The following is a 69142-nucleotide window of genomic DNA, read 5'->3' as shown; positions in this document are numbered from 1 at the left end:
CATCTTTCCACAGTCGATGGATAGCTGATCAATGTAAGCACATGCTGGGAATGGCTTAGAATGAAGTATTTTCTTTTATTTATTTTATTTTTTGAAGTCTACTTATTTATTTTTGAGAAGGAGGGAGCGAGTGAGCAGGGAGGGGCAGAGAGAGGGGGAGAGAGAGAGAATCCCAATCAGGGTCCGCGCTGTCAGCACAGAGCCCACTTGGGGCTCGATCCCACAAGCTGTGGGGTCATGGCCTGAGTCGAAACCAAGAGTCAGAAGCTCAACTGTCTGAGCCGCGCAGGCACCCTAGAATTAAGTGTTTTAAAATAATCATATAAAAAAGCAGCCTCGGGCTACCCGTATTGGCTGCTGTATCAAACTGCCTAAAACCGCGGACATTTATTCTGTGCTGGTTTGGGGTGGGAGGGGGGGAGTCCGAAACCAGGCCGTCAGCAGCGCTGTGCCTCCCTGATGGCTCTGCGGGACGGTCCTTCCTGGTCTCCTCCAGCTCCGGGGGCAGCCGGTGTCCCTGGGCTTGTGGCCGCAACAGCCCCATCCCTTCCCAGGTCCACATGTGGCCTCTTCCTGTGTCTCTGTGTGTCCCCTCCTCTTCCTGCAAGGACACCAGCCACTGGTTAGAGTCTGCCCAGATCCAGCACAATCCCATCTTAACAGACGACATGTGCAAAGACCGTGTTCTCCAATAAGGTCTCGATCCGAGGTTCCAGGGAGACGCGGGTTCCGGGAGGCACCGTTCCGCCCGGTACAGCTCCACGACGTGCCAGGTTGGAACGCGCTGCTTTCCTCATTAGCCTAAAAGGGACTAGCAGCGGCCGTGGGTAGCAAAGCTTCCCGTCGAGGCTGGTGCGGCCTTCACACTAACGCGTCAGCGGAGGCCCTTGTTCTGAGGCCGACCCGAGAGCGTCCACACTGAGCCCCAGCTGAATAGCTGTTTCGGGATTTGCTGATCCCAGAACGAACCTCTAGACTCGCGTTCTCTGAGCAGGAACACTGAGCAGTGCTGGGCACACGCAGATAGGCCTCTGGTGTCAAGACAAGCTCTCGGCTGCTGAGGCACAGCAGTCGCGCTCCCCAGATCCCTGGTTGGCCCCATCTGGGTCAGCTTTAGGTTCTTCCGCGGCCAGCCTGGAAGGGAGGGCGGCTGGCAGGTGGGCCCTCCCGGGGGGTCTGTTAAAGGGATCGTGACACAGTCGCTTTGCACCCGGAACAGCTGGCGTCGACTTGGGGCCAAGTCAGGGGTGTGGAGCTGTAGCTCGAGGAGGGAGACCTCAGGAACCCCCCGCAGGCCAGCAAGCCCCTGGGCCGGGCAGACCCTGAGGGCGCTATGCATCCACAGGCACCAGCGTCCCCAGGTGGCAAGGACACTCTCCAGCCAGACCACCCGCAGGACGCAGGCTCCTCCTTCTCTTCATGCCAGCGAGCAGGCCCTGTCCCCCCGCCTGTCCCATCTTCACCCCGTTCCTCGGGAAACCCGTCAACTCAGGCTCTTGATGTTGAGGGTTAGAATCAGCCATTTCTCCCTGCCTCTGCTGTGACCTGCTCCCCACGCCCCGCTGCCCACACACATCTGTGACCTGCCCTCCACCTCGGAGCTGAAGGGGCTTTGGGGACACAGGGCTGATGCCAGCACCTCCTCAGGGAGGAAGATCTGAGAGGCTGACACCCCTCCCTGTGTCTCACCTCTGACCTTGCTCAGGGGCACCCACTCTGCCCCTGCCTCCTCCCTGGTCCTGCCCTAGGGCCTTTGCACGTGCTGCCCTCTGCCTGGAAGCCCATCCCCACAGCTCGGCTCACCACCTCCCCGCCTTCAGGTGTCTACTCACACGTCAGCTTTTGGGAGGCCTTTTAAGACTCCTGCCTGGAACCTTCAGGCCCTCCCAGGGGCTGAGCTGGTGCTCCCCAGGGACACCATGGGCCTTCACGGGCTCAGTGCCGCCTCATTTGTACAACTTGACCCCAGGTGCATGTACCCGGAGCGTGGGGTCACCTGCCTTCAACGGGAGAGCCGCACCGTCCAATTTCCATGTGAGGCCAGAGCCATCGTTCTGGACGCTCCACCATGTGTGACAGTGACCTGTCGGAACGGAGAGCTGGCTTGTGTCAGGACCCTCGCGGGGGCTGCCCCTCTGCTGAGAAGCCCGGCTGAGACCGGACGCAGGTCCTCACAGGGACCCCACCTGTGTCCTGTGCCACCCCTGCAGCCTCGGGGGCCCCGCCGGCAACCTTTGTCTCCGCTCCAGTCACACTGGGTCCCTTCTGTCCCGCCTGCTGTGCTAGCTGGAGTTTGCCCGCGGCGCTGGGCAGCCCATACCAGCCGGAACTGGAAGGATCTGTTTTCCTTTCATTCTGCGATGTCCTCCGAGGAGAGTATAACTCGGTCTGAATCAGAGAAGGGAAGCCACATACCAGTTTTAACACCAAAACTGACCCTGGACATTATGTTAGCGCGGCTGCTAAAGCTTCTCGGAGGACTCGGATTCTGAGCACGGCCAGGACTCAGTAGCCTTCCCTGCCGTCGGGAAGGTGAGGCCACCGGACTTCGTCCCCGAGCCCCCGCCCTCCCCAGACGTGGGCCCGCCCGTAACCGTGGGTCTCGGGTCCCAAGCCTGTGTCCTTCTGGGACTTGGCCTCTTGCAGGAGCTCAGGGGCAGGGGAGGCCCAGGGTGGCTCTCCTTACCTTCTCTCTGCCTCAGCCTGACCCTCCAGAGGGACCCCTGCAAGCAGCCCCTCAGTCCTTCCTTCTCTGTCATCTGGGGCCTGGACAGCCAGCCCTCCTTCCAGCACCTTCCACTGGGCTCCCCAAAGCTCACCCTCCTCTCCACACACTCTGGCCTGCAGCCCTCAGCCCCCAGCCCGCAGTCCCCAGCCCCCAGCCCCCAACCCTCAGCCCCCAGCCCCCAGCCCTCAGCCCCCAGCCCCCAGCCCCCAGCCCCCAGCCCCCAGCCCCCCAGCCCCAGCCTGCAGTCCCCAACCTGCAGCCCCCAGCCCGCAGCCCCAGCCTGAAGCCTCCTTCTGAAGACAGTCCCACCTGCGCCAGCTCCCTGCTCACTGTGTGGACAGCCCAGGCTGTCGTGGGAAGGTTTCAGGCAGCGCTGATCTCCCCAGACCCGATGGTTCGCTGCCCATTGGCTGTGGGACTCTGGCACATTCTTCGCCTCCTGCTGGTGAGGTCAGGGTTTCACGCTCAGTGTCGGGAGCAGGACGGTGCCCACAGCCCCATCCTCTGGGCTCCTGGCCTGGGTGACCAGCACCCCGTCCCGGGGCCCGTCCACTCTTGCTCCTCGGGGTCTCTTCCTGCCCCCTGGTAGCTACATGTCAGGAGTGTCCATCAACCTTGCCCGGCCCAGGAGCACCTGTCCAGCTGCCTGCCGGCCTTGTCCCCCAGGGCTGTGCTGGGCCTAAACTCCTGAGGTGTCTCCCTAGCCCCGTGCCCACGGCCTCATCTACGCAGGACGACTGGCTGGCCACCCTGGGCCCTTGTTGTCTCCCTGTCACTCAGCAGTTCCACCAGCCTTGGTCTCCACCAGGCTGAGACCCTTGTGTCCTCGCCACGCACACCCCTGCAGGCCCCGGCTTCCCACTCAGCCTCTGCCCCTTTGCTGCCCGCTCAGCCAGGTGCCCGCACCCCTGCACAGGAGCCTCCCCACGCCCCCAGGAGTCCGAGTGTAGCCAGGTCTTTCGTGGTCGTGGACTCCCCTGCCTGACCTCCCACCGCCCCAGTGTGGCTTCTGGCTCAGCCCTGCCCGCGGACATCTGAGTGCCCCTCGGCCCAGCTGGATTTCTGAGGTTCTGTGGGCCCTGTGTCCCTGTGTCCCCCCAGGTGCCCTCTGCACTCCGGCCTGCCCTGCGCTCACCAGGCCCTGGGGCCCCTCCTGGGAGGACGGGCACCTGCTGTCTCATCCTGGGCCTCTGCAGACCTGCTCCTTCTCTGCGCTTGGCCACAGGCCCCTCTGGGCAGGCTGAACCACGGAAGCTTCCGGGCCCCTCCCGGTCTGCAGACCTCACCCAGTGGAAGCACACAGGCATAGAGTGATCTGTGTGCTCTGGGGTGGGGGGGGGGGGGGTGGGCTTCAGGACTGGCCTTCACTTGCCCAGGTCCTGGAGTTGTTTTCTGGGCATGGAACAGGGTTTCCAGAAAGATCTCAATGCAGCGATCGTTGCTTGGAGGGATTCCCAGGAAATGGGGAAGAGCGCTGGAAGCCAGCCCCACGAGAGGCCCAGACAAAAGCCGCTCTGCAGGGGGACACGAGCCAGCGGTCCGTCTGTCCATATGTCTGTCCAGGGCTCTTGGTGGCTAACTGCCCCCTTCTTGCTCCTTGTAAGGAGACAGCCACCAGGCAGGGCCTGGACCGGCCCAAGTCACGCCCCAGGTCACGCCCCAGGTCACTCCTGAGCGTGTCCGTCTTCCACACGAGCGTCGACACGTCCTTCCCGTGGAACCCCACGAGGACCTGTTGTGGCAGCGTGAGATGGCCACCAAGATGAGTGACAGGTCTGTCGTGTCACGGGGCCGGGGGGGCGGTCGGAGAGCTGGTCACGCCGCGGGGGGGGCAGAGAACTGGGAGCATAGTTTGGCTTGCCGTCACGTGGGGACCTCGGCAGTGACGAGGCGCACAGGTCGGCTGTTTGCTGTGCCCCCAGAGGAGACACGCGTGTCACCTGTCAGGCTTCGAAACACCTCGGTAGCCGTGCGTCGGTGTTATTGGCTCTTTGGCAAACCTGTTTGCTTATCTGCACCCGGGAGCCTCTTCCCTTGGCGGGGGACGGCCAGGACCCTCTGCTGCGGGCTCTCTCACGCTCCGCTGGCACGCAGGCTCTGCCGCCTCCTGCGTGTGCGCCGTGCAGCGGGGGCTGGGGTGTGGGTGAAGCCCGGACCGCGTGGTCCCGTGGACGTGGGGTGGGAGGGGTAGACGTGGCTCGGTGCGTGCTACCAGAGACATGCGCGTTCTCTCCAGGCACCTTCGCAGGCCGGCTTTTCTCTGACCGAGTGCCCGAGTGGAGGCCCAGACACGGTCCCCTGAGGGGCTGTCCCAAGATGTCCTGCCGGGCAGGGGCCACCCGGCACACACCCTTTCTGCCCTCTGCTGCCCGCGCAGCGGCCTTCCTCACGGGTCCTGGGACCCCTCTCTGGCTGGCACCTGCTGGCACCTGCCTTCTCATTCTGCAGAGCGCCCTCCACAGTGTGACCCAACACATCCAGACACCGGGTTCAGACCCGGGACGTGAACCACAGCACGGGAGGAGCGGGGCTGGGCACCGGCTGTCCTCCCTCTGCCTGCCTCCGGGGCATCCAGCGTGGGGGCACAGTGCCCTTGACAGCCCTTGCCTGGAGGCTGAATTTGGGAGCAGGGTGGGGCCCGGGCCTAGACAGCCGCTCTGCCGAGGGCGCCAAGGTCGGGGTCACTGCCGACAGCGGTCGACTCCTAGCCACGATGCGGCAGGTCAGACGTCAGGGCCTCCGGATGTGCAAAGTGGGCCCCACTTTCGGTCCTGGCCTGAAGCCGCGCTCACCGAGGCCTTGGCAAGGCAGGATGGCCGGGCGGGCCAGGGTCCAGCTGGCTCTCCCTGTGGCCTGGGGAGCCTGCACACGTCTCCAGGCCTCAGTTTCTCCATCTGTAGGTGGGGGCATGGGACTAGGCGCCGTCCAGTAGAACTGGACTGGATGTACCCACACTGCCCACAGGGGTCACCCTCATGCTTGAAATGTGGCGGTGCAACAGAGAGATGGATTTCTAACGCGGTTCCGTTTGAATACGTTGAAATTTAAATGGCCACGTGGCCGTGGCTGTGGCTGCCACGTGGACAGTACAGCCCCGGGAGGCTGCATTTGGGGTGTAGCCAACTCCGTGTCCCCTCCCTCCGCGGCTGGGGTTGGTCACGGCGGTTTTCGTGTGTTTCAAGAGTCGTCAGCCAGGTCAGTGTGAGAGTGCGATGTGGGTGTATACGCCCTACTCACGTGTGTGTGTCGGGGGCTTGGCTTTTAAAATTGTCAAGAATCCTTTTAGACGAAAGAAGGCCAATCAGACCATTAGCACTAGCGTCTCTATGGTTTACCTTGTGCGGTGTGCAACACGTTCTCGACACATAAATGCGGAAACGGGGGAGTGCACCATGGGAGTGATACGCGCCGTGCCTCACGGGATGAGGGAGAGCCTCCTAAAACGAGGGCAAATTGAAGTTGGGAACGGGCTGCCCTCTCTCCCTAGAGACGAGGAGTGAAGACGGTGAGTGGCTGGGCTGAGGGGAGACACCGGGGCGAGATTCCACGGGCGTCACGCTGAGGGCCGTGCAGGCCCGGGGACTGGGCTGGCCGGAGGCGCTGACCCAGCTGCCCGGAAACCGATGTCACAATGGAGGGACCGCGTTTGCCGTCCTGCCTCACACAGCAGGGAGACTGCATGGGGCACGGAACACAGCGACCGTCAGACGACGCAGTGTGGGGCGGTGACCCCTGGGAGGCACGGGGAGCAGGCGCTGGTTTCCGGGTCACAGCGTAGAAAGAGGGAGCGGGGACACCGGCAGAGGAGGGGCTGCCTGGAGAGCAGGGGCAGGGGGTCCCCGCGGGTCCAGGTGGGGGCCGACCTGCACAGGTGAGAAGCTGGGAAGGAGCCGCCAGGAGCGTGTAGGCAGCTTGTGGGGTCCAGACAGGTGTGGGAAGTCAGGTCCCCTCGGGAGTGCATCCAGGCTGGGCCGTCGGGGGACGGCACGGCGTGACAAAACAGCGCTGTGCCCCCACAGGATCCAGCCCGACCTGCAGCGTGCGATCGAAATTGCTCGGTCTTGTGAATGATTGAGACCTCATGACCATGACCTGAAGAAAATCCATCGGCGCAGACTGAACCATAACAGGGCTGAGAAACAGCCCGGAAGACACGAAAACGGTAATACGTCTCACGTGTTCACGAAGGTAGAGGAAACGTCACCGGAGGTGGGAAGTGCGGACGCACGTTCTAGACGGGAGGACACGCGCCCCAGTGAGCAGCGCGCAGTGGCGGGCAACGTCGGTGACCTCTCCCTACGGGAGGCTAGCGCCTGGCCAGCGGCACCGTAGACGTGGGCCGGGACGGAGCACAGAGAGGGGCCTGCACGGCCGTGTGCGCAGAGCGCCGGGGGCTGCGGGACCCCGTCCTGGTCCGACGCGCCTAGAGAGCGTGGAAGGGGGAGACCAGCAAGGGTTTCAGGAAATACGGCCCCAGGTTTTCCAACGTAATAAAACTCTAAACCACAGGCCGAAGGTGCTCCGTGCCTTCAGGCAAACGAAGAAAACTGTGCCAGGATGTCTGACAATCCAGTTGCTGAAAACCAACAACAAGGAGAGAAATTCTAAGGCAGGCAGAGCAACCACATCTTCCAGTCTCGCGGCGGGAGGGCGGGGGGGGGGGGGGGGGGCGGGCCTTGCAGCCCCTGCCGACCCCTGCAGGCCTCGCCTACGAACTCTGGCCGCGACCCGCTCGCTGCAGCGGCAGGGTCGGGACCGCCCGTCACAACAGCCATTCCCCCCTTCCACAGAGGGGAAACCAAGGCACGGTAGGGTTAGGGGATCGCCCGGGGTCGCGCCGCGTAGAGCCGTGCAGCCGGGACCCAACCCAGGCGGGCCCCGCGCTGCTCACGGGCTGCGGGAGTCAGACAGCGGGGCACGGGGGGGACACCGGGTGGGGCGAGTCCCGGGCCAGAGGGCAGTGTGACCAGGCGACTGTGCGGATCCCGTCGCCATCCCGGGAACCACTGCGCTGTGTCACCTGACCAGCGGCCCGGCAAGCATGTGTCCTGCACTCGGGGCTCGTCCTTCACACTTGCAGTTCCCGGTTCTGAGTCCGGATCATCACTTAACTAAGACGTGTGCAGGCCTCCTTGAAGGTGGGAGGGGTGCGGGCACAGGAGGGGCATGGCCGGCACGAGCTGCTCCCTCTGAGCTCAGGGGTCTCCCCAGAGGCTGGGGGGGCCGTCCGTCCCTGCCGTTCGAGGGCTGTGTTTGCACGTGACGCGAGCGAGAAGGTTCCAGAGGAAGAAACAGTGCGTATCACCTTCCCCAGAGTAGCCCAGTCCTCAGGGTCGTGTGCCGGAACCAGATAGGAGCCGTTCAACACTCCCAGCCCGTTCTTCTCTGCTCAGCACACGGACTTCACAGAGCAGACGGCGCCTTCTAAAGTAAAAAACAAACAAACAAAAGAGACCTAAAATCCACGGGTTCTTTTCCAGCTTTGGGATTAGTCTTCCGCTGAAGTGGAAACATAAGGCTTTAATACAAATGAAAGAACGGGAGAAGTCAGGGTTCCCGGGGTAGATTCAGACAGAGGGGAGCCGGCTTCTGGGTCTGCACTTTAAACCTGGCGCGTTCAACCTTGTCTACACAGGACTGGCCCGGGGTGCAGCCGCTTCCCAAGGGGATGGGGGGCTCTGTGTTGTGTTTTGTGGCCTCTGGCCAGTAAGCTCAGAGGACAGCAGCAGGATACGGAAGGTCAGTCACCCTTGATTTTCTTTTTTCTGGGAAATTATAAATCGTTAACTCTGAAGACAGAGACAGGAGCAGGCGTGTTTGGGAGCAGACAATCGAGTCTGCAGGTCAGCTGAGAAAAGTGTTCTCTAACATTTAGTGTTAGACTGAAAACAGTTCCCGGATGCTAACGTCCCTGGGGATGATTTTAGCATATTTATGGCCCCTTCTCAATTATCTGGGGTAGAAGTGTGTGTGTGCAAGTGTGTGCATGTGCATACCCATGTGCGCACGTGTGTGTGTGCACACGAGATACCATCCCACACGTGTATATTCACACGTATGTGTCCTCTCCCCCCGACATCCCCATGCACTGGGGCCGGCCGCTGGGCTGCTTCTTCCGCGGCGTGTCCTGGGTTGACGCTCCTGTCCCCCGTGCTGTGGTTTCTCAGCCATTCCCGCCACACGCTTGGCAACCATTCTCCAGCAAGGTCCAAGCGAGGGGTCCTCGGGGACAGTCTCAGGGTGTTTTCTGGGGGGAGTGGGTGCTATTAACCTCTAGAGACCAGGGGAAGCGGGGCATGTAATGCATTCTGTGTCTTTCTTAATAAAACAAGCAATTTTATGGCAAACCGTGTTGGGGATGAGACAGAGAGGAACCATTTTTGTTGTCCGACCTCATCTGGGGAGTAAGTTCCAGCAGAGAGCTGGCGTGTGAAGAGACAGACACATTTATTTCGGGTAATTTGGTCCCCAAATTACCGGGTTTCTAGACATAAATTCCAGATTGGCGATTACAAAGTCTGACGAGACAGCCCTAACCTAGAAGCACCGATGGACAAAATCTGGAAAGGCCGCTCTCAGATCTGGAAGCGTTGTCATCGTGAAAGAAAGAACCAGAAGCTGAAGCCCGCCCGCCTCCCCGGGAGCCTTGGTCTCAGGGTCCGGAGTCCTGAGCGGGGCCCCTGGGCCTCAGCACGCGTGTCGGAATCATCAAGCCCGTGAAGCCGCCGTGTCACATCTGAAACTGTTTAGCTGCGGAAACCGAGAGGCGCACTTCAAAGCCGCCCGAGGCGATCCAGACAGACTCGCTGGCGGGTCGCCGCGAGGTCACACTCCACCCGATGGCGGGTCTCCGCCTTCCTGCCTTCCTCTCGTCAAAACAGTATGGGGGCAACGCTACCCCGGGTCCCGAGACGCGTGTGGGCGGACGCGCCCCCAGACCCCCAACCGCCTCGGATTCCTGGCAGGCAGGCGTGGGGGTTCTTCTCATCCAAAGAGCTTTGGAGGCAGGGGCCCTCATGGGACCGCGGGCTGGGGCTCCTGTCCCCCACCACCCCTGCAGCCTCCCGCCCTGGCCCTCGTCCTCCCCAGGGCTCTGCACTCTTGACCCTTGACTTGGCCTCGCTCTCTGCCTTTCCCCACAAGGCCCGGGTCTGCGTGCTGAGCCCAGACTCCCCACCTCTTACCCCATGTCAATCCCGCCCCGTGTCCTGAACCCCGAGAACCCGAGTGTGAGGCCCCCACCACCCGCAGCGCTCGCCGGGCCTGTGCCCTGCACCCCTCGGCCTCCCCTCCTGGGCCCGCAAACCCCCATCTGCCCTGTCACTCCACCGTCTTCCGCCACACGGTAGGCAGCTCCTTGCCTGGCCTCCCACCCGGCCACCCAGCACCCAGGGCGGCCCCCGTCGGCGGGATTAACCCGGGGGAGGTGGTCCTGGGGGCTCCTGACGCTGCAGCCCTTGGTCTCTGGGAGTCCCGCGGCCGGTCAGCGGTGCCGACGGCAGGAGCCGCGCGCTGGAGGCTGAGAGGGCTCCTTCCCGTCCAGCCACCTGAAGACCCTCCCTGCTCTGCTGTAGAGCCACCTGCTTCTCCTGTCATCACGTCCCCGACGGTCAGAAACCCTGCTGGCTGGTCGGCAGCCCCCAGCGCGGGGTGGAGCTGGTATGAGCCGGGCCACGGTGGCGGGGGGCAGGTGGTGTGGCCGTGGAGGGGCCGGGAGCCCCGGACGTGCCGGTGGGGCCTGCGAGGAGGGACCCCCCTTGTTTCCGACTTCATGGGGATGCTTGAACAGCACCTTCTAGATGGTCGTGAGGGGCCACCCGGCATTTCAGGCCACCCTCCCCTGAGGGTCTGGGGAGCCCCAGTGGCTGTTATGCCAAGAGCATCTGGTTCTGGAAAATGCCAGCAACACACCTGCCCGGGGCCCCTCCCTCCCCTCCCTCCCCTCCCCTGCTTCCCCCATCTCTGTCTTCCTCTCCCTCCCTACCCCCACCCCATCTGTCACCCTTGCCCCACCTCTCACCCCTGCCTGGACTCCCCATCCCACCTCCCTCCCACCTCTCTCCCAGTCCTGCCCCTCAGAAGTGGAAGCAGCCTTGACCTTACATTTGAGGAACAGGCCAACGTTTCCAGGACCCTAGAGGCTCCAGGGCTCCAGGTCGGGAGTCACAAGGTAGCTGTGAGGTGCACTGAGTGGACCATTCTGCCTTTTAAAAGTTTTTTAATGTTTATTTATTTTTGAGAAACAGAGAGAGACAGAACGTGAGCAGGGGAGGGGCAGAGAGAGAGAGGGAGACACAGAATCGGAAGCAGGCTCCAGGCTCTGAGCCATCAGCACAGAGTCCGATGTGGGGCTCAAAGTCACAAGCTGTGAGATCATGACCTGAGCTGAAGTCGGATGCCCAACCGACTGAGCCACCCGGCTGCCCCTAGTTCTGCATTTTTTTAACACAGAAGAAGGGGCAGTTCACAGGGCAGCAGCTGGCAGGGGCGAGGTGGAGGGAGGCACGCGCCCACCGCTCACCGTGGGTCCCAGCAGCCCAGCCCTCCGTGGAGATGCTGGATTCTTGTCACAACAGAACGTGCTCAGGTCCTTGCTGTCACTCCTCTGGACTCAACACACAGCGAGCATCCGGGGGAGAACCCATCTCTCAGGCAGGCCGAGTGTTGTCTTGGGGAGCAAACACACAGCTGTCCCTTCCAGCCGACCTGCCCCCCGTTTCCGGTCGCAGCCTGGCTTTGAGGCGGAAGCTGAGCCTCCCCTTTGTGCTCAGGATGTTCTCACCGTGGCCTTGTGTTTACAGCAGACCCATGAGATCCTTCCAGAATGCTCAGCATTATTCCACAGAGAGCAGTTTTTGAGCCCACGCTTTAGCGGGTTGAGAAGGAAGAGGTCTTAGAAAAGCGGTTTTCCTCAGGGTATTTCCAAGGGTGAGAGAAATGGGTTTCCAAGAAAGACAGACGCTGAAATCTGAAAAGTAGACTCCTCCTGGGGGGATTGTTTGCATAACCCCAAACCCCCACACCCACATGGCCTTGACAGGAGCTGGTCCCGGCCAGGACGTGCACGTGACCTCTCAGACCTAACACCACGGGGTGGCTGGCCCGGCGTGGCCACAGTTCTGGTGGCGTGGGGGTCCCCCACAGGAGAAGGATGCCTGAGAGAGGTCCCCCCAGGGGCGGGGGATGGCATGGGGGTTCCCCAGAGGTGGGGGGTGGTGTGGGGGTATCCCCAGGGGCAGAGGGTCCTGGGGATCCTTGGGAACACGTGGCTGGACCTTCTGGCTTTTCAGGGGAGGCCGGAAGCTTACTTTTTTCGTCTGAGCTCCCAGTGTCTCTGCACCCATGGGCAGCGGTGGGGGCATCTGGCAGGCCTCCCCTGGGGAGCTGGGTTCTCCTGGCCTCCTCCAGGGCCTGTCCGGTGAGGGGCCACTTGCTAGGGAGGACGAGGAGCTTGGGAGTCTGAGCTGGGGGCGGTCTCAGCAAGAGACGTGGCCTCTGGCGGGGAACGAAGGGTGTGGGCAGGCTGTCGCTGCTCTGGCAGGGGTGGGGGCACCCTGGCGGGCTGGGGAGGGCGCTGCTGTGGGAGGTGGGCCCTTGCTGGGACTCCCAGAGGGGCAGATGGTTACGCCCTCTTCTTGATGGGACCCTGCCATCTGAGATTCGGCCCCTTGGGGCCCCCTGGGCAGGGCCCGCAGCACATCTGGCCAGGGGCTGCGGTGGGTTTGATGTGTCCCAATCCAAGCTCTCTGCCCCCCTCTTCAGCCAAAGCAGCACAGATTTAAGGCTGTCTGTGTAATGGGGACGAATCTGTCTGAAATCACCAGTCTCAGGGACAAGAATCGTCACTTCCCCACAAAGGCCCCTGGGAGGTTCGCTGGTTCCTGGGGTGGCCGGTTTCCACACCATCTTGGGGCCCTTTCGATTCAAGGAGGCTTCCCCGGTCACGTCTGGTGTTTCTTTCTCCACGTTGTTTGCTTCTGTGAATTATTTATGCAACTCCCCGAACTTCCATTCAGTAGTTTTCCTGCCGAAGCCGCTCAGATGTGCTGAGGCTCTTTCCCCATTTTTCCGTAACTGGCCTTGAGATGGGCTACGGGGTCCTCTCACGCCGTCCGGCTGCCCCGAACGCCCTCCCCGCCGCCTCCGCCCTGGGCTCTGGCAGCCGAGGGGGAGGGCAGCCCGGCACCTGTGCCAGGCTGTCCTCTAACAGCAAAGGCTATGCTGCGGGCTCAGGCAAAGGCCATGCCACTCGACCCAGGCACGCGGGGTGCATTCTACGGAGGCCGCTGTGCGCACAGGCAGCCACATCTTCCGGACACGGTACAGTCGCATCCGGAAGACCCTGGGGGGTGGGGGTTGCTTTCTAAAATCTGAGGCTCAGTGAGGTGTGGAGAGGTCATATCTCTCAGCCGAGAGCATATGACAGCCCGGGAGGCTGGCGTCCGGTTCGGGTGCCCAGGGCTCGTGCCTGGGTCTCTGCTGCTGAGCTGTGTCATCTGGCTGTCCTGTTGCTGTTGCAGGAGCTGCTCAGCGGGGACCTGCAGGAGGGACCTTTCCGGGAGGACCAGTGTCCCCTAGAGGGTAAGTCTCCTTCCCCGAACCTCATCGATAAGCCTGACCCAGGGCACGAGCAGGAACTGCGCTCAGAATGAGCTGAGCCCCTGGTGACGGGACAGCCTGCCTTGGCATGTCCCTGAAACCCGGGCCAACCCAGGGGGCTGTCGCAGGTGCCACTGTCCCCGGTCTGAAAGGCAGTTTGGCCTTAAAATATACTTCGAAATAACACTTCTCTCAGGGCTCCTTGCGTGGCTTAGGGGTCTTGGGTTTTGGATCTAGGGATGTGAGCAAAAGCTGGAGTCACAAGGGCCTCTGACCTTTTATGTGTCTGGATCCCCATGAGCCGGCGTGCAGGTGGGATGGCCAGGCTTTGTATAAAAGCCATTTGGCAAATCCAGGGTCGGGTCTGGGTCTGACATCCTGTGTCAGCAGAAGGCTGCCGGGAACGGTCAGCTGGGAAATGTTGACTGGCCAGAGTCCCGGCCACACGTCTGCATCCTCAGTGGGGTAGTCCGCCCGTGGAGCGTGACAGGTTGTCATCAGATGTGCATCGTGTGGGGTTATAAGGAGGCTCACCAGCAAGGCTGCCTTCAGAGGGGCTCCGAGACCCTCCTAGCTGGGGGCTCAGGCCCTGAGCACGTCCCCCACTGCCACCAGCATGGACACCTGCCAGCAGGTGCTAAGCCAGGACAGGCCTGAGCTCCTCTCCCAGAGAATAAATGAGCCCGGAGACGAGCACTTGACTCGTTTGGCGACTGGGTGCTTCCCACTGACGCTCAGCACACAGGCATCCCTTGGGTCCTGGAGTCCAGGGGAAACTGGACCCAGTAGATGGGGAGAGGGGGCATCCTGGGCCGGGCCCGGATGGTGCTCCTGCCCCCCTCGGGCAGGGACTTCCCTGTCCTGGCCTGCAGGGGGCCTCCTCCCCTGGGCTCCAAAGTCACTGCTGCCAGGGGTGCGGGGGGCAGAGGCAGGACGGTGCACCTGGTTAACCCTGGTGAGGGCCGCCCCGCCCTCCTCACAGGTCCCTGGTGCCTCCTTGGGGGGTGGGCTCTCAGCTCGGACCCTGATGGAGGGGACCAGAGGCTGGCAAGGACTCCAGGGCTCCCCGGCCACACCTGCCGTATCCCTCTGCCCCACCCGGAAAGGACCCTTCCCAGCCTTCTCCTCCCTCCAGTGGCAGTCACCCCTGAGAAAGCCGAGGGCCGAGGCAGCACAGGACAGCTCTTTGGCGTGCTTGATGGAGAGAAAGCAGCAAGCCGCGAGGGCCCATGAGGGCTGGGCAAGAGGCACCTGAACATCGATGTAGGTCTTTGCTCCTCCCTGCCTGCCAGGAGGTCCTGGGCCGGGATGGTGCTCCTCCCTCAGGAGGTCCTGGGCCCAGATAGTGCTTCCCCCTCAGGAGGTCCTGGGCCAGGAGGTCCTGGGCCAGGATGGTGCTCCCCCCTCGGGAGGTCCTGGGCCAAGATGCTGCTCCCCCCTCAGGAGATCCTGGGCTGGGATGGTGCTCCCCACTCAGGAGGTCCTGGGCCAAGATGCTGCTCCCCCCATCAGGAGGTCCTGGGCCCAGATAGTGCTTCCCCCCGTCAGGAGGTCCTGGGCCAGGATGGTGCTCCCCCCCCTTTAGGTGCCCCCCCCATCCCAGGAGGTCCCGACTTATGGTTTGTGCCTGCCCGCCTGGAGTGGGGGAGGGGCTGGTGTTGGAGGGCAGGCAGGGCCCAGGGCCCAGGCCCCCCTGTGTGGGGTGAGGACGACCCTGCCTGCCTCCTTCTGTCCCGTGTGCCCTGCAGGCGCTCCAGTGCGACGTCTCGGTGAAGGAGGACAACCATCAGGAGTGGACGTTCACATTCTATGGTTTCGACAACAATGGCATAGCCACCAGGGAGGTGAGGTGCCAGGCGGCCCCCGGGGAAGGCTGGGACAGCAGACACACAGAGGTTGCCCCCTCCCCGCCTGCCCTCTCAGAGCCCTGCCCTGCAGGGAGGGAGGGGGGTGGCCCGGACCTTTCCCGGGCAGCCGGTGAGGAGGGTCGGGGCTGGGGGGCAGCCGAGAGTCCCAGGGGCTCCCCTCTGCCGGCCTGTGCGTGCAGGACGTGTTTGGCTTAACGAGCAAAATTTTGACAGTTTATCTGATTCCTAAGTCTTTTGAACATAGAGTCAGTTTCAGATGGCAAGGGTCCCAGAGATGTGATCCCAATAACAGCAGGGCTGTCCCAGGCTGCCCGGTGCACGGGCTGGGCTAAATTCGGGGGCACAAAAAGGCCACTGAGACAAGCTCTGTGGGTGTCCCTGGGTCTGTGTGGGAGGCCGTGTGAATCAGGCAGACGGCCCGGAGGCAGCAGAGGGCCGCCCGCCCATCTGCCTGTGCCGGTGACTTGATGGCGTCCTCAGGACGTGTCCAGCCTGATGCACACCATCTGTGAGGCCGTCGACGCCTCCGTCAGCCACTCCTCTGGCAGCAGCAGGACCCTCCGTGTGAAACTGACCGTCAGCCCCGAGTCCTCCAGCAAGAGAAAGGAGAGTCCTCCCCCAGGCCAAGGTGAGGGGCTCCCCTGCTCAGACACCCCGGAGACCCTGCTTTAGGTGGCAGCCACCTCCTCCCTCTAGCAGCCTGTCCTGCACACCCTGTCCCCACGGCGCAGACCGCTCACTTCCTGAGCCTCTGGTTCCCCGTCACCTCTGTGTACCATCAGTGCCCCATCCCCACCAAAGGCAAGCTGTCTGTTCAGTAAACGAGTGAGTGGGTGACTGAGCGAGTCAACGACTAAGCGAGTGAAGGGTTGCCCCCCCCCCCCCCCCCCCGCAGACCGGGAGCCCACTCACTGCAGGACGGAGGGCGAGCTCAGCGAGGACCCCCGGGGGGCCGACAAGAGGCTGTCGGCACATGTCAGGTGAGTGGGGGGCTCTGCCTCGGGGGTGTCCTCAGTGGGAACAGCTTACTCACCCCTGCCGCCTGCAGGCCTCAAGGCTGTCCCCTCCGGACAGAGCCACCGAGTCAGGCATCTGGGTGCAGAGGGTGGGATGCCGGCCGAGGAGCCCGGGCACTGCCCGCCATCAGGGTGAGGGCACCGTCTGGGGGCCCCTCTGGCGGCTGGCGCTCTGCTGGAGCTGAGTGCACTCGGCGTCTGAGTGCTGGGTGAGGTTTGAAGGGCAGTGGTGGGTTGGCCTCGGACCCTGCGTCTGACCTGCTCTGGCGCCCGGCGGTCCCACGTGGTGTCTTGGTGGCCGGGCTGTGCGGAGGTCCCACGGCGGTGGCCCGATCCCGGCTGCAGGCTCTAGCCGGGAGGACACTGGAGCCCCCGTAAGTTCCGAATGGGGTTCCCAGTGGTGCTGCTGGGGTCTTGTTGGGGTCCCCGGGGCTGGCTGGGGACCTGGCCGTCCTCGAGGGCCTTTCTCCCATTCCCCTCTGGGGCAGTGGATGCCGGACAGAGGCTCCCTGCCCGGGATCCGGAGACCACCTGGCCCAGGCGTCCCCCAGTCCCCCCAGGGCCTGCTGTGGCCCGTGAGGCAGCGAGCACTCAGGCCCTCATCACCACGGTGCACGCAGGAGGCCGGGCGCTGACCCCCACCCCTGCTGTGCATGGGGCCCGTGCCGCGTGGACGAGAACACAGAGTGGAGGAACCACTACCTGGACCTGGCCGGAATCGAGAACTACACGTCTAAGTTCGGACCTGGTAGGTACCGGAGACCAGCACTCGGGGTCTGAAGTCCCGTGTGTGGACGCCCCGGGAACAGGAGCCCCCTCCCCACAAGGGTCCCCGGGTCCCTGCGACAAAGCTCACGACAGTCCCGCATCCAAACGTGGGCGTCCCAGTCGGGTGTGCGGGGTATGCTGCTCCGGCGTGAAATGTCCCGGGCCCCGCAGAGGTATCGCAGGGTGTCCCGCGTCCCAGGCCTGCGCAGGGTGTCAGGGGTGGGTCTCAGGGGTGCCCCGTGTCTGCAGGATCCCCGCCGGCACCAGCCAAGCAGGAGCATCAGGGCAAGGCCGTGCACCCCCAGAGCAGGTCCCACTCGCAGGAGGCGGACGCACACGATGCACACCACCGCAGGTCTCAGCCGCTGGCCGACCACCCCCTGCTGGCTGCAGACCCCGCCAGGGCCCTGGACGCGCAGCCCCGCCTGAAGGGGCAGGACAAGCAGCCTCTGAGGTCCCCCAAGGGCTCAGGGAGGCCACCTGGGGCGCCCGGCGGAGGCAAGCCCGGGAGAGCCTTCGGCTCCCACCTGCCGGCGGCCCCGGCCCCCGCCCCCCAGGACGGCCAGCCCTCCCCCCCCCCAGCCCCCGCCGCAGCCCTACGGCCACAAGCGCTACCGGCAGAGGGGCAGGGAAGGGGCAGGGAGGGCCACTCGCCCCCCAAGGCGGTGCCGGAGCAGGAGGCGGTGCGGGGCCCGCCGCCCCCGCTGGTGGGGGAGGGCTGTGCGGTGCCCGCGGTCCAGCACGACCACCACCACCCTTCCGAGTGCCAACTGTGCGCACCGGCCCCGGCATGGGCTCCGCGGAGGTGGCGCCGATGGACCTGGTGGGGAGGGCCTCCTTGGCCCCCGCCTCCCCGCGCCGTGCTGCCCACAGAGGCCGTGTCCGCACGGACACGTGGGACGCCACTGGCGTCTCAGCTTTGAAGCTACTCCGCGTGCCCCGTAGACACCCTCCGCGGGTGGACAAACCCAGCCGGTATCTGCTCTTGTTTGTGATTCCAGACGAGGCCCCTGTGGTGCTGGAGGGGCTCCGCTCGGACGCCACACGTCCGGTGTGGGCTCCCTGTTACGTGGCCCTTCCTGTAATCCGTTCACGAGGAAGTCCAAAGGGGGCAGCGGCAGGGGGGTGGCCGCGCAGGACGGGGCGTCGTCAGGAAACGCGGCGGCGGGGCGGGGGGCGGGGCGGGGAGGCCAGGCAGGGCCGAGGGGCTGCAGGAGGGGCCTCCGGCGTCTCCACGGACACAGACGTGGACGGCAGGCCGGCCCCTCGTGCTTGGTGGACGCAGACCCGAAGCGGCGTGGCGGCAGGCCCGGCCTCCGCCAGGTCCCCCTCTGGGAAGGCATGATCCCCATTCCCTCTGGGCGTCAGGACAAGGGCTGTGGGCCAGCAGGAAGTCTCACCCCGCCCCAGCGCTCCCAACGAGGCAGGAAGTTACTGCTCCTTTGTTCTGGAGAGGCGCGCCGACTCCGTCTCCCCGGCAGCTTGCGTGTCTGTGTCGGTGGCTTTCACTGGCCTTCGTGGCACCGCTGTTGAGGATGAAGCGTCAGTGGTCGTCGCGTGAGGTCCCCCCTCAGGCACAATGAACGCGTGTGCATTTGCAACGCGTCGGGCCCTGTTTGCAATCGAGATCTTCCGGTAGATACGGGCAGACCGCCGCCCCAGGCGGTGCGAGGCTACAGGGGTGCGGAGCCTGCGGGCCCAGGGCGCGTCCGACGCGAGCACAGGTAGAGGGAAGACTGACGCACGTGCAGGCACACGCGACTCTGTCTTTGCGGGGTTTCCTCCCCGTGTTTCTGCTCTAAAGTTCAAACGCGTAAGCAACCCGAAAACCTACGTCCCCAGCTTGGCTCGTGATAACGGGACTTGGTACCACGTCTGGGCTGTGAGGACCAGGGTTCAAGTGGAGACGGTGGCTCTCTGTACACAGGGATCTGTTTGGAGGGGTCGGGGTAACATCTGCCCCTGCCTGCTCTTCAGGACGTCCTCCTGGGTCGTGGCTGTTGTAAAGTCTGCGGGGATCTCGGAGGATCTGGCGTCTTCCCTGGGGCCCACGTCCCACCCCCAGCCCCCGGGAGACCCCCAAGCCACCCCTGCCCCTGGGGGAGCCCCCACCCCACCCCACCCCACCCCACCAGAGGACCATTTCCCTGCTTTGTTTCCTCTTTTCTGCCTAAAACTTACACATTTGTCTCTACTCGGGGAGACCTGTGTGTCTGTGCCAGCCTGCTCGCCTCACCCACACCCGCTGCCCGGGACCTCATAACGCTTCTGCTCCACGGGCTCTCGGAGGGCCCACGCCTCATCCTCGGTGCCGGGCACGTCACCAACACACCAGAGAAGCCCAGTGAACACTGGAGGGCAGCCCACAAGCCCCCTGTGGCGTGGGCGTGACCTGCCATGGGAAGTGTCAGGAGGAGGCCAGTGGGACGGTGGGCCCAGAGGTCCAGCGAAAGCGGAAAGTCCGGGCACTTTCTGATGGTCCGGAACGCAAGTGGGCACTGGGGGCCTCACCCACCCTTCCCCACCAAGCACCCTGCCGCGTGCGTCCGGGAGGGGTCTGAACCCAGCGGACCGGACAGCCCCCAGAACGGGGGACAGGGGGTCCAGGCAGGGAGGCCTCTTGAGGCGATGTCCCCGCACAATGCAGAGCCGATGGCCAGCAAGCCAGGAACTGGAGGGTCCCCTGATCTAGTTAGAGTATCTGCAAACGAACAGGAAAACAGCCCAGCCCACATCCGAGACAGGGAATGTGTGTGACCAGTGCCTCGGAGCAGCAGGGCAAAGAACAGAAGCAAAGGTACTGTCCGAACAGCACACCCGCTAGGATTCCCCACAGGTGGCATCGAGTAAATCCAGAAGCGTCTTCAGATGCCTGAGAGTAAGATTAGCAAAGCCTCTAGATACAAGTCGATGTCAAAAAGCAATTTTATTTCCACAGCACAGCCACTGGTTAGAAATTGATTTTTTCCAGATGGTATGATGGTTAACTTTGTGCCACTTGATGGGGCTGAGGGCGCGAGGGAGCTGGCGAAGCATTACTTCCAGGTGGGTCCATGCGGGCGTCTCTGGAGGTGCTGGCGTCTGACTCAGCACCTCCCAGTGTGTGCGGCGACCAGCGGACCCGTCAGGCCGGGGTGGAAGTTGTCTCTGCCGAGACCAATTCTGTCTCTCTCCTTGGGTGGGGACATCCGTCTTCTCTGACGTCAGAGCTCCGGGCTCAGGATTCAGGCCTCGGCCAGGTTTGCCCCCACGGACCTCCCTGGGGCCTCCCAGCCTCGGTATAGGATCTCAACACAGAAACTATGAACTTTATCGGAAGTCGCCCAGAAAGATCCAAACGGAGGGGTGTGGCGCGTGCCCGGGTTTGCCAGCTCGGAGCAGTGGTTTGGTCCCAGGTGAAATCTCAGCCGGCTCTCTGCGGGGGTTCGACACCGGATGCTGTAGTGTGTGGAGAAGCAAAGGGCCGAGAACGTGAAAAGCCAGGTGACCTGCTTGACCGTCAGGACACAGAGTGGCCGAGGTGATTAGCTCGGTGAGCCAGGCCAGCCAAAGCGAGCGGCGGACCCGGGCAGGAGGCCCAGACACGGCCCCTGCAAAGACAGCCACTAGACTTGTGATGACGGTGGCCCCACGAGCGTGGGCCACGTCTTTCCCCAAATGGTGACGGGTCGGTGGGTCCCGCCTCCATCCTTGGGTGCCGCGGGTACGCACTGGCCCTGTGGCAGAGCAGCCCCCTCCTGGGATGCACCCAGGGTGCACGTGCCCATGGGACAGACATCCTCAAGCGGACAACACAGCGGGCGGGCACAGCGGGGGACTCCCACAGTGGGGCGCCTCCCGGCATGGAGACCCACGCGGCGCCCCTGGGCAGACAGATGACCTCTGGCAGGCAGGGGCGGGGGCACAGGCCACTAGAGCCACAGCCACCTTCCGGCCTTTGAGCTGGTGGTGAGTGTGCTTCCTGCCACCCACGAGGAGCAGAGAAAAGCAGAAGGTTCAGCGAGATGCCTCCACAGATGCTGTGAGCTGGGGGCCGTGCTCCGTGGGATGTCTCACTGGAGAACCCTGGGGACAGGCCGCTCGGATGCAGACCAGTCCCACTGCCAAGTTGCAGCCCCTCCCCCAGCGGTCAGCGATGATGCACCCAGCTGCCCCCGGAGAGGCACCAGCGGGGGCTGGACCCCCGGGCCTGGCAGCCGGAGCCAAGGGGTGGGTGGCCAGCGAGGACCACAACCGGAAAAGGGGCCCCAGCAGCACCAGACGTGGGTGACAGCCCCTGGTGGGAGCGGAGGGGACAGTGCAGCCCAGCCCAGTCCAGCCCTGCAGGGAGGGGGCGCCTGCCCACCTGGGGACACGGGGCAAGGGAGTCCTGGAGGGGTCTGCCCCCCCCCCGGGGAAGGAGAGACCCCCCCCGTATCAACAGAGCATGAATCCCGAGTCCCGAGTGACCGTGGGAGCGGTGACCTCGTGGTCTCCACCAATGAAAACTTCAGTTACGGACGGGGTTTCAGGCCCTGGTCTCCACCCCTGCCTTACCTCCCACCCACCCCCGTGGGGCCCCTGCCTTAGGCAAGTGACCACAGCGACCTTTCCGACCCTTGACCTGGGCTGCCGGTCCAGACGAGGCCTCGTCAACTTCCTCACCTTCGAACGGCCACGGCGCTTCGTTTCCGTGTCTCTTTTGGGTGAAGTCAGTTCCTCCCCCCTCCCCCTCCCCTGGGGGTTATTTTGAGTGTGACACGGCTTTCTTTACTTCTTTCTCCTGCTGTGGTCACGTATTTTTCCTTTGATGGAGACACTGCAGACAAGGCTGTGCAGATGGTCCCTCCTGCCCTCTGAGTCCCGCGGGGGGGCCCGGGGTCACCTGCAGAGCCCAGGTGTGTGTGGGGGGGTCTGAGGAGGGGTCCGGGGTCGTCTGCACCTGCAGAGGGGGCCGTGTGCTGGCAGTGCTGTCGTCAAACACCAGCTGTTCTGGGCAATCTCTGGTCTTATTTACCCGAATTCACCTTTCACACCCCGCTGGGTGCCCTGTTGTCTTGCCTTTCCACGGCCGTGTCCCCCAACCCGCCCATCCTCACGTCCTTGCCCTCCCGCCAGCTTGGAAACACAGGTGGAAGGCGGGGTGGGAGCTTGGAGGGCAGCCCAGAGCATTTGGTCACACGCCCTGGAGCCCAGACCACCCGGAGCTCCAAGATCTCCCGGGCCTTCCTCCCGATGCCCAGAGGCCCCGTCACCCTGAGGCCTGAGTCTAGGCTTCCCTGGCCACAGGCAGCCCTCTAGCCCCCTTCCCGGCCTCCCCTCTATTTCCAGTGGGGGCCCCCACTTCCTGCCCTTGGCACACCAGCGCCCCGCCCCCCCCCCCCCCCATCCACACCAGAGGTACAGCCTCCCCCACACCCCTGCCGGGCCCCGGCTGTCGCTGCCTCTGAGGCACGGACGGAAGGCTGATGCTCACGGCTGTGCAGAAGTCCCCGCGTCGACGTCAGGACACAATTGCCCCTCGGACCCGGGGCGGCGGGGGGGGGGGGGGGGGGTGTCTGGGATCCCTCTTGGCAGAGACAGGACTCACTAAATGTCTCTGATAAGGTGTGACACAGGCTTCTCAGCTACATAACCTGACCCACGAGTGCCTGCAGGCCCGTGGCTGAATCAGGACCCCTGGGCTCTGCTAAGCCTTCCCCCCACGTCTCTGCCTGCCCCTCACCCGGCCACCTCCGTGCCTGTGGCATCTCAGTCCCCTGCCCCAAAGGCCAGGCCTCTGCTCCCCAGCAGTGCTGTGTGTCCACCACGTGTCAGGCCCACGGGAGACACCGGGAACCGACAGCTCACACGGCACAGCCTCGTTTTAGTCGTCCAGATTGTGCAAACTTCACAACCCCCTTTAGAACACTTTTATCACCCCCCCCCCCCCCACCCCCGAGAAGCCCTGTGCCCTGGTCGGTCACCGGTTCTCACTGCCCGCCTGCCCCGGGAACTGTCACCACCCCGCACTTCCGGTCTCTGGCTTGGCCCATCCCGGCCTGTTCGCATTAAATGTTACCAAACGACACTTGACCTCTGACTGGCTTCTCTGTGCTTCCAAAGCTCATCCATGCCGTGCCCGCTGGAGTTTCACTCCCTTGAGGGGCGCCTGGGTGGCTCGGTCCGTCGGGGGTCCGACTGTAGGCCTTTGGAACACGGTGTTCCGTCTAATTACGGGTTTTCTCTGCTGACCCCACCCTTCTGAGAATTACAATTTCAGCAAACAGCAATACGACGTTATGACGCAGCATGACTAAAGACGGGGGTCAGACACCTCCCTGCGGATTCGTGGCTTTGTTTACTTCTCGTGCCCAATTCCAGTGACAGCTCCTGAGCCACCGGCGTCTGCCCTGGCCGATCAGACCACAAACGTCCACGGACAGAGGGTCCGGACACCCCTCCAACTGTCAAGTCTTCTTGCCGAATGAGGCACAGGACTCTTCAACATGCTCGGGTTTATACAATTTATTCTTCTACCAACAAAATCATACAAAGGAAGCTATAAAAGAGACACGGAACCAACTTAGAGTGGCTGCAGTTAGGGTTCCACGAAGTTCAGTGCAGAAAAGGGTGTGTGGGCGCAGTTGAACCCTCACCCGCAGTGTGCCGCGAACATCACCGCCGTGTGAACGAGGGTTAAGGGTCACAGGGGCGGTCCTGCTACGCGGTGGCTCTTCCTCAGCCAGTGTGAGCACCGCTGTGGCTTCACAGGTGCCCTCTGGGCAAAGGGGCCCTGGGCACGCCCCCCACCCGACACCTGACTCGGTGCAGACCCACAGCGGGCAAGAGTGTGGACGCCCCGAGCCCGGCTGCCGTGGTTTGGCACACGCTCTGGCCAGCGGTCACTCTGATGTGATGCGGACCCTCTGTGCCGCCCAGCTGCGCCTCGGAGACGTCTGGACGCACACACTCAGCCTGTGCCAGACTTCAGATCCGTGGACTTGGCTGACCTCCCAGGATGTCCAAGGAAGCCAGAGAAAGCCAGGGACCCGGCCCTTTGGGGCTGTTCGCAGAAACAATCTCTTCACGGGCACCTTAATTATCACTGAAACTCCCCAGGGGCTTAAATAAGCCGTACAGACAGCAGGCCCGGGTCAGGGCAACAGCCCACGGTGGCACATTCGGGACCTAGAGCACAGATACCAGGGTGAAGTGCAAAGTCTACAGACCATCGGAAGGCAGCCCACGGAGCCCCCACGCACCGCCGCCACTGTCCCCTCCATGCCGGTGGGAGGGGACACGCGGCCCAGTGCCACCGCCGCCCCAGGACCTCGCCCAGCTGCAGGCCAGCCCCTTCCTGGGAGCCTGGCGAGACCCGGGTCCATGGGCGGGCACGTATAGGTGGGTAACCACGTGGTGAATCCTCAGCAGTTAGTTACCACTCCCGCGCCCTGTGCCCACACGGGACCCCGCTGCCATCCTGGCCACAAAGCCAGCCTGGAGCCCACCGGAATGCCCACAGAGACGACCACCCCACGCCCCCCGGGGTTCCCTTTCTAGACACGCCCAGGCTGGGCAGATGTGCCCACACTGGGCGGGCTCGCGAGCAAGGCCACCCGGCTGAGCCTGGGGCGTAGGCGTGGACGGCTCTTCTCGGACTTCACTTACAGGAACACGAACAGGGACATTACAGGGACAGGTGCTGAGGAGGCTGACCAAGGACCCGAGGCCCTCGGCCACCTTCCTGAACAGATGCTTCGTGGCCCGAGGGTGACCTTCTGTCCGAGCGAGGTTTCCCGTGAGCGTCTTGGATGGGGCAGAACTAAAACTTAACCATGAAACCAGGTAGCTCGGGCCAAGGAAACCACATCTGGAGCCCACAGCCCGAGTGTGGAGGTCAGGAGGTCAGGAGACGGAGGGCTGCGTCCCAGGTCCCCTCGAGCATCGACGTCTCCCCTCCAAACGAGGAAACCTCGGCAGCTGCATGCTGGCTCCTGGCCCGGAGAGGAGTGCTGTGGGGCCATTCTGGAAACTTGTATATGAAGCCACAAGGGGCACACTTCCCAGCCCGCCCGGCGTGTCAGGAGTAGATAGTGACCACCTCCCGGCCGCCGCCCCTGACCAGGAGGACCCTGTTGAGTCCTTCGGTCAGGACCTCCAGGAACTCCATGTCTGGGCGCCAGAGTTAAGGACACAGCTGGGGGCACCGTTGGCAGTCCCCGGGAGAGGGAGGTGGGTGTGTGGGAGAGGGGGCCCCGCAGCGTGGCTGGTGGCACCAACGAAGCCCAGTGCAGGCCTCGGCCAGGTGCAGGGCAGAGGGCACTCGGGGGTCAGCCCGCTCCTGCAGCCGGCCCGACGGGACCTGAGGAGACCCCTGCCCCCCGCCCCGGGGCTCTGGGCGCAGCCAGGCAAGTCCCCCGAGGACCCACATAGGCCCGCAAGTCCCGGTCCGGTCAGCAAGCACAAGTCCTGCAGCCTCTGAGAGCCGCCAGCGACCCCTCCAGCCTCCCTGTCCCCAGTGCCAGTGGCGGGGGGGGGGGGCTGCACCCCAGAGACCCCGTCACAGGACAGGGGCACACGGTCAAAGGCCGCGAGCCCAGTTCGGGGTGGAGCCGACCTGGGACCTCCACCCAGCCAGGAGGGGCGGCAGGCCCACCTACTTCGGGGGAACCATCTGTGCGGCCGCTCGGCTCATCCACAACGGAGGGAACACGCTGCCCCCACGTGCTAAGAAGCAGAGCAGAGCCAGCACCGGGCAGGGTCCCAGGTCGCCGCTCATGGTACTAATTCCTGGGGGTCCCGTGTTCCTCACCGAGGGCCTCCGCCGAGGACACTCGGCACGTGTACGGTTCCCTCACCTTTGCCAACGCCCCAACACCAACCAGGAGCCATTCGCTGGGAACCGCCCCCAGACCCTGCTTTCCTGGCACTCAGACCAGGCTGGCCCCCGCTCCGACCCCAGCCCCAGGCACCGTGGGCCTCGCTCCGGGCCCCGCTGCTCCCATCCCCCAGCCCCTGGGATCCCGTGAGCAAGGGCAGCGAAGCCAGACACGTCCCGACGGACACTGCCTTCACCCCGCCCCGCAGGCGGCACACGGAAAGGATACAGTTCTCGTCCCCCTGCCGGTTTTTGGGGGGTCCTGGCATGTTCAGCAGGACCAGCTGAGCCCCCCGGGACCTGCTGAGGACGACACCATTAAGCTTCACGGCCGTGTGCATCCGCCGGACGTTGGACTGGTTCCTGCGGGGAGATGGCCACTTGACGCCCATGGCCGTGCCGGCCCGAGCCCCGTCTGCCCATCTCGGTCCCGGGCAAAAGCAAATCAGACTCAAACGGCGTCAACTCCCCAGAGAACCCACAGGGGAGGTGACCCCGTGCGAGGCTGGCGGGCACGGGCCGGGGACGACCACTCAGCACGAGAAGGCTCTGGTTCCCGAACGTTCTAGACCGGGTGTCACCAAGCTGCCAAGCTTCTACATCTGCGTGCAGTGTCCCCCGGGGGGCCGGGGACAGCTCACCACCAGGCATGAAAGGCACTCACACACCCACAGGCTCTAAGCTCCCCCGGGGCAGGCCCCAACGCCACGGCCTAGCCCTGCTCACACGTGGCCTTGAGGTTAGCACGCCCAACGGGGTGCACACGGCAGCATCTCCCTCGTCCTGACCCGGCTGGGGTCCCAGGAGCCTCGCACGTGCCGTGCGGCTCCAGGCCTAGAGATTCTGGGCAAGAACGAGCCACCGCCAGGGTCCACCCCGTTCTCAACCCAGCGCTCCTGGCCGACGGCGGAAGGGCGAGAGCTTCCAATGCTCAGCAAGCAGGCCCCGCACCCCGTCCCTGCCAGCCACCCGGGTCTGTGGGATCCACAGCGCGGGCAGGGCGCCCGCTGGGCTCTGATGACCCCCTGGGGAGAGTGATGACCCCCTGGGGAGAGTCCCTGGCAGCCGCCTGCCCACCGGCACTCCCTGGAGCTCGAGTAGCTGCGGGACCTCTTCCTCGGCCACCACATGCGTCAGGTGGCTGTGTGGGGCACCACCCCCACCCCGAACCGTGTCCCGGGAGGCACTTGGGAGACACTGCCTGGGAGAGCTGCCTGCCTCCTTGACACGCATGTCCCCTGAGCCCGGGTCTCCTGCAGGACGGAACCCGCGGGCAGCCCTTCTGGGAGCAGGTCGCCGTGCCCCAGACAACAGGGACAGAGGTCCCCCCACACCAGGGTCAGTGCAAGGCCCACAGGAGTGGCGTCCAGGATGCACCTTTCAAAAGCTCAGCCCTGCAGCTGAATAAATGCTATCACAACCCCTGATTCCCAGAAGGAAGGCAGGGAGCCGGGCCCCCTTCTTTCTCTGCAGTTTCGCCTGATAAAATTACAGGCTGGGGATCTGTCCGGGCCACAACCAGGGACACTCTGTTACAAGAACCACGCATTAGCTGCCTGAACAGACCACAATCACCAGTGTTTGGGGACGACAGCAACTCCAGAAATGAGTGTGTGTGACATTAGAGGGTCTCTTACGGCTGAAAGTTTTGAAAACACATATAATCTTAAAATCAGGGGTTTGGGTCTGGCTGGAAGGGCCCTCGGCTCCAGGGCGACGTGCCTCGTGGAGGTCAAAGAGGCGCGGAGAGGGACAGGAAGCCAACGGAAAGCTGTGTTTGTTCCCGACGGTGGGCCGTGAGTCCACAATGTACAGAACGTTGCCGTAAGCGCTCTGAGCCCAGCGCGGGGGGGGCCGGTGCCGTAGCAAAGTCAGGGCTCTGGTCCCTCGGCTCCTGGTGGGCACACGGCCAGGACAACCAACAGGCACAACAGAGGTACGCCCACCCCTGGGGACACCACGATTGTCAGCCCCGTGCCCCCTGCGGGCTGACCTCCCCACCTCAGCCTCATGCCCTCCTGGGGACAGGATCTGCAGGCCCATGTTCTTCACAGCATTTTAGGGGAGAAACCCTAGTTAGTCCTGCATGTCCGTGTCTGGGTTTTGACAGACCTTATCTGGGGAGCACTTTGAAGTTCACAGAAAAGTAGACGCCAGAGTCCCCGTGTCCCTGCTCTTCCGCACGATTCCCAGACACATCTACAGCTTTGCTCCCTCAACAGACTGACACCCGCCCGTGTCCTCAGTGTGACGCACAGGGTTCCGGGGCCCCCCGGCCTCTAGCGCTACATTACGGATACCCCCCGGGTGGCCACCACCGCAGGGGACACACTGCAGGCGTGGGGGGCAGGGGTACGCGCAGCGACCTCAGGGCGGGTCCCCCTCCTGCCCGTCCAGCTGCCCCCCAGCACCGGAGCACACATAGGATCTGCCCACACCCCTCTTCACACCAAGGCCGGCAGCTTCCTGGGGTGAACGGTACCCAGGGCCGCAGAGTGGGACGACGTATGGTCCTCTGCAGAGACCGAACGCGCAGCCCCAGGGTGTGGACAGATTCTCTAAGAGCTACCAAAGCATCCGCTTCTCTCTGCTCCAGAGGCAGCTCAGGACGAGCCCCCTCCCCCCATCTCAGCCCTCACAGCATCAGAGAAGGGATTCAGCCGTGTGCCCTGAGCCACTCTGCACAGAGGGGAGCGAGTTAAGTAGAAAACCACTGAAAGCCACAGCGGCAGCAGGCAGACTCCTGCGTGCGGGCACGTGCACACTCGGGGCCGTGCATGCACACACACTGGGGGCCGTACGTGCACACACACGCAAAGCTGTGTACGCACACACTTAGGACCGTGCACACACACGCGCGCACACACATGGCCGTGTGCATACACACACGCTTGGGGTCATGTGCACACATGCACACACACGCAGGGCCGTGCACGTGCAGACACACACTCAGGGCCACACACACACACATTCAGGGCTGTGCACGCACACACTCGGGGCGATGCTTGCACACACACACACACAGGACCGTGCACACACACACATGCTCAGGGCCATTCGCACACACATACATGCAGGGCCGTGCACGCACATGCACACACCCAGGGCTGGGCACGAACACACACACACACGGACATGTGCACAGTTCACAAGCAGTGTGTGCCCAGCATGCGAGAAGACAGGCCTAAGAAGCATCCTAAACAGCAGGAGAGCACTTACAGACTTCCCCATTCTCTACAAGGAGGAGAAAACACAAGAACAGGTTACTTCAAGAGCGTGCACGATGAACACATTTAAAAAAACCACGGGCACAGCCCAGCTGCCCTTCCCCGGCTTCCCTGGTCCTTCTCCACAACAGGGTCTGACCCCCATGCCCTTTCCCACAACACAAGGCCTTGGGGCACAAACCCCGGGGCGGGGGGGGCCTCCCGGCACAGCCACGCCACCCGGCACCCCCCACCTGCACCTGCGCCCACCCTGGGGCTCTCGGCCCAACGCCACAGGCAGCACCCAGGCCCCGGCAGGTAGCCTGCACAATCAGCGGGGTCACAGCTGGGAGTCCCCAGCTCCCTAAGGGCACTGAGCCCTGACTGCTGGGATCCCAGATCTGGCAAACAGGCCCCGAGAGCAGACTGTGGCCCTCGGGCCTGCCCAGCCCCAGCTCTGTGACAGCCAGGCCCTACCACCCGGGAGCCCGCGGGCCACACTCACGGCTTCAGGCTGAAGAGGTCTTTGAACCCGGACGCGCCTGGCTCCTTGTTCTTAAACTTCTCAGCGGCCAGCTTCTCCTTGGTCCAGGTCATCTGCACTTTGTCCGGCGTGGGTGGGGCTTGGGTCCTGGCGGCCACCACTGAGTGGGACGCGGTATTCCTGTCGTGGATGAGCTGGGCCTGGCAGGGAATCAGGGCACACCAACAGGAAGGTCTCCAAAACTCTCCCGGGAAGAAAGGCCGGGACCCCGGGACCAGGCCTCCCTGCAGGGGACCCAATGCCACCCCACCCCCCGCTCCCAGACCAAACTCGTGGCTCTGAAGGCCACGGAGAAAAGCCCAGGACGAGGGGACATTTGTACCCAGAAGTCTCTGCACTCGACACGGCAGGCGCCGGTTCCGAGCACACCCGTGTATGTGGACGGGGGCCACCGGGGCCTGGGAGGGCGCGTGCCCTCACACCCGGAGCGGGTAGGGACAGGAGGCGGAGGCAGAATCGTGCCACCGCCCGTTCAGAAGACCCGGCTTGGGGGCGCACGGCTCCAGAGGCCGCCAAGGCTCGGTCCTGCTGGCCAGGTGAGAACGCGGGGCACAGGCCGGCTGGGCGCAGCGGGCACCCGCACGCGCACCTCTCTCTCCCGCTCGGTCTTGGAGAGCTGCATCTGCTTCAGCATCTGGGATCTCTGCTCCATCATCAACGTCTTCTCGTACGTGAACGCCGAGATGTCATTTTCGACCTAGGGAGCCCCAGGCACGGAAGTGAACGGGTGCCCCAGGTGTGTGTGTTCCACACGGGCACGCCTGCAGGAGCGTGACCGTGCTGTGACCATGTGGGGGGGGGGGGGGACAACCGCCACAGCTGAACGCACATCTGCTCGCAGACACGCAGCGCGGCCCCTGACGGAACCCACGCCAAGCTCATGCCACGTCCCGCACGAAGTTGCGACCACAGCCAACGGGAGCCATTTCTGTGCCGGGAGAGCCGGCGGCCACGCAGGGTGAGCCGGAGCTCTCCCGCTGACCGTGGGGTCGGGATCTTCCCCAGCCCTGGCATGACGCTTGGTGGGCGACCCCGGGTCCTCCCACCAGCCCCGGGCGGGGTCCGTGTCGGGCACACACCGCCTCCTCTGCCCCTTCAGGGCCTGAGCCCCTATCCACTGCTCCCGAGAGCCTCCTGGGGGCACGCTGCCTGGGGAGAGGCCACCGGTGCTCCACGGCCCCGGGGACCCGCTTCCACCCAAGAGCCGGAGATGGGAACACGGGGCCTGGACCCCAGGCTCACGACCTGTGACAGGCTGGATGTCACGTCCGTCTTGGAGACATGCCAGAAGGGTGCGTCACCTCTAGGGTCCCCTGACCATAAACCCCTAAACTCACAGGCCCAGTCAGCCCCGAGAGAACACTGGAGCAGCGGTCTGCACAACACGGAACGTGTGGGCACGACCATCAGGTCGAGCCCGGGAGGTGGGCGGGGACCCCCGAACCCAGAACCGCCGGCAGTCCCCACGCCTCACCATCTCCACCACCTCCACCTGGGCGCTGATCCGGAGGTGATACAGGAACACCTGAAGGTCCTTCTTCATCTGGATGCTGTGTCGTCCACCTGGGCCACGGTGAAGATGCGCATCCGGCATTTTCTCCACACCTGGCAGGCGGGCGGGGGGGGGGGGGGGGGGGGGGGGGGGGGGGGGTGCTGGCTTCTGCATCTGCACTTGGCCCAGGGAGCCCCCGCCGCCTGCCCCGTGTGATACAGACATCCCGCCCCCAACACAGGACCCTGAGCCCCCGTGCCCATCACACGACCCCAAGCCCCCGCCCCCATCACAGGACCCCCATCACGGGACCCTGAGCCCCCGTGCCCATCACAGGACCCCAAGCCCCCACCCCCATCTCAGGACTCCCCCCATCACAGGACCCTGAGCCCCGTGCCCATCACAGGACCCCAAACCCCCTCCCCATCTCAGGACCCCCCCATCACAAGACTCTGAGCCCCTGTGCCCATCACAGGACCCCGAGCCCCCACCCCCATCTCAGGACTCCCCCCATCACAGGACCCTGAGCCCCCGTGCCATCACAGGACCCCAAACCCCCTCCCCCATCTCAGGACCCCCCCATCACAAGACCCTGAGCCCCTGTGCCCATCACAGGACCCCGAGCCCCCACCCCCATCTCAGGACTCCCCCATCACAGGACCCCAAGCCCCGCCCCATCTCAGGACCCCCCATCACGGGACCCAAAACCCCCGCCCCATCACAGGACCCCCATCACGGGCCCCTGAGCCCCCGTGCCCATCACAGGACCCCAAAACCCCCACCCCCATCTCAGGACCCCCCCCATCACAGGACCCCAAGCCCCGCCCCATCTCAGGACCCCCCCATCACGGGCCCCTGAGCCCCCGTGCCCATCACAGGACCCCAAACCCCACCCCCATCTCAGGACCCCCCCATCACGGGCCCCTGAGCCCCCGTGCCCATCACAGGACCCCAAAACCCCCACCCCCATCTCAGGACCCCCCCCATCACAGGACCCCAAGCCCCGCCCCATCTCAGGACCCCCCATCACGGGACCCAAAACCCCCGCCCCATCACAGGACCCCCATCACGGGCCCCTGAGCCCCGTGCCCTCACAGGACCCCCAAACCCCCACCCCCATCTCAGGACCCCCCCCATCACAGGACCCCAAGCCCCGCCCCATCTCAGGACCCCCCCATCACGGGCCCCTGAGCCCCCGTGCCCATCACAGGACCCCAAAACCTCCACCCCCATCTCAGGACCCCCCCCATCACGGGCCCCTGAGCCCCCGTGCCCATCACAGGACCCCAAAACCCCCACCCCCATCTCAGGACCCCCCCCATCACAGGACCCCAAGCCCCGCCCCATCTCAGGACCCCCCATCACGGGACCCAAAACCCCCGCCCCCATCACAGACCCCCATCACGGGCCCCTGAGCCCCCGTGCCCATCACAGGACCCCAAACCCCACCCCCATCTCAGGACCCCCCCATCACGGGCCCCTGAGCCCCCGTGCCCATCACAGGACCCCAAACCCCCACCCCCATCTCAGGACCCCCCCATCACAGGACCCTGAGCCCCCGTGCCCATCACAGGACCCCAAACCCCCACCCCCATCTCAGGACGCCCCGTGCCCATCACAGGACCCCAAAACCTCCACCCCCATCTCAGGACCCCCCCATCACAGGACCCTGAGCCCCCGTGCCCATCACAGGACCCCAAACCCCACCCCCATCTCAGGACTCCCCCCATCACAGGACCCTGAGCCCCCGTGCCCATCACAGGACCCCAAAACCTCCACCCCCATCTCAGGACCCCCCCCATCACAGGACCCTGAGCCTCGTGCCCATCACAGGACCCCAAACCCCCACCCCCATCTCAGGACTCCCCCCCATCACGGGCCCCTGAGCCCCCGTGCCCATCACAGGACCCCAAACCCCCACCCCCATCTCAGGACCCCCCCATCACGGGCCCCTGAGCCCCCGTGCCCATCACAGGACCCCAAACCCCCACCCCCATCTCAGGACCCCCCCCATCACGGGACCCCGTCCCCCTACCCCCGTCGCAGGACCCCAGCGCACCTTGTGCTGCCGCAGCAGGAAAGGCAGCAGCATGAGCAGGCCCCGTCGTGCACGACCCACCACACGTCGATATCCCCGTCGCTGAAGCGCTCCTGGTTTTGTGGAAACAGGTCCACGTTCTTGGCCACCAGCAGGGCCTGCTGCGCCGCCGTGGTGTCTCGGACGGTCTCTGTGGAGAGACAGTGGTGGGTCGCCAGCACCGTGGCAGGAGCGGGGAGGCCGCAACCCCTGCGAAGCCCCGCCTGGAGCGCAGGAGGACGGCAGCCCTCGCTGCCCTGGACGCGGCTGGAGGGGCCTCTGGGGGACCTGCAGGGGCAGAGCCTGGCGCGCACAGGGCAGTGAGGCTCTCCCAAGGCGGGGGGTGGGGGTCACTCTCCCCCGGGGCGCACAGCCGGGGCCTCCGGGAGCCTCGTGGAGGGGACCCAGGACCCACCGACGAAGTTCTTCCAGGAGAAGGTGTTGTCCTCCCTCTTCCAGGACTCGGGCCAGGCCATGAGCACCGTGTTGTGCTTCTGCCCCCCAGGCCAGCCGACTGGATCAGGTGGGACATGCCATCGCGCAGGTTGGAGGACACCACCAGCTGGCAGAAACCCTTGGTCTTCTCCGCGCTCATCAGAGCCCGGATGTTCTGGGGAGATACGCGGGGGGACCGTGAGGGGCCAACCGCACGGTCACGGCCAGACCCGGCGGCATTCTCGCTGCGGGGAGCAGCAGGGCCTCACCCTTCCCGGCCTCCCAGCCGGCGCGCGTGCCCCAGCGCGACCAACCAGGCCTCCTGGCTTCGGTTCCACGGACAGAGAGACACAGGGCAGGGCAGGAGATGACCAGAGCGGAGGAGTCTGGGCACCGCGGGGCCCCCCGGGCCCTCGTCCTGAGACACAGCTCCCTGTTCGCCAGCCCCTCAGACGGCGGCCCCCCCCCCTCGGGGACACCGTGACCCTCAGCCCCACAGCTGCCGTACATCTGCGGCGAAACCCAGTCGTGCCACCAGGGCAGTAACGGGGCCGAGCCACGGCACACGGAGCCATCCGACGGCAGGCAGACCGCCAGGCAGACCAGGAAACCAGAACCTGGCCCAGACCTGTGGCGTCCACGCTACTAGGGAGGCTCTGACTGCACGAGCCCCACCGAGGAACCAAACCTGCCTATGGACCGCTCACCCCCCACGCTTCTGTCATAGGAACGTCAGAAGCCCCTCAACGCACAAGAACAGAGGGGTCTCAGAACAGGAATCCCCCGCTTCCACAAGATACCACGAGACATCACAAACACACGCTCTTCCAAAACACAAAACTGAAATCTTACGACGAAAGTGCGCGCAACGCTTTCTGTAGAACTTAGTTAGCAAGGAACAGAACCTTGTGTGTTAAGTGGTAGCAGTGAAGTCTAGAAAGGGGCAGAGACCGTGAGCCCAGCCACACCCGAACCGTCCTGGGCCCGGGCTCGCGGACGCCCACCTCCCCCTCGGTTCGCCAGAGACGCCCCGCCCGGTGAGAGTTGCCCGGAGACCGCGTGGCACCCGAGCTACGTCAGGGCCTCTCCCGCCACGCCTCGGGTCAGGGCAAGAGCTCCTGTCGCCACGAGCGGGAGGGGATCCGGAGAGCAAAGCCCCGGCCAGAAATGGGCAGTGTGAGCGTTGCAAGGAGGACACCGCTTAAACCGGTTTGCAGCCGGCCACCGCCGCACCGGAGCCCTTGAGCTGAGGTCCCGCTGAGGGGGGCCTGACGCCCCAGAGGGAGGGTAAGCACCCAGCGCGTCCGCTGCCTTCCCTGAACCAGCTGTACCTGCGGACCGCTGAGCGCGCGGGGCTGTCCAGGTAGGAGGCCACCGTCCTGCGACCCCACCCCCCGCTCTGAATCCGAATGAGCCTCTGGGTGCAGCCCCGGTTCAGGCCCACGGCAGCAGCGTGGCTGCTCCCGGACATGAGGACACGCCATCCGCCCGGACGGGGAGTGGGGGCTCCACCCGTGAGGAAGGGAAGACAGGGGACAAGAGGGAGGCTGCCTGGGAACACCTGGTACTCCCGTGCCTCCTGCTCTAGTCACGGACACGGAAGCGTTTCTGTCTGGAAACACCCGCACGCCTGCGTTTCCACACGTGCCGAGGTCGCGCCCCTCGGCCTGAGCCCCAGCACGAGGCCCCGCCCACAGCAGGTCCCCGCAGCAGCTTCCGTCCAGCTCCGTCCAAACCCAGAAGCCCCGGTCCTTGAAACCAGACAGCCCCACGGGACGCAGGACCCAAGCTCGGACCTTCCGGCCCAGCCCGCGCAGGAAACACGGGCCCGCCCCACACCGCACTTAAGGGCCACCCGGCCCCTCCGCCCGCCCTCCGCCCACGCTGCCCACCTCCTCGGCCCGCTGGGCCTCCGAGTGCTTGTCCAGGTAGGTGCCCTCCAGCACGGAGCCCACGATGGTCAGGCCCTTGCCGGCCTTGAGCTGGGTGGTGAGGGACAGCAGTCGGGGGTGCTTTACACACTGCTCCTCATCCAGGCTCAGCATCACCAGCACCTGCGGCCTGCGGGGGGAGACAGCCGTCACCCCGCGCCCCCGCCAGGTGCGCAGGTGCGCGGGTGCGCGTGCCCAGAGGCCGAGGGGCTCTCCGTAGGGGTAAAACCGCTGTTCCCCAGGCACGGCCTTCTCCGCGCCCCCGGCGGCAGGGAGACGCCCACACACTTGCCCTCCGTCCTCGGCAGGACCCCAGCGAGGCCAGCTCGCCCCCTTCCCCACCCACCACGCCACCCAGGTCCGGCCTAGTGCCCAGAGACATGCTGATCGCGCCACGGCCAACCACTGTGGACTGAGGGAAGGTGCTAGAAGCTTCTGAGACAATCGCTCCCCAAAGAGAGGCAGCAACTTTCCTTCTCCGAAGTGTGCTGTTAGAGACGGTGCTTCGGGGGTTCAGAGGGCAGGAGGCCAACTCAGGGCAAGCTGGGGCGCTCACCTCCAGTTCTTGGTGTGGGGGGGGCCGTGCTCCACACGCAGCAGGGCGAACCGGGCAGCGTTTAGCGACAGACCCCTGATGCCGTCACCCCACTCCTTCTCGGCCCTGTGACGGAAGGGCAGCACTGAGTGCCAAGGGAAGGGGTCCAGGGCCTCAGGCCCCCAGGGGCAACCTCCCCGAGGAGCCACCATGGGGTCTCCGCCGAGGGCGGGACGTGGGAGTCGGGAACACGTGTGGCTGTGTGTGTGGCGCGGACGCTGAGGAGCACAGCTGGCTCAGTGGGCCTGGCCTCCCCAGTGCAAGGGGTCACGGCGCCTGACACTCCAGCTAAACCACCCTGGAAAGAGCTGGGGGGGCAGCAGCAGGGACCCTGGCCCAGAGCACCCTCCCCAGAGGGGGCCAGGCGCCCAAGGGAAACGCCCCAGGGAGGGACCAGGCGCTGTGGGACGCGGGGTACTTTCCGGAAAGTTTGAAATCCGCCAACACATCAGTGCTGTCATTGGATGGACTTCAAAGTTCTCAAAAACCACGCCGTAAAAAACGTGTCACTCTCCAGCTGCTATGACGAAGGTGTGCGACTGTGACAGCTGGGTCCCGCCTGTGCCCCGGGGCCAGGCCCTGCAGCGGCTTACCCGCGGTACTCGATGTACTTGTAGATGCAGCCGGCGATGAGCATCGCAAACAGGGCGTAGTACCAGGAGCAGATGAACATCAGGGCAAGACACAGGCTCATGCCCAGGAAGGACAGCGCCCTGCGGGGGACACGCAGCTCACGTGCCTGCCCGTGGCCGAACCCCAAAACCTCACGGGTCCCCCACAAAGACCTCATCCAGCCACCGTGAGAAAGCAGCAGTGATGCCCCGAGATCAGTCCCTGCCACTGACCCCTCTCCGGGGGCTGAGACAGTCCTGGCCCCACCCACCGGACGCCCACCCCGCCCCCAGGGCACAAAGCACAGCTGGCTTCAGCGGTCCCCCACACAGGCCAGCCACGCACGCTGGCAGGAGGACCGAGCAGCCCACGGTCAAATGCTCTGGGCCCAGGGAGACTGAGGCCACACCCCCAGCGGGGGCCACATGCCACGAGACGCCTGCGTGGCCCAGGCAGCGGCCGCCCGCGGGCTCCAATGCTCACCAGTGGTAGTACTTGAATCGCGGGCGCCAGTTGGGGGTACGCAGCAAGGTCTGCACGGCACAGGCCAGGTTCACGAACATGTAGCACATGAGGAAAAACCTGGGGCACAAACGTAGCACCAGAGGAGCGGGGGCAGGTCCCACGGCAGCTCCCGTCCTGCAGGCGCCTGGGCCCCCTGCTCCCAGGAAGACCCCTCGGCTGCAGCATTACCCACCACCCCCCCCCCCCACAGGGGTCTCCCCGCCCCCTCCGTCCCCGTGACCATACACGTCCCTTGTCCCCTGAGCAGGGACGCACAGGTGAGAGCGGCAGCCACCTCTCCACAGCCTGTCCCCACATGCCTCCCGCCATGCCCACGCCCGCTCACATGGAGAGGATGGGGGCCACGCTGTCCAGGGAGGCGATCAGGATGCCGGTCTCACAGATGAGGGCCGTGAGCAGCAGGGCCCACGTGGGCTCCCCGTTGGCCTTCCCGTGACCGAACACCTGCAGGGGAAGGGCAGGTGGGCTGCTGACGGGCCACGGGCACACCTGTCATCCTGATGAGAAGCCCAGGGTCTCAGGTGCAGCTCCAGAAGGTCTCAGATATGGGACGGAGGCAGAAGCAGACTTTTACCACTCTTCCCAGACCCTCTCCAGCCGGGATCAGGAAAAACATCCAACATCCACAGCCCCAACCCCCCCGCCCCCCAGGAGGTGACTATGTCTGCAGGTTGTGAGCTTTACAGGAACCGAGGCCACGGGGGCAGCCCCAATCCCGGCTGGTGTCCTTGCAAGAAGTGATGAAGACACAGGCACAGGGAAGCCACATGAGGCCTCGAAGAAGACAGCGTCCACGCGCCAAGGAGGGAGACCTCAGAAGAAACCAGCCCTGCCCGTGCCTGCATCTCGGGCTCTCGGCCTCCAGAGTGTGAGCAAATCAGCTCGTGTCGTCTGAGCCCCCAGCCCGTGGCATGTGGTAGGGTGGCCCCAGGACACTGAGACGTGAAACTGTCAAGTTCGTTCCAGAAAGCTTCCATCCCAAGTGGAGGACGCTTCCCTGCAGGACAGACACCCCGCAGAATAGATGCCCCTCCCGGAGAGACCCCCCACCCCGCCGGCCCTGCTCGGGACAGACACTGCCCCCCGCCCCCAGCCCCGGCAGGAGGTGGATGCTCTTCACTGTTCCCACAGCACAGTGACCATCTGCGGGGAGCCACCAGGCTGGCAGGGGTCCCCGGGGCCCACAGTGCGGGCCAGTGAAGGTCGTGCCCTGGGGGCAGACCCTCAGGGACCCTCGAGGACACGCTCGCAGAAGGACGGCCTCCCAGCTCACCTGCAGAAAGGGGACGATGCCGTCGCGGGCAATGGCCTGCAGCAGGCGTGGTGCGCCCGTGAGGCTCTGCAGACCAGCACCGCAAGTGGAGAAGAAGGAGCCGATGACGATGACCCAGGGGGACGGCCAGGCCAGCATGCCGATGACCAGCTTCCCCTGCAGGGCCTCCCCAAACCTGCGGGGCAGGGGCAGGTGGGCTTTCAGACACCTTCTCGGCAGGAACGAGGCCGCTCCCACCCTCGGTGTCCTTTCTCGGGAGCAGGGAAGCCACGGTCACTCGTGTAAGAGCAGCATCGCCACAGGTCACGCTCAGGGACCGCACAGGCCCCCTCACACTCTCTCGGGGTCAGAGGCTGCCCTGTGGTTCCCCAGCTCCAGGCTGGAGCAGGAGAGGGTGGACACACCAGGCCAAACGGAATCCCCACAAAGGGGCCAAGGGGCCTCCTGCTCCACCGCTCGAAGCCTGAAATCCAGGTCAACGCTACAATCATCTAGAAAAAGCACACGGAAGCTTCCAGAAACTGCAAGTGAAAACGTACTTATCTCGTAAGATCACTCCTTCAATGCAGGCCCCAAAGAGCACGATGCAGGACAGGTCTGCATCTCACGTCAAGGAAGAGGCAGGCCAAACGCACGGGCCATAGGGCCCTGGTTGCAGGTGGACCTGACCAACCCTGACCCCACCTACTCCATCTTGGCGGCCCTCAGGGGACCTTCCTCGCCACCCCATCCACCAGGTGAGTCAGGCTGCACACGGCCTATAATCTATAATATGACTGCCACAGGGACAGGGCAGGTCACCCTGGCTCACTCAGCAGGGAGCGGCTACACGTTAGTGACACGTTACGTGGGATGACGTGGTGGTACGTGTGGTTTATGGACAAGGACTTGCGCCAGAACCAGCCATGAAGGTCGGTGTCAGAGGCCTGCCCAGCTCCACCTCGGGGGTGATGGCCAGAACTTGCCAGAGCCTGGGAAGCCCACCCCAGTGGCCGGGGACACAGCGGCGGGCAGAGCATCAGAGCCACCCCCGAACTCGGCCCTCTCAAGGATACAGATGAAAGACGTCGTCACGATGGCCAAAATGGTCCCAGTGGGGATGGACTTCTGGGCATCCCTGAGGTCCCCAGACCGGTTCGAGCCCGCCATGATACCTACAGAAGCCCACAGGAAGAACACGCAGCTTACCACGCCAGGCCCTTGGCCCCGGCGCACAGGGAGGGTAGGACCAGAGAGAAGCGCTCAGCAGCCCCCCAGCCCCCAGTCCCCAGACGGCGTGGCTGCAGAGGGTGCGGAGGTGAAGCCTGGCGAGGCGGCCATGCGGACCGGGCTCCCGGAGCAGGAGCACAGCTGCGAGCGGCCCCTGGCAAGAGCCACACGGGCAGACACAGGCTGCGGGCGGCTCAGGGAGCCAGGGCCAGGCCGGGGTGGGGCAGGCTCCCATTGCACACGCGGCCGCCGAGGGGTGTCCCGGCAGGAAGTGCGCGTGCACACGTGCAGGGGAGGAGGCACCGGTGTGGAAGAGAGCGTGTCCACTCCCGGCCGCCATGGTCACGGTTCCTTTGAGTGACAACGGCCTCTCAGGAGATTTTGGGACAAAGCCCCTTCCTGCACCCCAACCACAGCACACAGGAGCAGAGATCCTGAGGCTTGTTTCTTGGGCCAAATGGAGAGTGAGGGGACCAGGGCACGTGTGCGCGGTGGGGGGGCCTCACCGGTCACAGAGGGGAAGTAGATCCCGACCAGCATGGTGAAATAGGTCATGATGTCAGTGAGGACGTAGGGCAGGCCGCTGGCTCTGTTCTCCTCGGGCACAGGCACCGACGGTGTGCCCTTCCTCTCCACAAACGCCCCCTTGTCTGCATACGAGCTCCACAGGTTATCTGTGGGCGACAACAGACCAGTAGCAAGATTCCGGAACCTTCTGCAGGTGCTCCTGACTCAGGGAGGCCCCAGCAGACGTGGCTGGCGGTAAAGGGTTCCCAAGCTCCCATGGGCTCCAACTTCACAGGAAGACGTGAAGTGTGTCCTCCCAGAAGACAGAACAGAAACGGAAAAGCCCTGTGAGTCTCCAGTGAACCTGGAAAGTTCCTGTGCACCTAGCGGCTAACTCCTAGATATAAAGGGTCTACTGACCCCACGGCCTTTGCACCCTGTGTGGTGACAGCAGCTCCGGGGAGGACAGACAGCCGCCCGGCGGGTGGGCTGTGGGGGAGGGGAGGCGTGGCCCCGCCCGCCTGGAGTGCGGGGGTGGGGGGGACTCACCCAGGAGGACGCCGCTGGCCACGCCAGGGATGCCCTGGATCTCCGTGACGTTGTTCTGGGCAAAGTACTCGTCACAGGTGGCATTGGGCATGGAGCTGTTGCAGAAGAGGCCCCAGAGCGCCGTGGGCATCGTACTGTTGTTGACGGTGTGGACCTTGGCGCAGACGTCAAAGCCGCGTCTCGACAAGGTGCGGTTCCCCAGCAGACAGACCCTAGAGCGGGTGGTCGGGCGTGAGGAGTCGTGGGGGCCTCTTCTGAAACCACTACTGCTTTTCTTGGGCGACCGGGGCCAGGGGCCGCCAAATCGCTTCTGACGCTCCACTTTGCGTGATGGGAACGCTGCGTGAGCTGGGAGGGACGGGTGTCGACACAGCAGCCCCTCGAGACCACACTTCGGGGTCCCGGGCTCCTCACAGTGTGCTGCGGACTCATGGCCCGTCCTGGGGCATCTGACACAGGCAGCTCCCTCCACGTGGAGGGGCCGGGGGGCTCGACACCAGCAGCCACCCACCCCGCCAGGCCCCTCCCAGATCAGCCCTGTGGGCGCTGGGCCTATCCGGCCGGCCCAAGCACCGGACATTCTACAGCTCGTCACTCGCTCTGTGACCTTGGGCCACTTCCCTGGGACCCGGCATCCGCATCCGGGGGAGGGACGAGAACGGAACCCACTCGGGGGCTTCTGTGAGGACGAGGGGAGCCGCGCACAGAGGGCACCGAGGACAGGCCACCCCAGGAGCTCAGGGCCTGACCGTCCTCAGGGCCACCAGTACCCTGCGCACCCCGACCTTTGCCAGACCCGTCCCGTCCTCGCAGGCGGCAGAGGCGCACGAGAGTCCTGACGGCTCATCCCCGATCCCGACCACGCGGCCACGGGCACAGACCAGGCCGACGAGAGGAGCTGCGGATTCGCAGGCGCGGGACTCACGGGATGTCCGGCGGGTCGAAGGCGGTCTTGATGACGCCGGCATAGATGGCAAGGATGGACAGCACCACGCAGGCCAGGAACACCAGGGCCAGCTTGTTGACGTACTTGACGCCCACGAAGACCACCATGGCCATCAGCACCAGCGTGCACGTCCCGTACACGCGCATGTTATGCAGCATGGCCACGGCCTCGTCGCCCACCGTCTCCGCCTGGACGATGGCCGCGCTGGGGGAGATGTAGGTCTGTGGGGGACAGAGGGAGGGGGTCGAGGAGGGCCGCCGACCACCCCCGGCTGGAAGAGGGCCCCCCGGGGGAGGCCATCTTTGTTTGCAGGACCTGGTGCTGGGCTCCCTCCCCCTCTGCGGGCTCCCAGCCCACCAGGACCCATTCACGGTGGGCCCCTGGGTGCTGCCACCGAGACCCGAGAGCAGAGAAGAAAGACTCATAGGAATGCCGCCCTGGGGTTGGTGTCGTGGAGGCTGGCCCTCGGGTGGCACCCCCAGCCCAGTCCGCAAGGCCAGGGGGCACCCGCGGCCCGACCACCTGAGAGCGATGATACCACCTGGGAGGCCCTACTGGGCACGTGCAACATGAACCAAGCGCGAGCAGCAGAAAGGACCGACTCGTGGCCAAGGAGCTCTCTTCTGGGAGCCCTGCCTCCTCCAGCGGCCACAGCCCTGAAGGCTGGGCCCCCCGACCCACCCTGGGCTCCGGCCCCCCCCCGGCCCACCCTGGGCTCCGGCCCCCCCCCCGGCCCACCCTGGGCTCCGGCCCCCCGGCCCACCCTGGGCTCAGGCCTGCGGCCCAGCAAGCACATCCGCTGGGCAAGAACGCTGGGGCCCACCCGCCGGGCGGCCAACGGACACTGGGTCACAGCTGCGTGGGCTCTGAGGAGACGGACGCAGTTAGCCTTCGAGGGCCCAAGGAGGCGGTGTCAGAGCGACACGGTGAGGGGCCGGTTGAGGGGCCCCGTGCGCCTCGGGACAGGCTCCTCAGGCTCTGGAAAACCAGCCCAAACCAAAGCACTTACCAAAAAGATCTCAATGGTCCCCAGGATATACATGGCCCCGGCGAAGGTCGTGCCCAGATAGAAGCAGAGGCCCACAGCCCCTCCAAACTCAGGCCCCAGGGACCTTGAGATCATGTAGTAGGAGCCGCCAGCTGCGAACCAGAGGAGGAAACAGCTTAGGGTCGCACCACTTACTGTGCTGCTGAAGGTGACCCCGACGCCTCAATTCTGTGCACTCTGCCCCAAAAAGGCTGAGGACACCTGGGGCCGTGTGGGCACCGTCTTGCACCAGAGCACGGCCGACGCCTTAGCTGACCCTGGATCCCACACCAGGCCCCTCCCAGCCCCCGACGGGCGGGGAGCACAGCCACCTGGGTCTACGCCGCCTACACGGCTGCTGCCCACTGGGCCAGGGCGGCTCCGGGCCGGGGGCAGCCTCCCCAAGACCTGGAGATGGAACACACGGTCCCTCCCTGCCCTCCTCGCCTGGAGCTCACTGCCCGCCTGTCACCTGTCCCGGGGACAGTCACTACAAGTAGCCGTGACTCCAAGGCTCCCAGGCCAAGCCAGGTCCCCCCCAGACCGGAGCCCCGGCAGGCCCTCCAGCATCCCGGCCGCTGACACCGGTCAGAGGGTGCCTGAGGCAGGGACTGCCCGCTGTGGTGCTTCAGTTTAGCCGCAGAAATGACTCGGTTTAGAAAGAGGATGAGGGTCTGGGGGAAATTAACTCCAGAACCAAAGGCAAGAATCAACTCGTAAAACGCCAGCACCTCCAACCAGTGGACAAAGGTGAGATTTCACAAAGTATTGGGGAAGTATTCCCTTGGGTTCCTACCCAGAGAAGCCCGATTTCACAGCAGGCTCGGGCGCCAGGCCAGGTGCTAGGGGACAAGTGTGCACAGGATCCCCACCTTGGTGCCCCTGGGGGACACCAGGACACCAGCTCTCGGTGCATCGGTGGGCTGCGATACCAAGTGAGGAGGACGGCCCCCCGCTCAGCCTGCCCGGCACCCTTACCTGGGACCACACCGTTGGTGGCGATGGCACTCATGGAGATGGCAGTCAGCATCGTCTGCAAAGACACAGGAGATCCTCTCAAAAGAGAGAACACGCCGGGAGCCGCACCGGCCCAATCACAAAGGAACTGGCGAGCAACCAGCCACATGGGCTCTGGAAAGATCCGGAATGTTCCTCATCATCTCCCACCCAACCCCCAAAGCTGGGCTCCTGCAGGCCATCAGAAACACCCAACGCAGGACCCCACCTGGAGTGAAAGGCTGGCTCCTGCCCGAGTGTCCACCTGCCGTGGGGTGTGGCTAAGTGTCCTGCTGGGCACATTTGCTACTTAAAGAAGCCTCTTCTCTTATTCCTGGTTTGTAAGTTTCTGTGGCAATTACTCCAGATAACCTCCAGGTTCCTCCAGTAAAAGCAGTGTCACAGAAGGAAGGGGACACAGTTCAGGCAGCCACACCACAGCCCACAAAGCTGTAGGGGGCACAGGCAGGTCCCCAGGGGGCCAGGTCAAGGGACTCTCGCCTGTTGTGTTGTCTGAATTTTAGCCAGAGGGCTCCAGGTGACACCGGGGGATCAGAACAGCCAGTTACGGTCCCCACAGTGAGAGCAAGGCAGGAAAGGCTGTGGCTCTTGGAGCAGGTGCCCAGGACACAGAGGCCACGGCAGACCCACGAGCAGTGGGAAGGAGGCCTGGTGCAGTTTTGCAGAGACGACATGAGGGCGAGGCGGGTCTGGGGAACCGGGGTCTGGGGCTGAGCAAGTCACTGGCGTGGGCCCTTCCTTCGAACACGGAGCCCAGGGGCTTCAAAACCGGAAAGGGACCTCGGCAAAACACAGCACCCTCATGAGTGCTGACAGCGCCCCTCTAAAGCCCTCGGCCACCAGGATGTGCGCCCCAGCATCCTTTCACAGACGCAGGTACAGGAGTCCCGCTGGCCCGTCACCAGCCTGGTCCCGGCCCACTGGCCCCACAAGACTCGACTTCCCTTGGGCACAGCGCCCTGGAGAGCCCCCGGCCACCCACACGGATGGGTCCCTGACCTCCAGACGCCACCCGCCCGGGACCTGCAGTCACTCACGCAGGTACAGCACATGGACACGATGAGGAAGGACTCTAGGACGCCAGCCGCCCCCACGATCCACGTCAGGCGCAGAAAGAGGATCACGCCGAGGATGTTCTGGAGGCAGGGCAGGTAGACGCCGATGAAGGTGCCCATGCGCGGGCTCTGGAAGCGAGCACAGCGGTTCCGGTTCCAGGGAGGCTGGACCCTCACCTGCAGGCATCCAGCTGCACGGCCCTGCCCTGGGGGCCCCGGGACAGAAGGACAGGGGGAGAAGCTGCGGGGACCACACGCTCCAGCTGCACGGCCCTGCCCCGGGGGCCCCGGGACAGAAGGACAGGGGGAGAAGCCGCGGGGGCACACGCTCCAGCTGCACGGCCCTGCCCCGGGGGCCCCGGGACAGGAGTTCAGCACGTCGGCCGGGCAGACGCCAGGGGCCCAGCCCGTCCTGTCCGACAGCTGACATGACACCACGGTCAGGTGGTACACGGCTGTCTGGAGAGGCAAGATGACATTCAAGGGAAAAACCTCTCAAGTTCAGGTGAATTAAAAAAAACAAACAAAAAAACTGGGGAAGATTTGCTTTGAAATCACTTCCTGTGAAAGAGAACAGGCTGCAATCGAGGGGCTGGAGGCAGCTCTGCCGGCTCGCGGCCCAGGGACGGGCTCCCCGAGGGCAGCAGGCTGCACCCACATTCAAGGAGGCAGGTAAACTCTCAGGACCAAAGGGCTGGTCTCCACGCAGGAACGCCTGCCCCCACGAGCCTGGACGGCGCAGGGCCACAGAGCCCCATGGGACCCCACAACCCTGGGGAAAACCCTCTGAGGGCACCCCCGAGCACGTGGGCATCTTCACATCTGGGACGCTCAGCTCCCTCTAACTCAGGGCCTGGGCCTGCCCGCCCATGGGGTGCCTGGCTTCTGTGTGCCCCCTCGAGTGGCCACGGGGCAGGCGAGAGCAACTCAGGGACTTTCCAGTTGTGTAAACTGGAAACGCACTGGCCAAGGGAGGGTGGTGCCAGGCAGGGGGCGGCATCTCGTTCACAGGTAAGCACCACGCAGCCATCCCCAGCTGACGCAGGGCGTCCACTGCTGTTCTGCACCTGGCGTCGGGCAAGACCCGAGTCACCCTGGAAGAACCTGCAGTTCGCTCCTACAGGCGGCTTTGGTGGACCAGCCCGGCCAGCCGGGAGGTCCAGAGCCCTCACTGGGCGGGGCCGGGGGGTGGGGTGGACATCTGGGGATGAGCTCCTGTGCTTGGTTGGTCACAGGGGACAGTAAGGGAAGCCCCCATCCCCAGAGGACCTGGTCAGCCCTCAGTGGGGCGGCTGATTCGTGCCACCCAGAATATGTCCACCTGGTGACGATGGTTGTGCTGAGGGTCCCAGGGTGGCTGGATCCCTCCTGTGACCGAAATCCAGCCTGCAGCAGCTGCCCCAGTGTCTCCAGGGGACAGAGGACAGACAGCTGACCTGCCCCACGGGCAGGTTGTCCCAGGTCCTAACCTGGCCACAGGTCCAAGCCACGTGCTGTGCCGGTCCACCAGGCTGGACACTTAGATTACGTCCCAACAGAAAACACGCTGAGGGGTCTGGGCTGCACTTCCATGCAGGGGAGGCTAGGAAACGCTGGGCTGAGCCGGGCAGCCTGGGGACAGCGGGGGGAGCCAGCAGGGGCCGGCACACCCGGGTCCACCACGGCAAAGCACCTGTTCCGAAGGCAGTGGACATCACAGAAGCCCCAGCACACGCACAGAGGGACAGGCACCGATGGGTGCTGACTGCACAGAAGATGCCTGCGGTTCCCAAAGTCTGGACCAGAGAAGAGCCTGTGAGGCCACAGGCAGTGCCCGGGGTACATGGGAAACCCCAGAGCATCTGTCAGCATGGCACCTGGCCCACAGCATCCATGGTATAACCTGCGACCAGGGCCACCATGGGCTCCCGAGGACTGGGGAGCGTCCTTCAGGGCACTGCTCCCTGCCCCCAGGAGGGCGGCCGGGCCAGGGCTGGGCAAGGCAGTCCTCACACCCCACGTCCCTCACTCCAGACTAAGCAGGTGGCAAACACAGAGCAAACGCGCCCAAGCATCAAGGGAACGGGAGAATCCGTTCTGCTGGTTTACAGTAAGAGGTGCCTTCTGTGGCCGGACTTCCTGACAGCCGAGGTCAGGCTGGACAGAGGATGCAGGAGGGACTCCGTGCACGCAGGGCTGGCGCCCTGGGCAGAGTGCACAGAGGAGGGAGAGGCGGCCAGGGAGCCCCCAGGCTGCCACAGCCAGCTGCAGGAATCCTGCAGAAAATGCTCAACCCCTCGAGGGGAGACCAGGTGCCCAGGCCCCAGGCCACCTTCGTCCTGCTGGCCTGGCCGCCGCCCTGCTTCACAATCCCTGAAACACAGCACCTGTGGGCAGTCCTGGCAGGGCCAAGAGCCGGGGGAATAATCACCGTGGGAGGTCGGAAAAAGCCCTCGTCTGCCCTAACCTAACCTCGTGCAGACGAGAGACAGAACCAATGTTTTGCTGGGACTCAGGGAGAGTCCCAGGGATAAGGGAAGAGATGGGACGGGGGAGAGGGGACAGGGGGAAGGGTGGGGGCTCACCTTGACCTCTCGCCTCTTGCTGTCCTCGTCCTCCTCGTGCTCCACCACGCCCTGGCTCAGGTTGGTGTAGTTGGCCAGCTTGTTGAGCAACGAGGACACCATGGGATTGCTGTCCATTTCCTCCTGTTTGGGGCCAAGCAGTGGGTTAGTACCCGGATCCTCAACCCACGGGAGCAGCGGCCAGCAGGGCTCCCTGCGGTGTCCAGCCCCACACCCGGGGCGCACAGGGCTGATGCGGGCCCTCGACGTCCCGGACACCTGCACACCACGGTCCCCAGTTGGGGTCAGGAGCAGAGGTCGGGGCTCCAGGCCACAGAGCCGGGGTGTGGGGCTCCCCCCATGCACAGTGCCCAATCAGGAGGCCAGCCCTCCGCCCGACCCCCAGCCCCTCACTAGACCGTGGGGTCTCGGGGCCCCGGCCCTGTCATGTGACCGAGTGAAGCCTCGGCCCTCGCACTTGGTGTAGAAAGAAGCATGAGTCACCTCAAAAAGTGCCATGTTCTTCCCTTCAAAGCAGTTCTCCGGTTCCACATCCACATGGTTAATAAACGGGCTGTTTTCTCTCGAGTTTCCATCTCCTGGTGGGGAAAACGCCCAGGTCAGTTTTAGGAGCAGCTGGAAGGAGGCGGGGGCCACTGCAGACCCGTGCGGGCCCAGCCCCTCCCCCAAAGGCCTGGGGGAGGACCTGTGAGACTCCAGGACCCTTGGCTCCCCCCGCCCTGCGCACACACACTGGCACATGGCCCCACCCCCTAGGCAGGACCCTGCCCCCCAACCCCCCCACGCACGTGCGCACGTGTGCACACACACACACACCCACCCCCCGCCCCCCAGGCAGGACCCCACTCCCACGAGTCAGGTGCAGCCCCCACTGACTCAGCAAGACCCAAGCTGCATGCCGGGGAAGGGGGGCCATACACTGCATCTAGGACCCCCCCCCCCCCCACAACAGGACAGGACAGTCCCGTTTCCCAGGCAGCAGGCTGACCACGGGGAGACAGTCCGCGTGCCTTGGGGGAGCTGCACCTTGTGGTCTCGGTGCCCACACGAAGGCCCAGGGCAGGCCAGGGTGCCTCAGCTCCACCCACAAGGCTGGAGGTGGTCAGCCGTCCGCACACAGGCCGCGGCAGTGTCTCCTGGTGCCAGACGGCTGCCCACAGGGTCTGCAGAAGGAGCAGGCGCCAAAGGAGCACCTTCCCCGCTGCACAGCGGCTGGCGACCCCTGACCATCTGCTCCTGAAGCCGGGGTCATGGCCCTGCCACCTGGTGCCCCGCCCACAGGCACGGTGCCCCCCCCGGACCCTGCATCCCCCAGCCCTCTGCCAAGAGCCTACACTCGGCACGGCCGCCACCCTGTGCCATGGATGGCATCAGAAAGGAAGGACAAGGGCGACCTCCATGCAGGCGGGGTCACAGCCAGGCCCTCGACCAGTAAGTGAGAGATGGCTCCCCCCCCCCACCTATTTCTCCAGGGTCACAACAGGCTTCAAGAAGAGCGTATACGCCCAACCCACGTGAAACCCATCAACCTCACGAGTAATGTGTTCAGGGCAAAGCGACGCCCCGACTTCACCGCACCCTGGGAGTGTGGCTCGCAGGGGCGGGTCCAGGCGGGCACAGCCACGTCTGCAAACCCTGCGATAACCAGATGGCCCCAGACCAAGACCCACAGTGCTTCTTACAAAAAAGTTAGAATAAAAAGACTGCTCGGCGACCGCATAGCCCATCGGCGGGCACGTGGTTTTCAAGACAGCTCAGCCCACGATGAAGGTGTGCCCAAGTTTAAGATCCCGGGCACACAGAACAGCACTCACGGACGTCAGGAGAAAAGCACAGAACAGAATGTGTCTACCACAGACAGGGTTTTAGCCCCCAGGAAGGGCACGTGGCGCTCACCCGCGGGTGCTGGGATGCCAGGCAGTGGTGGCACTACCTGCCGGGGTCTGGGGAGAGGACTCTGGGGCAGCCTTCTGCTCAGGAATAAGCCCCAAGCCCCCTGCCACACCATCTGGTGTCCTGACCTACGACCCGCCACGCAGGAAGGCTCCCCAGAGCAAGGACCCCAGGAAAGTCTCCAAAACCAGCTTTCTCAGACCCCAGGGCACCGAGTGAGACTCACAGCGGGCCCTGTGGGGTGACCCCACCACGGTCCAACTTTCTGACAGAATCCCCAAAGGACAGGAGGGTCACCATCCTCCCCAGACACTCAGGGGTGGGAGGTGTCCACCAGTCTGTCCCCGTGGCGGCTCAAGGTGACGAGGGGCAGCGATGGTGGGCCACCACACTGGGCACGGCAGAGAACCCCTCAGCCCAGGCAGACCCCGAGGGGTCCCCGCCCACGGCACCTGGAGCCCGAGCGGGCAGACCCGGCCCTCCCACCTCCACAACCCACCATTCGCCCCAGCCGGTCCGAGGTCTGCACCCCACAGCTTCTTCCGGACCTTAACCCCGTGCTCTCACCAGCCAGCCTCCTCGCGTGGCCTCTGAAACCACACCCGTGTCTCACACTTAGAGAAAGAAAAGGCAGAAACAAAGATGGACAAAACAGCAAACGGAGCACAAGCGACCGCATTCCACCGAATGCCATTCTCCACACTCACCCCAGCGGGGCTCAAAGAAGCGGCCCGAGTGCCCTGAGCGCAGACCGAGTCCTGCACCACAGACCCCGGAGAGCTAAGGAGACCAAAGCCTCAGCGGGGCCCCCTTTCCAGAGACCTGGGTGAGCGCTTCCAGACCCGGCCCGTGTGTCTGTGAGCGCACGGCACACACCCAGGCCGCTGGGGCAGGTGTGCAGGGTGTGGGCTCTTCACCTGTGACTGTTACACCTGCCTGTCCCCCTGTCGGCCGAGGACACCCCAGCACATCATCGAAGGGACAGAGTACCAGCACGGGGCTCCCGCTGGCCACCCCCAAAACAATCTGTGTCCAAGGTCACAGTACATGTACCAAGTCCACACGCGGGTGAACAACGGGGGATGGCACAAGCACCTGCCAGGCTGCATCGCCCGCTAAGCCACAGGGAGGGATGGGGACGGGAAAGCCCCCGCGGGAACGATGGCTGCAGTGGCGGCTTGCGCCAGACCTGCTCCACATCACAAGGCAAGCACGCCCTGGGGGAGAAGCCGACCCGCTGACCTAACCAAGGTCAAGGTTAACACCAGGGTCACAAGCCAACCGACACCCAGGGAGAACACTCGTGACTGGTGACTTCACCGGAAAGCCTGAGACAACGCCAGACAAGCACAGAAGCGGCCCCTCAGGGACGCAACACCACAGAGGGCCAAGACAGGCGTGGAATGTTCCGGAAACAGGGACAGCACAGAGACGGGGCAGTGGAGAGCAGCACGTGGCCTACGTCCTCTGATAAAGGACACTGCCGGGCCGACTGGTGAAACCAGAGGAAGAGCCGCAACAGGGAGAAAGTGCCTGTTACCAGGAGAGGCGTCTCCCACAGCGGCTCAGAAGACGGAGCAGCAGAGGGGACAGAAACGGGTCCCCAGAGACTCTCCACGGCCTCACAGCTTCTACAAACTCTACAGTGAGAGCTTTTAAAAAAATATATCAAGCTGGGCGCCTGGGTGGCTCAGTCGGTTGAACATCTGACTTCGGCTCAGGTCATGATCTCACAGTCTGTGAGTTCGAGCCCCGCGTCGGGCTCTGTGCCGACAGCTCGGAGCCCGGAGCCTGCTTTGGATTCTGGGTCCCCCTCTCTCTCTGCCCCTCCCCCGCATGCTCGCGTGTGCTCTCAAAAACAAACAAATGTTAAAAAGCAAAGCCAGAGAAACTCCCACGGTGTAGGGCTCACTCGTACATAAAGAAGCAAGTTTTATCTCGAACAAACAACAGACGGAAAATTTCAGAATTGAGGCCCGGAAGACACACATACGGGCAGGCACCATTCACACACGCTGGCACACAGGCCTCACTCAGACCACCACTCGTAACCAGTGTGTGAAGAAATTCAGGCAAAAATCTGAGACCCTGAACCCCCTGGGTGAAAGACAGAGGAGAGATCCCTGTATCGTCAGTACAAAGGGCAGGTGCCCAGTACCAGGGTCGTCTGGGGCCACGCGAGCCACACAGTGACAGGACGCCCCGTGGCATTCCTGCCTCAAAGCGTTTCTCCTGAAAACCACCCCAAGCAAATGGCCACGCACAAATTCTGTGGCATTCTACGAGCCTCCTGACCCAGATCCTTCAAGCGTGCTGATGCCAGGACAGACAGCAAGGGGGCCAAGGTCCTAGACCACGGGTCCGGCAAGCTTGCTCTGTAAAAGGCCACAGTGCCGTCACAAGCACCTGGTGCACCAAAGACAAGGTGTGAACAAGCAGCAGGGCCACGTGCCAATAAAACTTTACTGACAAAAGCAGGTGGCCAGGCCACAGGCTGCAGAGAGCCCAGCAGGGGGCTCTCCACGCACAGCCGTGTGTGATCCTCAGGGAGGCCGCCAAGCAGGGAGGTGGCCGTCCTGCCTCCCACCCACCCTGACCCGCTCCCAGCTTGCCCGGCAGTCCCTGCCCCTGCCCCGCCTCACGGCACATAGGATCAGCCTGTTTAAAGCCCCCCACCCAGCCTGCCAGCCCAGAGACGTCTGCGGAAACCAGTGCTTTGGGGATCACTGCTCTCTGCAGCCTGACAGCCTCAGCGACCGCAAACACCTGCACCTGCTCCACGGGACACACGAACGGTGAGCAGGCCCAACCCTGGCCCGGGACCCAGAGACCACGGACGCGCTCGCCCAGGAGCGGACCGGACGGCTGGCGGCTGCCGGTCTGGGGCCCAAGGTCTGAGGAAGTAACTGGAACCTGGAAGGAGCACAGGTGGGCGTGGGGTGCGAGGCCCTGGCCAGCAGCGCTGTCCTCGTCCCCTCCTGTGCAGGCTACTTCAGATGAAGCCACACCTCACCCCGCGATCCTAACACAAAATGTTCAACACGCTTTGTTCACAACACAACACAACTGTGTTCTTAACACAAAACGTTTAACAAAATGTTCAGCTTTTCTGTGAAAGCTGCCCCCTGCCCCCGCAGTGCTGGACACACATCCAGACAGGGACTCTGCCTCGTCCTCCTGAGGCCCCCATAATTGCCCCCGTTAGGGTACAGAGCTTGTCCCGCAGTCCTGGAGGCAACTCCCCCCCCCCCCCCAACCAGTTCTGACTCCGCTAAATGCAATCTCAACCCCTGGTCAGGGAAGATCGGATGTGACCAGGGGCAAGGTCATCCTGGCAGACAGCGCCTCCCTCCCCCAAGCCTGAAGTTGGTTACTCTCCAGACTCCAGGCGCGCTGCACAGCCCTGGCTCCCTTGTCCCTGAGAGAAGTGTGTGCAAATGCAGCAGGCAGGGCAGGGATGCCCCGGGACAGGGAGGCAGGGGCTCAAGGAGGCAGGGAGGCCAGCCACCGACCAGGAGTCCAGAGCCCAGACCCCGGTAGTCTGCTACCAACCGGAGCCCAGAGCCCCAGTTGCTGCTGACAACAGTGTCCTCCTGCAGCCCTGAGGGCCAGAAGCCCCCGCGTCCCTGTCCCTTCTCGGGTTACAGTCCGTCAGCAGCCGTCCCCTGGCTTGGTCTCCTCCTCCTGAGTGAGCCTCACATCACTCCCCACCTCCCTCCGCCTCCAGGTTTGCATCCAGGATTTACCAGTGTCTCTCGGTGAACCGCTCCCAAGAAAGGGGCACAGACCGACTTGGGAGGGTCGGCGGCCACCCCCCTCCTGCCCCCAAATGCAGGCTCTGCTCCGCTTGTGCTGGGCCCCAGACATGCAGGGCACCTCCAGCAGGATGGAGTCCCCCCCAGTGGCCCCCTGGTGCATCCGGTGCCAGAGCCCGGAGCACGGCCCGTGGCCAGGACCTCTCTGAAACCCCGTTACGGCCGGAATGAGGTGTTTCTCGGCTCCACAGCCCCTAACAGCGGATTCCTGACCCCTGGGCCTTGCCCCCTGCCCTCCACGCATCACATCCAGGACCAGCGCTGCAACCTGGATTCCGGAACCCCGGCCAGCAGGCTCCTCCTGGGCCGGAGGGTGCGTTCTGTGTCCAGCCAGCAAACACTGCCAGGCTCAGGTCACAGTCCCCGCGGTTTTCACGGCACACTTCTGGCTAAAACAGAAACACTCTCTGTGTCGAACTACCCCCTACCGCCCGCCGCCCCAGACGCCTGCTCGCACCATGCACGGCATCCTATCCCGGGACCATGCCTTTCCCGCCCCAGGTCCCCAGGAAAGCGGAAGGAAGGGCCGTCTCAGGGACGCGTGTGCCCCACAGGGAAGCCGACGGGAAAGCGGACGCCCTTCCTGCCCGCCCGGCCCCGGCCCAGCCAAGGGCCCCCTCAGGTGTCCGCTGAGCCCGCCCACCCGGGCCTGCAGGGCCACCGCTGGGGTCGCGGGGGAGGGACGGAGGCCTGAGACACTCCTCCCCGAGTTCCACACGGACTAGCTCACGTTAGTACGTTTCACCTGTTTCCTTCACCCCGCGCCCAATGCGCCCACCAAAAACAAATCCCTTTATTTAAGGCCAGTGTCACACTTCTGCTCCAGTCTGTGGTCTCTGACACAGGACGGAGGCACGATCTGCCTAACGCCGGGTGCACCATATGAGCGACCTCCGTGTGCATCTGGCTGGCCTCCTGGAGCCCGGCACCACAGAGGAGTGGCAGGGGGGCCTGCCTATGGCTCCCAGAGGCCTCCCGGCAAAGACGGAGCCCTCACTTCCAAAGCATCAGACGCATCCTGACCCCAGCACCCATGTGACACCAGGTGTGACCCAAAAGCAGCTGACCCCCGTGAGCAGCCTCATGGTTGGAGGGGCAGTGTGGCCTCGGGGACAAAGCCCCCCAGGCTCCCCCCATCTCCCGCTTGCCCACGCTTCCAAAAGGGGGGAGGCTCCCTGGGGAACCACCTCGGGGACCTCTGGGAGAAGGTCGGCTTCAGACGCTGGAGGAGCGCAGCCCCCTCCCAGCCCGACCACGGCCACCAGGCCACCACAGCAACTCGCTGCCGCCACCCCAGAGACCAGGCGAAGACTCCGCCTCTGGGACGTTTTCTTCAGATCCCACACTCACTGCCCCAAAAGAGGGAACATCCCAGGGGACACTCGGCTACCAGGAGGCGCCAATGAAGAAAAACTGCAAAGAGGGAGGAGTGCCCGGAAAATTCCAGGACACACAGACCACCCGTGTGCACAGTCACAGGCGCTGGCACAGGCACGGCACGCGGGCACACTCGTGTGCACAGATACAGACCACACACGTGCACGATCACACGCACTGACAGACGAACGGCACAGACGCGCCCGGGCACACGCACTCCCACACGTCTCTGGGGACCACACCTCTGACGGCCTCACGGCCTTTCCCGAAGGGGCATGCCTCCCCCCCGCCCCCACCCCGCACAAGGAATGACGGACCCCCACTCCCATCGGTCACTTGGCTGTTTGCCCACTCTGGTCTGCCCTCTCCCGCGACCTCCTCCACGTCAGGATCTGCAGTTGGCGACCAGGCCCAAGGAGGGGGTGGGGAGATTCCGCCAGGGGCACCGGGCCCTCAGCCGCCTCCTGGGGCGGCTCCTGTTACGGACACAGGCTCCCGTCTGGCGGTGACGGAGACCCTGCAGCTCAAGGAGGAGGAAACCCAAGACTGACCCGCGGCCACTCCTCTGGTTTCGGCCCAACTCGATCCCTCCCCAGTGACTGCGGAGCCTCCCTGGGAACCGGCCGACGACCCAGCCGAGAGATCACGGCCACCCCTGTGACAGGCCGGCTCCTGGACAGGGAAACTGAGGCACGAGATGCTCTCCTGCAGGCCCCGCGGCACTCCGGGAGCGGAGGCCAGCACAAATGGGGACGCAGGGGTGGCTGCTGCCAGCACCCTGCAGGAAGCCGCTGCTCACGCCACCTGCACGCGTCCCCCCACCCCCCGAACGGACACGGGCCCAGCGGCCCGGCACTGAGTCCCGGTAGCCGCTCCCTCTCTGCCGAGGTGTCGGCAAGCTCCCCCCAACCCCGGCGTGATTCCGCGGCCGCCCCCATACCACCCCAGACCACACAGGACTCAGGGCGGCACCTCCGCCTCCTCCCCCACCTGTCCCTCCAGAAGAAACCACAAGACAGCAAACCCGCCCAAGGCACAACGGGGCCAGAGACACAGGAGCGGGAGACCCGGCCAAGACTTGCACGGACACCTCAGCCCTCCACCAGGGAAGCAGCCTGGCGGACCACCGCCCCCACCCAGGGACACGGGGGCCACCTGGTGGGGCCCACTCACCCTGTCCACCTCCCCCCAGGACACGGGAGCCACTCACCCTGTCCCCCCTCGGACACCTGGTTGAGGCCTGCTCACCGGGGCTCCTGGCAAGAGGTTCGAGGACCCACATGATGCCAACAGCCACGGACAAGGGAGCCGGGGTGCAAAGAGCACAGCTGGCCGGGGCACCTCACTTTGTCCGGCCCTAGTCCTGCTGGAGCTGCTGAGCTTATCTGCACAAACCAGGCCTCTGCTCCGAACAGGGAGTTTCCCTCCTTTTCACAAAAGGAGAGACAGACGTTAAGCCTCTGTGCTGTCTCCGCCAACAGCACTGCCCTAGAGCCCCCCAGAAGGGAGCCCAGGCCTGCGCAGGTCTGTCCCCAGCAGGTGCCCACACCTAGCTGCCCCGACCGCCAAGGCCCAAACTCCCACCGCCGGGGAGACGGGCTCACGTGCTCCCGGGTGCCACAACTCCGCAGGCCTGCTGGGTCCTCGTCCAAGCCCCCCCCCCCCCAGGCAGCAGGCCTTCCTCTGGCCCCGCCGAGGGCAGAGCTGGAGACGCCCACCTGCCCGGCACAGCTGTTGGCTATGGCGACACACCGCAGGGGGCGCCCAGCCAGCGCGCCTGCCTTTGGGCGGTGGTAACACCTAACAACACGCTCTGCCCTGCGGGCTCACGGCTGCGGCGCCCGACCCGGCTCGCAAAACGCACACCCCACTGTGGGTGACAGCGGCAGACCCTGGGCCAGGGTCCCCACCATCACAATCAACCGAACGCCAGCTGCCCCAGCTGTGCAGGGATGAGGAAGGGCCTTCTGCGGCGGCCCCCACGCACAGCAGCCCTGGGAAGGTGTTCCTGGCCCAAGGTCACCGGTCCTCCGACGCAGGAGCCCGGGCCCGCCCAGGGGTCACCCAGTCATGCGCCCTGACAGAGGGTTCTGCGGTGGGCAGTCCCCCCCCGCCACTCACCCGCAGGATCCCACCGAGCACGAGAACCTCGGGCCCACTCCGGCCGCCCCTGTGGGGCACCTAACGCCCCGAGAACTCTATCCACACCCCCCCAGGGACACAGGGTAAGCAGGGAACACTTGAGGCCATTTCCTTGAAAGAAATACCCCGAAACTCACTTGAGCCTTAACCTCTGAGGGTGGGCAATGCCCCGTGGCCCCCAGCCCCGCAGCAAGGTGAGTAGGGGGCCCCACAATCTCCGACCGTGCCCACAACACCAACAACGCACAGGCCCCACGGAGCACCCCCAGCAGAGAGAGGCAGGTGACGGTGTCCAAGGACACCCAGCACAGCGGCCTCTCCACATCCAAGCCCCGCGGCCGCCAGAGTCGGCTCCTTCCTGCTCACAGGCACGAGAGGCCGGCCTCCCAGTCTGTGCAGAGCCCACATACCCCACGCCCCCGCCCCCCGGCCACCACCCCCTGCACTGGGCAGCAAGGCTCCACGCCGGCCAGCCCATCCACGGAATTCCCCTGGGTCATCTCAGTGTCCCATGGCTTCAAACTCTGACTCATCGCGCCTCCCTGTCTGGGGCCAGGCTCACCCCAGAGGCCACTACTTTTCACACACACCCGGGGGAGGGCGGCATTCCAGGGGGGCCACCTGACCCCTGCTGGTCCAGCACACGGATACGGGCACGGCCACAGACCCAAGTGCCCGGGTCACCAGGGAAGGCCAAGTGAGCAGAGGGTCCGTCTGTGGGGTCAGCCACAGCCCACCTTGCGAACGGTGACTGGGTCGAGGGTTCACCAGGACTCCCCCACCCCCACGGGGAGGCTACAGCTCAGAGATGCCCCCCCCGCCCCCCAGTCACGACAGCCACACAGCCAGGGACATCAGAACCAGAACAGGCCGGTCTCCGCATGGAGAGGCCTAGCCTGCCCCCTGGCCACTCTCCCCCTGGCACCACCATCCCGGCACCCAAGCGTCCCCTTCCACGAGGCCATGCTGACACCCAGCACCACAGGGCACTCCACCGTCCCCAACGCACCTCAAATCATGGGCTGGCCCCGCAGCCTCCACGTCCCCAGGAGCAGGACACACGCTGATCTGAACACTGACGCACCCAAGGCCACAATGGACACCAGCCGTGGTGGACGCTCCAGTCTTCACAGAACTGCCCTGCGGGCCCTGTAACTGCGCAGCCCCTCGGGGAGCGGCCACGAGAGGCAGACCCTCACAGGTGCCCCTCGTGCCAAACTCATGGCAGCCACCCCCCCACAAGCAGCTACCACGGCCAATGGTGCCCACAGCTCAGACACCCATCCCAGCATAGCAGCATCACACTGAGAATGTCTAGGGAACTTTCTAGAACAACACACTCAGGGATCTATGTGGCACGTTTCCTCATAACGGTCACGGGAACAGATCTCACATCAGAGGCACAGACGTGTCTCACCACCACTTCCTCAGCCCGGGTGGCAACAGACACCCCCTGAATGACACCTCCAGCCACGTCACTGGGCTGAGAGGGCAAGAACAGATGCCCTGACACCCCAACACCACATGACCACCAAGCCCCTGTGCCTGCCTCCCCGTGCGTGCACACACAGCCCACATGCGTGCACACACATGCACACGGATACACAGCCCACGTGTGCACACACACGAGCCCAGCAGGGGACCTAGTCGAGCCAAGGGCCTCCCCCAGGAAGACCGTCTGGGAGCCCAACAGGCGCACAGAGACGTGGGAACACGCCCCACGCGTGCTTCCACCTTGCCGCTTCCCCACCGGAAACCGACTCTGGGCACACACGCACGTGTGGTAGCCCCTTCCCCCACCCGCCGTCTGGTATCACGACATCTCCCTAAACGACACAATGAGACACAATGACCGCTGATAGCCGTTTCCAAGACGGTGCTGGGAGCTTGCGCCAGCCACGGACTCTCTGCCAACGGGACGGCGGGCCGCCTCCCTCCCTTCCTGAAACCCCGTGTCCTCGCCCAGCAGAACCGAACCCGGAAGGCGCCGTCCTGGCCGCTCTCCAGAACCACACAGCTCACTGAACCCTTGCCCCCACCCCAGGCGAGCTCGACCACTCCGGCAGCGGCGACCCCCCCCACCCCGGGCAGCAGCCACCCGCGGCGTCGAGAGAGAAGTCGCTTGAGGTCCAGGGCCGTGGCTTCGGAGCGCTGCCCGCTGCCCTGGCTGCCGCGCCCAGGGAAGCAGAGCCCCCTTCAGAGGGCCGGGAGGAGACCCTTGGGTGCCCCCAGGAGCTGAGCTGCAGAGCAGAAGTCACAAACAGGAATCCAAAAAGGGGAACAGTGACGGGGTGAGGACGAGGCTGGGGTCAGAGCCCTGGGGAGTGAGGAACAGGAGTCTCAGCCAGGGACGGGGACATAGGGCTACCGGCCGGGTCAACCCTCCAAGGGCTGAGCCCACTGACCTCCGTGGGGGCCCAGGGCCTGCGGCCATGCCTCACTTGTACACCTGCCAGCTCCAGAGCCCCCACAGGGCCTGGAGGGGGCTCCACCCAGGCCCAACACTCAGGAAGGTTCCCAGAAGTCCCTAAAAACCCCACACTTGGAAGTCAGGAAAGAAGCATCCGCACTCCCCACCACCTCCCTCCCGGAAGATACTTCCACCAAGAAACACAACACCGAAGGACGGAACTAACCCATCCTTTCCGCCTGGGATCTCCAATCACAAGAAAATGCAGGACGTTAAAGGTCCTCAAGAAGTCACGGCTCCCCACCCCCGCCCCCCAGGCAAGACAAAGCTGTCATCCAGAACACGCCCCTACCTCCCCGGAAGCAGGGAGGGAGGCAAGGAGGGTTCACGGCAGAAGCCGGTGCTGACCCTGGCCTCCCCGTGCCCAGGCCTGCATTAAGCACCACCCGGGTGAAGGGCCATGTCTTCCTGGCTCTAAAGCACCAGCCACAGGCCCGCCAGCGGGGCAGCTAAGGTCAGCGCTGGCGTCCTCCAGCCTCCATGCTTAAGGCCGGCAGCAGTGGGGGCCTCCACGGCCACAAGATAGGACCCAGCTTCACAACGCATCTGCCTGGTGTGCGTGGAGCTGCGGCAGGCCGATGGCGTAAAGGCTCCGTCCAGCTCAGGACCGCAGCCGACGCAGGGAACACCCGATAGTCCTGCCGAGCTCTGCCAGGCCAGGTGGGCCTATGAGCGGAGCAGTACTCCTCCCTGACTCCCACCCGCTCTCAGCACACCCTGCCCCCTGACCCCCAGCTGGAGTCTCAGGCCCCCTATTTCCAGACAGCTCCGGGCTTCCAAAAACACCCCAGAAGGGCCCCCTCAGTGTTGCTTCACCGCCACCACCGGGAGGCCCACCCAGAAAGCCAGGAGATTCCCCAGGGGATTGGCCAGTCAGAAGCACCAGCGGTCCTGTGATGGAGCCAGGCTTGGCCACTGGCGGGGATCTCAGCCTTCAGGAGAGGCTCCTGCCGGGCCTTCCCAGCTCGCTAAGGACTTTTCCTCCACTAGAGTGACCGTCACGCTGGCCACACGACACAGTGCCAGTCACACGGCACCCTGAGCACCAAATGGGCTCTGAAAGCTCACGTGCAACATCGGAGTCCAGCCTAGCAGAGGCCCCTCCCCGAGCACAGTGACCATGCAGGGGGCTCCACCCTGTCTCTTCCTGAGGGAAGATGAAGAACGGAGAACACAAAACTCAAAGACCCAACTGACTTCTGTGCTGGCTCAGCTGAGCGAGAGCACGGCCTGGGGACCGAGGCTTCGTCACCAGGCAAGCACGCGGCCCACGCCTGGCATCTGCCTGAGCTCCCGACACTCAGCTCCCACAGGCAGTGAGGTTCCTGAGGAGCCCGGGACAGAACTGAAGGGGTCAGAGGATGAGACGGTGGACGGGGGCTCGGACCCCGGCCCCCCACCAGCCCGGCTGGGCAAGAGGCCCAGCTCTCCGGGCAGCGGCAGTGCCCAGCCCTCGGGCCCTCGGGCAGGAGGAAATGGGCAGGAAGAAAATCACCCCAACTTCAAAACAAGATGCACTCCAAGTCTCAATCCGCCGGAGAAGGGGCCGGCCGACGGGAAGCGGGACACCCAGGCGAGGCAGGAGAGGCTCCTCTGGGAACACGATGCACTTGATGTGGCCGCTGTAACACAGTGCACCCAGGAAGACCACGCAGGAGCACCCTCAGAACCACGGAGGGCCGGGCACCCAGACTGCCTTCACAGGCCACCCGCTTTCAAGCCCTCGAGCCGGGCAGGGGCGGTGACCAGCCCCAGACCCCCGCAGGCAGACAAGGACACGGAGGGACAGCCCAATGAGGACAGCGCCTTCCCCGGGGCACCTGACACTGGTTGCTCTCAGGAGATGCCTGACCTAACCAGCCAGGGTAGAGGGCCCCCAGCGGTCTGAGGCCCTCTTTCCTTAACCCCTGGAGCAGGGAGCCTCTGCCCAACCGCAGAGGAGTGAGACCTGGGGCTGTGGGCTGTCCTCTGACGACCCCCAATTCTAGAGGGCAGCTACTGAGGGTGACCCGTTCATCAGCCACAGAGAACCCGGGGTCTGAAGACTGCAGGACAGAGGGAGCAGGCCTGGGGGATCGGGGATCGGGGATCGGGGATCGGGGATCCCCCCCCCCCCCCCCCCAGAGAAAGTGAAAGCGCTAGACGTCTCCTGATTCCGGAAACAAAGAGGGTGAGGAGGACCCTCGCCGGCCAGCGCCAGGCTCTGCAGGATGGGGCGGCCCCTCCCCCAGCCCGTGGGAACCTGCCGGCCTTCCTGCCGACGACCCCAGAGAGCGGGTTTGTCGGCGGCCAGGCGAGGCGGCGCCCAAAGCTGGGCTCCCAGCCGGGGCTTATCTGGCCGGAGCCCTTTGCCCCAGCGCGCAAGGGCAGAGCAAAGGCAACAGAAAGGAAGCAGGAAGGCACTGGGGCCGCCCCAACCCCGCGGCCCTACCCAGACTGCGGGACCCGGGGCTGGGGGTTCTCAGGCAGGGCGAGGCCCCTCCCCGTTTCCATAGCTACACTGGGCGTCCCATACCTCCTCCCGTCCCACAGAGAGTGCGAGAAAGAAGGTGCTTCCTGTGTCCCCGTGGGGCTGGGACACGCAGGGGGCAGCAAAGCGGAGCCCACAGTCCCTGGGAGCATAGGCGCAGCAGGGGCCCTGAGCCCCGGGGACAGGCTTGGCGAGGGGGCTCTGCAGGCAGTGGGGGTGCGGGGACAGGGGTGGGGGGGGTAAGGGGGTGAGATCAGGGGGAGAGAGGGACCGTGGGGAGGGGGAGCCTCCAAGGGAAGGAGTTGGGGAGAGTGGGTGGAAGGAAGCCCCGCACCCCTTCCTCGAGGAGGCCGGCCTCCCCGCGTCCCCGCTCCCGGCCCCTCCCGGCTCGCCCTCCGCCCCCTCCGGGGCTGCCTCTCCTCCCGGCCGCCCCCGGGCCCCGCGCAGCCCGGCTCCGCCTTTGTCCCGCGGGCAGGTGCGGCCGCGCTCACCCGGGCTCTGGCAGTCGGGCTCGCCCTCGGGGGGCCCCGGCGCCTCGGTCCCCTCGGTCCCCTGGGCCGCTGCGTCCTGGCAGCCGTCCGCCCGCGCCTCCACGGGCACCACGGTGAAGTTGGTGGGCATGGCGTTCCGACTCCGGCTCGGGCCCGCGCTCCGGCCCGCGCTCCGCCGACGCGCCGCGGGACTTGGGAGCAGGGGCGGGGTCCGCGCCGGCCGCCCCCGCCCCCCGGCCCGGCTCGCCCCGCCCCCTGGCCACGTGACCTCACCTGCCGTCCCCCTAGGCCTCCGGAAAAGTTTGCGCGCAGCGGGGCGGGGCGGAGCGGGGCGGGGCGCCTTCCGCAGAGGTCCCCTCCCCCAGCCTGCGCTCGGGGACGGCCCGCGCCCCCGGGGTCGCGCCTCCCCCAGCGGGTGACAATCCGCTCCTGCTCTGTCACCCTGCCCGGAGGGGGCCCTTGCCCGCACTAGCCTCCAGGCCACCGCGTTCCCTGGAGGCCTCCGCCCGCAAGGTCCTCCCACACGCAGTCTGGCCCCCTCGAGGACAGAGCATTACCCCCCACCCGCTCACCACACCGTGCGCGGATCTGGTCTCCCCCTTCCCTCCTCCCTGCCTGGCTCAGGAGCACCCACAACCTTAAGGAGCCATGCCTGGCATAGGGTGGGGGGCAGAGGCTGCTGTTGGGGCTCATTCCTCGACTGACAGAACCCAGACACAAGTTACCGAAGCTCTGAGACAGGTCCAGGCCCACAGAGGACCGCCGGCCTTGCCTTTCCCGGCCTCCACCCTGGGGAGCCCTCCTTTTCCTTCATCTGGGCCCTGCAGCCAGGGAAGGAAGGCCAGGCACAGCCCTGGGAAGCACCGGCCCCCTATCTTCCAGCCCCTGGTGCACTCATTAACAAAGGACACGGGAAAAGTAGAGAACAGAACGTCCACCAAAAGGAAAGTGAGTTATGGCATCCGGTGCAGTGACCCACCCCAAAACACGTCTACTATTTCACCATACACACCATAACAGGCTAACCAGAGTGGTCTGATCAGGTTTGAAAAATGTGCGAGAATGTTCCGATAGGCCTAAAAAAATGGCAGCTGGGAGGTCCTGGGGATTACAAAGTTCTGCATTTTCTCTTCCTTTTTTCATATTAACAACCGAACGATATAAAAACAAATTCAGAAAATCCATTTCCAATGAAAGACAGAAAAAAGAAGACAGTAGGGTGGCCCGACTCCCCTCCCTCCCCCAGCTCCCACCCCCCACCCAGTGTGAGCACTAGCTTTCTGCAGCTGGCCTGGGCCAGCAGGGGACCAGGACTGTACCTTGTCTGTCCTCACACCCTGCCTCCCACAAAGGAGAGACAGGGGTCCCCCAGAGAGGTCTGAGTGTCGGGTGGAAGGCATTGGGTGGCTTCAGCTGCCTTCCCGGGGCAGCAGCCAGAAAGGTGGGGAAAAGGCCACCCACCCAAAATATAGACGGGTTCCAGGTGTCCTTCTCAGAGAAGGGCCAGCTTCATGGAACGGTGCAGGCATCGCTCAGCAAAACTAGAGTGTGGTGCTGAAGGGTAGGGGTGCGGGAACAGAGGCACCGTGCCCGGAGGTGCTGGGCAGGTCAGTGACCAGGCCTCTCCAAACTCAAGTTATTGTCCCGGGGTGGGGGGAGCTTGCAAGGGCAAGGGGACTGCCAGCCCCCTTCCACCCTAGTGGTCTGCGGCCAGGGCCAGGTGACCACAGGAGCTCTTTAGTGGGGCCAACACCTTCACGGGTGAGGGAACTGAGGTCCAGAGGTTAAGGGCCACTCACAGGGAGCTGGGGGACTGGCAAAGGACTCTCTCCTCCCTTCTTTTTCAGAGGCTGTGGCTGACCCTCCAACTTTCCAGGCTCAAGATTTCAGCTCGTCTTTGCGGCCCGGGAGCTCGCTGTCCAGGAACCACCAAGGAGGGTGTGAGAGGGAAGGGGCGTCGGCTGCCCTGGGTCCAGGGAAGAGGCCAGCTCTGGGAGGCCCGGGACCACCTCGGGCAGTAAGTCAGCGCCTTGAGGCCGGGAGGGCCTGGCACCCACCCAGGTGCACACCCCAGGGGCCTGGGGCCAGTCCTGAGGAAAAGGGAGCAGATGTCCCACACTGCTGCTGGGACTGAGGGCCAAGGGGGAGGGGAAATGAGGAGGAAGTGGGGTGAGCAGAAAGAACCAGAAAGGCTCCAAGAGCAGGGGAGGGGAGGGAGACCCCTTTACCTAAAGCCAAAGTTACTTGGTCAGAACAAGTGTGGCGAGCCGTCCCTGGCAGGGTGGGATGTGAGGGCAGAGGGGGGACAGAAGCCCTGGAGGGGAGAGGCCACTTCTGGAGTCCTCACCGCTCTGTGGCACCAGGACCCTCGGGGCTGGTGGGACGGGGAGAATTCTGTCTGAGGGGACCACCCACGGCCAGGATGGGCCCTGCAGACCCCAAGTCTGGCCCTCAGGCTGTGGCTCCGAAAGAGGGCAGCAGTCAGGGGCAGTGGATGCCCAGACAGTGCCACAGTGGCAGCCTGGACCCTGTGTCTGGCCCCTCCGCCCCAGGCTCACACCGAACCCCCAGGCTCCTCCCCGTGACCCTGAGTCTGGCCCCTCTGGGCGGCTCCCTGCTCAGAAGCCCTGCGGCCTGCCCTGGGGACACCTGTCCCTCTCAAGGAGGGAGGGGCAAGCTTTCCAAGTCCTGCAAAACAATGGCCTGACTCCTCAAACACGTCACTGTCACCTGAGGACACGGGAACAAGAAGGCAGGAGTCGCCAGGTGGAAGGGCCCACGGAGGGAGAGGACTCACGGGCTTGTCGGGGGTGTGAGCACTCCATCGACTGTGGCACTTTTCTGTAGCTTGGAAAGCTTTCAAAATAATTTTGTAGCTCTAAGTGACAAATGGCCGTATCTTAAAAACGCTGTCCTCTCCACAGCCTCCAATGCCCCCTGGAGGGTAATCTGATGGCCACTGCCACCTGACTGGCTGTACCGCCCCACCCTGCCCCCACCCTGCGGGCGGATCCCAGTGGGAGGCGGTGCCGAAGAAGCGTCTGCAGGGCGTAATCTGGAGCCAGGAAGGTGGTATCCCCACCTCCAGAGCACCCCGGAAACCCTGCTGGGGCTTCATGTTGTTTTTGCGAGATGCAAGTAACATTCCAAGAGCGTGGAAGGTAGAAAGCCTGTAGGACTTGAGCACTAAACGGGGTTTATAGCCCTTTAACGAGAAGATTCCACCCCCCAGGGGCCCCACCGTCCCCTGCCCTGCGGACACACCCAGGCTCGGTCCTCTGTCCTCGTGCACAGGTTTCCTGTGCCCCCGTCCCACCCCTCGGTCAGGACACCCGTGATCAAAGAACAAAGGAAGGCCTCCCACTTTCTTTAGAGCTTCAGACGCCAAAACACCGCTTTGCCGTCACACCTTGTTCTGGTTCCACAAGTAACTTCTTTTCACATAAATCTTGGTGGAAACTCGAGAAGCTCACTGCAACACCCTCGGGGTCTGAGAACATGAGATGCTGGCCCTGATTGCCTTCTCCCCAAAGCCCTCCCCGGGGACCAACGTGGGGGCAGCCTCACCAGCAGGCCTGCGCCAGCACAGGCGGGGCCCTCCTGCCTGCCCAGACCCCCGAGGGCGGTCAGCTCCGAGGAAACACCGGGACAGGCACGCATTCCTGCTCAGCAACGCAGGTCCATCAAACCCCCTTCAGAAATGTCGGAGGCCACATACCCTCAGTGTGACCTCTCTGGCCGTTCCTGCCCGGCTCACCCAGACCAGTGTCCTGGGGCCCAGGCTGGCCGGCAACCTGGCCTCAGCCCCTCCCACGGGAGCCAGTGTCACGGGCGGTAGTGAGGGGCAGTGGAAACTGCCAGGGCAACGGGGCCTTGTGCCTGGACCTCACCTACCCACCCCGGGCCTGCTCCTGGGGCTCCCACGGTCCCGACCCCGGCCGCGGTCTGGGCACAGCAGGTTCCATCCCTCTCTGGAGCCTGTTGAGTGTGCCCTGTGCCTCTGGACTTCCCCAGGGGAGTTCCAGGGGATGGGGCGGGGGGGGGGGGGGTGGAGGGGGGGGAACAGGAGCATCCAGCTTTGGGCCTTGGGGCCCCTGACCTCCCCTCAGGCCCAGATACCCTGTTGTCCCCCTGAGGTCCACATGCAGGCTGTTCCCAGCCACTGGTCCCCCTCACAGCCATCACATGGGACTCCCAGGTTGTGGTGTGTGTTACTGATGTCACCTTGGGACCTTTTTGCTGACGGTGCTGGCCAGGTTCCACCCCCAGGCCCCCATTGAGCTCCCCAGGCAGGCTCACAGGACACCCCCTATGGCTCCCACCCCAGGCTGGGTCTGGGTGTGAGGCGACACCATCAAGGAGGCCCCAAGCTTGCAGGAGCACAGTCTGTGGTCAGGGGCCATGAAACAGATTGACATTAAAATGGTGGCCATGGGATTCCCTTGCAGCCTCGAAGGCACTGTTCCGGAAAGAAAAGCTGCCTAACTCTTCTCCCTTACCATCACGCACTTCTGCTCATCGATGGGCTCCCTTCAGAGTGAGAGGTGGACCCCCGGGGCGCCAGGACCACGGTCGTCCACGCAGCCAGCCCAGGCCTGTGTCGGAGTCTGTAAGGACAGCCCCACGGATCAGTAAGGAGAGACCGGCACCTCATCAGGGGGCCGCCTGTGCTGCACACGGTGTGTGGGAAGCGTGTGGCCACTTCGGAACCCCCCCCCCCCACACACACACACACTCCCCACAGAGACACACACTCCGATGCTCGGAGCGGCGCGGTCTTCGCGAGCCAGGCGGGAGATGAGCCACAAGCCCGGCAACACCACGGGCAGACGGACGGGAGGGTCCGAGCTGTGCAAATGCATGCTGGCGCAGAGCTCAGTGACAGCTCGTGCAGGCAGGGCCAGGCGCCAGGACGGTGGCCCTGGGCACACCACTGGGCTCCGCAGTGGGTCCCGTGTGTGACCTTACTGGGGGGAGAAAGCATAGCTGAGAGCCACCTCTGACGCGGAGGTGGGCGCAGCCCGATGCCCTGGGACGGAGCTCAGCTCCACGAGAGGGGGCAGCAAGCCCGAGGCCCCAGGTGCGCCTCCCCCTGCCCCGAGTCGCTTGTGTCCCTGGCAGTGGGCCACCCGGGGCGGCGTCTCCCACGTCCTTCTGTGGGCGAGCGCCAGGGAGAACTGTCCATCACATCACAAAGAACTCCGTCTGGTGCACCTGTCCCGGCGGGAGGTCCCAGGTGGGTGGTCTGTCAGCCCCGCGGGTCTCATGAGTCCAAGCCCTGGGGCAGGAAATGTCCCAAAGCTCCCTTGGCGGGCGCGGCTCAGGGCCTTTATCTGTGCTGTGCCAACTACTCACAGGGAAAGAAGACAACCATCTACAGCAACAGCAATGATGCCCGTTCTGTGGGCCCCAGAGAGGCCGAGTGGATGCCAGATGTCACACAGCACAGCGGGGGGCTGGGACAGCAGGCAGCTCCGAGAGTCCACAGACCCTGGGCGGGGGGTGGAGACTGGAGCTGCCCTTCCGGGGACCCGAGCCCACTGCCCACCCACAGCTCGCCCAGGCCCTGAAGGCAGAGCCCTGGACACAGGGCCACAGGCCACCCTCAGTAGCTGGCACGGGCTCTCCCAGGAAAGGGCAGCTGTGTGCACACCCGGCCTGGAAAGGGACTCTGGCCGAGCGTCCTGTGGTCGCCGCACCGCCCCCCCCCAACACCGGGCGGTGGTGTCCGGACAAGCTGTGCAACGGTAGGGGTCACGTGACCCCCAAGGAAGGTGAGCTCCTTTGCTGACCGGTTCCTCTAAGAATTCAACAGTCCGTCACCGAGCATCACCGTGCCAGGCACCGCGGCCGTCCCTGGACACATAAAGTGGGGGCCAGTGGGTCCCCACATCCCAGGCTCCATCTGGTGTAGGAGGCAAGGTCTCCAGGCCTCAAGGAAGAAGGTAGGCTGTGCACAGTGCTGGTGCGGTGGGCGGGGGGGGGGGGGGGGGGGGGAAGCGGGGAGGCACTTGGGAGAAGGAGACCCCGGCTACGGGCAGGTGCAGGGGTGCAGAGGCAGGGAGGTGGGTGGACAGAACACACCAGGTCCAAGAAGACGTTGGCCTTCCTCCAGGGCCAGCATCTGCTCAAGGATCTTGGCTGGTCATCCAGGTTCTCTCCCTGGACCCTGTCCCTGGGGAGGCGGAGTATGGCCTCGACACCACGAGGCCGTAGGGGCCTGCCCGGGCCAGCGGCCAAACACTAACCAGACCCCTGCCGCCCCCACCCCAGCCCTTGTTCATTTGCTGTCCCTTCTTTGGAGGAGTGACCCCTCCAAAGTGACAAACTGCCCAGGTCACCCCAGGTGGCCCTGCACAGGGGCCACCGTCTTGGGAGACTGCTTTCCCACGGCAGCTGAACCCCCAGGCCCACGGTGGCGGCACCCCGCTTCTGCGAGCTCACCCCTCCTGAGGCTCCTGAGACGTTGTGGGGACGGCCAAGGCTGGCCACCACGGCCTGTGGCTATTGTTCATGGGAGCCTGTGGTGACCCCCGCTGTCCCCAAGTCCCGTGGGGGTGGTCACTGGGTCATCCTAGAGTCCTCGTGACCAGACCAGCATCCTCTCTGAGGACGGGACCCCCACTCAGGACCATGCTAGGGCCTGGGTGACTGTTTTCGGGAGGGAGGCAGCTTGAAAGGCCGCCAAGCATCGGGGTCTCACACAATGTAGTCAGTGGGGGTGAAGACCCCAGCTTGGGGGCTGTCACAGCGACCCAGTGCCACGCTGTGACCGTGTGTGGGCATGTAGCCCTGTGGACGTGGCTGCCGTGAATCCTGCCACCACATGGGCCTCCCTGCCTCCTTCACCCAACCTCACATCTGGACAAAAACGTCTGCATTTTGACTTTTCTTCCCCTTTCTGAAAAATGGATTCTGTTTAATTGTGGCAAAATACACAGAATAATAAATTGGCCGTTTTAACCATATTTAACTGTGGTTCAGGGGCTTTAAGTACACTCACGAGTGTTAACACAGTCAGACAAGGAGGCCGCCGGATGGGTGCTCTGATGCGCAAACAGAGGAGGGGGCCTGAGAACAGCCAGGCAGGCAGCCAGGCAGC

The 69142-nt window shown here is 64.5% G+C and overlaps 2 protein-coding genes across 2 annotated transcripts in view; one reads left to right on the top strand and one right to left on the bottom strand.

The window, feature by feature from the left end:
• Nucleotides 1-19370, top strand: part of NKD2 (NKD inhibitor of WNT signaling pathway 2) — a 23291-nt gene extending 3921 nt beyond the window's left edge. Inside the window, 12 exon segments of the mRNA XM_047848430.1 lie at nt 13249-13309; nt 14463-14590; nt 15076-15171; nt 15676-15823; nt 16091-16175; nt 16832-16959; nt 17229-17554; nt 17556-17609; nt 17612-17873; nt 17981-18032; nt 18348-18536; nt 19202-19370. Of these exon segments, the coding sequence (XP_047704386.1) occupies nt 13249-13309; nt 14463-14590; nt 15076-15171; nt 15676-15823; nt 16091-16175; nt 16832-16959; nt 17229-17554; nt 17556-17609; nt 17612-17873; nt 17981-18032; nt 18348-18536; nt 19202-19370 (1698 nt within the window).
• A 4080-nt stretch (nt 19371-23450) lies between these two features.
• On the bottom strand, nt 23451-62255 carry SLC12A7 (solute carrier family 12 member 7). The gene is given in 27 exon segments (XM_047848486.1): nt 23451-25112; nt 26048-26181; nt 29530-29708; nt 30158-30265; nt 31043-31122; nt 31125-31173; nt 33120-33163; nt 33166-33288; nt 33553-33633; nt 33636-33747; nt 35465-35633; nt 36060-36164; nt 36692-36811; nt 37194-37292; nt 37561-37679; nt 38509-38683; nt 39048-39105; nt 39564-39662; nt 40224-40391; nt 40774-40985; nt 41699-41940; nt 42729-42859; nt 43725-43779; nt 44801-44947; nt 47383-47505; nt 47866-47960; nt 62041-62255. Coding segments are annotated over 27 exon segments (3249 nt in total). The 5' UTR covers nt 62171-62255; the 3' UTR covers nt 23451-25020.
• Nucleotides 62256-69142: the final 6887 nt, after the last annotated feature.

Source organism: Prionailurus viverrinus, unplaced genomic scaffold (genome assembly GCF_022837055.1).
Source record: "Prionailurus viverrinus isolate Anna unplaced genomic scaffold, UM_Priviv_1.0 scaffold_63, whole genome shotgun sequence".
NCBI lineage: Eukaryota > Metazoa > Chordata > Mammalia > Carnivora > Felidae > Prionailurus > Prionailurus viverrinus.
Note: the sequence above shows the minus strand (reverse complement) of the source record. Positions and strands in the feature narration are given on the sequence as shown.